The sequence below is a fragment of the Gastrolobium bilobum genome, unplaced genomic scaffold (genome assembly GCF_033153095.1).
Source record: "Gastrolobium bilobum isolate Gb01-03AN ecotype WA unplaced genomic scaffold, APGP_CSIRO_Gbil_v1 utg19175, whole genome shotgun sequence".
NCBI classification, from domain to species: Eukaryota; Viridiplantae; Streptophyta; class Magnoliopsida; order Fabales; family Fabaceae; genus Gastrolobium; species Gastrolobium bilobum.
In genome coordinates this window covers 170,562-242,176 of record NW_026896959.1, presented here as the reverse complement: position 1 = coordinate 242,176, position 71,615 = coordinate 170,562, and the positions used below count along the sequence as shown (strand labels likewise).

The window sequence follows — 71,615 nt, the reverse complement described above, 5'->3', positions numbered from 1 at the left end:
CTAGGTATATTTTCAAGCGCGGCACTTGCAAATCGCTCACACATTCTTTCAAGTGTCAAAACCCATCTTTCAGCTCCGTATGAATTATTGTCACAAATAATTTCTCTGAAAAGCTGGTGAGTTTGGATCTTATCATCCACTTCCACATGCTCCACCCAAGTAACCTATGAGTATAAATTAAACATCAACTAAAGTTACATAAAAGGGTATCTTCTTTTGGAATGCAAGTTATTACTTACGTCCACATAGATATAATAAAGTGTGTTACATGTATCTATGTATACGTAGCTGTTCTATTTCAGAAATATAAAATTTACTAATTTACTAACCATGCAGGACCCATCGATCATTTCGTTAATCATGCATCCAGAGGGGTGTCTCCAAGCACGAGAAAGAGCGACGCCATATTTGGAGGAATCAAATGACACATCGGCTATAGCCCACACACCGACTTCAACTTGTTTACAATAACGAATGAAGGAGAATTGCCGAGTTGGAACCAATGGTGAAAGTATGTGCATTTCTGCATTCACCTGTACAAAGAGTCTTCACTTAATTCTCATCTAATTAACGCAAATTAAACAGACTAAAGAATAATAACATATACAAGGTTTTTAGCAAAACATACCAACTGCAAAGCTCCGTCTCGGCTTCCCAACAAACCGCTTTCAAGTACTTCAATTGTATGTGCTTTTTGAACAATTGTTGGGAAAAGATCAACCCATTTGTCCTAGAAATTAATTAATTAATATTAGAGTACCATACAATTTATATATGAGTATATATTTTTTCAATATGTGGATAATCAATACAATATTAAAGATAGAGTGAGAGAGAGAAATATATGATAAAATAAGAAGAGTTAGAATTGCTAACCGAATTCAAAAACATATCAACCAACTGTGTCCCCCTCATGCTCACTATCCGTGCATCTTTTGAGGACTCTATCCGAGCATAAGGTTCATTTAATTCATCATCTTTGTTAAAGATATTTTTGTAACTTTCTCGTTGAAGAACGAATCTTCCATCATTCACAGATCTGAACCAAAATGGTTCATTCATACGCAAAAGTCTTATTAATTCTTCCATAGCACTTTTTGCAGTCTCCAGCATAAATGCCCTCTCACTGTCCATAGTTGTGTTCGTTGGATGATGCAACATATCATCGTTAGAAACTCCACTAACTGCACCAAAATCTAGATCAAGAAAGGGAAAAGGAATCTCCTGCTCAAGTGTTGAAATATCTTCATCAAGAGGAGAAGTAAGAGGTGAAAATATTTCATCATTCGTTTCAGTAGGAGCTGGAATGTTTTGATCAAGTGACTCAATAAAAGCACGAATGTGGGGATCATGAACAGGAATATTTTGATTCAGATCACTTCCTCCGGAGGGATCATATGAAGATGAAGGTGGAAGAGGTAGCCATCTATTGTTTTCCAAAAGTTTGGATAATCTCTCATGCTGAAAATTAATTCATAAATAAATATGAATTTAAAACAAATCATTATATGCATATATACAATCGAATATATATATATATATATATACAGGATCCAAATCGAAAGAGAGTCAATGAAACTACTAACATCTTGATTTAATCGTGAATTTTCTAGCCTTAACTTTTGCAAATGATGGTTGCGCACTTCATCCCCTAAGGATGGACCCCCACAAGATGAGCAAAGTAAATTCTTCAAAGCCTCTTTCATTCTTAAGTTTTCTAATTGTAAACTTTCATACTCAAGCCGAAGAGCATTGTTCTTATATCGCTCACTTAGGTTCTGGAAATCACAATTTATATATAAAATGATCAGCAGTACATCATAGCTAAGCAAGTAATAAAATTGTCCTTAAAAAAAAAAACATACTAAAGAAAATAGACAAGGTTACCTTCACTTGTATCCTCTTATTTTGAAACCAAAATTTGATTTGTATTGGCTTAAGACCAAGCTCCTCCCCCATCTGACGTCGCTGGTTTTCGTCTGGGTTTTGGCATTCCTTGAACATTCTTTATTTCAAAAGTGAAAAGCTCAATAAGTTGAGAGTATATATTGACTGATGAGTTAAATATCAAATAATAAAAAATGAAAAATGAAAAGGAAAGGAAAGAAGACATTTAATTTATTAATATTGATGGAGCAAACAAATACATGAAAAATGGATGCAAGGCTAGATATGAAAATCTTACATAGTATTTAAGGAAATAGAGTGGCATCATAAATGGTTAACAGGATTTTCGGATGCGCTTCGGATCATTCATGATCTTTTATGAAGCCACCAAAAAATAAATAATATAATCAAATACTCTGATTAACTGTTAAAGAGAACATCCATTACAATTTACACATTAATTTTCGGGAGACCAACAAATGTGCTGATCAAATTGCATCATCATCATCATTCTATTGAAAAAGAAAAAATAAATTGCATCATCATTCATTATTTGTGGATATATACTTTTTTCGTCCATAAGTTTGAGCATTTAACCTGCTACAAACTCTCAATATACAATTGCCAACACCACCTCAAATTCAAAGTTAAAAAGAATGAAAAATCAAAATCAAAATTCGTCGTGAATAAATAAACAGGAAACGCCATTAATTCAAACAGTTAATTGGAAATAGACTTTCAACCCAAAAAAAATATTCACAATCAAAGATCAACCGAAGACAAATTTGTAATATTCCAGGCGCTGACGAGAGGGGAGTGACCGCCGGTGTGAAAGGGCACAGACAAGGAGTGGTTCCGAGCAGACTTCTAGCGGAGCTTTTTTAGGGAAAAACATTTTTTCGAAATTTTTGTATTTTAAATTTAAAAAAGGGGCATTCTTTTATTTTGAAATTCAACTTCGTACATATGTACTAGACATATGTATAGATATATATATCTATGTTTATCCTTGATTCTTTCTGAAATTTTGATGGAAGGATTCCTCTTTCCTAGTAGGAATTCCTACTACAAATGGAAATGTTGTCAACTCCATTTGTTTTGTTAGAACAGCTTCCATTTAGTCTCTGCACCTATCATTGCTTTCTGAGCTTTTCTTTGTTTTCGGAAAACGGGATTTGGCTCAGGATTGCCCATTGTGAATTCCGGGGTTTCTCTGAATTTGAAAAGTTTTCACTTGGTAAGTTTCCATACCAAGGCTCAATCCAATTAAGTCACATGAATGAATCAAATCGACACTTAAAAAAGAGAGATTCCAAAGACTGTGCAGGTATGAGACTGAGACTGCACAGTGAGAGATAGCTTATAAGAATTAATTGGTAATATCTATACTAACAAGATGCATCTACTTTTCGGTAGCCCTTAACATAAAAACTCCATAGTTAAGTTTGACTTGCAGCAACTCTGGGATGGGTGACCTCCTGGAAAGTTCTCCCAGCAAGTGTGTAAGTGAGGATAAAGCATGCTGAAAAATCTCGTTTTAGTGTGTGAGGATAGTCATTGATTTTTGAAGCAGCCGGGCAGGCCTCTCTCTCTCTCAATACGGTGTGGTTCGAGGACAAATCAGGCGGAAGCTGGTGGGCATGTAACTACTGTGCAGTATGAGACTGCACAGTGAGGATAGCTTATAAGAATTAATTGGTACTACCTATACTAACAAGATGCATTTATTTTGAGTATAAATTAAATTTAAGTCCCTTAAAAATTTAAGACGCTAGCTAAAGATTCCATTTTGGCTTTAAATCTCTGACATATACACCCCGCAAGAATTATTTCGATTTAAAGCGCGGGTACAATACACATGTTTATTTTACTTTGAGTATAAATTCAATTTTATTTAGGGGAACACGACCTATCATGAAAAAAGAGGCGATGTTTGTATAATCATTAAAAAACAAAATTAAAATTCTACGCTGGTAAATCAAAGATCAAGCCCAACAAGAAAATTAATCATTCCAATGAAGGGAAAACAAAACACTGGAAAATTATCAAAACCAAAATGGGATTTATGAAATAGCTTCTATAATGATTCTCTAGAAATTATAAATTATCATTTCCCAGTGTCAATATCTGCTCCCTGGGGTATTGATAAAAGGTAACACCTTCCTTATCCTTCGACCCTAAAACAGGTCAATGCAACATTGAAACCAAGAAATTAATTAAAAAACACAAAATAGAATAAAATAAAATGAATAGATTGTAAACAAGAGAGGATGATCTTACGCTTCAAGTTTAGCTATCTGATTAGGAGAATGACGAAAAAGGTTCTTTTTCGCTGATTTGTGAGATTCTTGCTTATCACCAGACCGACCACCACCTCCCTTTTGAGAAGCCATTTTTTTAAACCTTAGTCAGAAAATTTACTTGCAAAGACTAAAGCTTTTTTTTTTTCCTCTTGTTCTGTGTCTGAGAATTGTGAACTCTTAGAATGTTTTTATATGCCAATTCTACAAAAGTTAAAACCTAAAAAAGAGGAAGCAGAAATCTTATTACTCGGTATAAAAGAATTTTTAATTTGCATTCATGTATGTGATGACTGACGAGGACATTATGACAATTAAAGTGTAATATTTTATATGTATAAAGCACCTTATCACCAACCAGGTAAACTCTAAATCACTGAAAAGGTATGAGAATATACCACATTTGAGAGAAGATAATTTGGAAAGTTGAATGAATTAGTAAAGGGAGGTTTTTAATGCTTTCCATTTGGACAAAGATTACAAAATATAAAAAAGTGTACCGTTTGTCATTTTAAATGATATAAGTTAAGTTATTAGGAAAGAGAAAAACACAGAAAAATAGAAATCATAAGAGAGAGAAAGTGTGTGATTTTTTTTTTAATTTATAATTTAAATAAAAAAAATTTCTGTGTCTGTCTCTCTCTTAAAATGACAGAGTGTTGTGTCATTTAAAGTGACAAACACATTTTCCAATAAAAAAATTAATAAAACATTGCTGAGAAGTGTTTTACCCACAAAATAATAATAAAAAAAAAAAAGATAAAAATTGCAGAGGAGTGAATGCATTCACACAAGAGGCGGAGCGTTAAGTTTGAAGTTTCTGCTTGCATTTAGGAATGCAATAACAAAGATTAAAGAAGAGAAAGAAAACGACAAAAGCGAGTGCTGACTTTCAGTAAGAAACCATATATGACTTTGCAGTCCGCGGTTTCAATTTTAGTTTTATAACGCGAAACAAAGTCAAATAAAAAAAGTAAAAAAGAAACAACAATCAACGAATAACATGTGTTTGACATATGGGTTTGATGTTTATTATTTTCTACAACATAAAATTATCTCCTACATACATAAAAATATGTGGGACTATGTTGGATCATGTAAAGAAAAAAAAATATAAGCCAAACACAGTGGCAGAGCCAAGATTTCATTTTAGCCGGGACAAAAAAATTTGATATATCAAATATTTATCGTAATTACACAAATTTATTAGAAAAAAATTTACCGTGAACTCTATCATACTTATCTAAATTATTTACTAAATAATGTCACATAACATTGAACATTCAAATAAACAATAGCCAACGATTATATATCAAAGCAAACATATAAAAAAGCACTAATGTGGCAAGCATTCCAAACAAAAGAATCTCTATTTCCTCCCACAGCATAATAAATAATGAACTAAGCATTGTCCTAAGAATATGAATACACACAAATATAATAATTATATGTATATTAACATTTAATAAACAATTTAAAATGTAATAAAAAAATTACATACCTAAAATTGTAAACGATGCTCTTTTAAACTGACAAAATCTTCAAGTATAGAATTTGTAGTAAAAGTTTCAGCAATATCTCTTTCAATATACAGAACCAAATTATTTGCAAGAAAGTCATCCTCCATTTTGTTTTGAAGCCTTGTTTTCACAATTTTTATTGCTGAGAATACATGTACACTACTTGCTGTTGAAACTGGTAGTATTAAAATAAGACGAATTAGCCTATCAACCAAATGATATAGGAATTTGACTTTCTTGTCTTAGCTAATCCTCGACACAACTCAGAAATTGAAGGTAAGTTTTGAAGTTCTGGATGTTTTATGATGTCTTTGTGGAAATGTTTCAATTGACAATTGAAAATAATTCTCTCTTGCTCAGAAAAATCAAGAGGGTAGTATTTCTATCCAAGCCTATAAATATCATCAACGTTAAATGCTTTGTAACTATTCTTCGGATCTAATGAAGAGCTAAGTGATAAAAGTTCCATTGTTTGCTCATTAAATCTTCTATCTAACTCTTGTAATCGAAAGTCAATGATTGAATTAAATATATCAAAATGATAGTAATGCTCAATAGTTATTTGATCATGTTGTCGACGGCCACGACCTTCAATATATTGAGCATCAAGATCTGGAACATCTATTTCATGAAGCTTGGAGAAATTAACAACTTTCAAGTATTTTTTTCCAACCATCATCTCGTAATTCTTGAATAAGTTCCTTTGTACTTGAAACTAATTGTATAGCATTCAAAATATCTTGAGGTTTTTGTTGTAATGCTTGAGAAAGAATTTCAGTTATGCCCATGATCTCCTTCATCAAAAGTAAATTAAAGATAAACTAAAAAAAAGTGATTATCTTATGAGATGCAGTAGCATCTCCTCTTTGAGAGTAATTTGAGCCTTCACTACGAATTTTTTCAAATACTGAACACGATTCATTATAACCTCATTAAAGACTGCATATAGAATAAAGATGAGAACCTCATCTAGTATCACTACTTCGTTAGAACCTGTACCAGTTTCAAGCTCAGCAATAGCCTTCAAACGCTCAAATTTAGAAATTTGGGCAACTTGGAATTGATCATGATGCTTAGAAGAAGCATTGATGAAATTAATGATGAAATTCAAATTCTGGAAGAATTGATAAACAAAAAAAACTTTCTTAGAGGCAGCAGTCAAGGCTAATTGAAATTGATGAGCAAAACAATACACATAATAAGCACAAGGACATTCTTTAAGAAATAATGTTTGCAATCTATTCCGTTGAAATTTTCAACGAAAATTTGTTCTATTGCAAATTTTGACGAAAAAAAATTCATCGGTCTTCATCGAAGGATTTTTAGATGGAAAAATTCCGTTGAAAATTTCTTCGAAAAATACATTTTCGACAGAATTTTCATCATTTGCAACAGAAAAATTCTGTCAAAAATATGGATTGTTCAAGTAGTAAAGTACTTCTTAGGTATCGAAATTGCAAGCAACAAGGAAGAGATTTTTATGTGCCCGCGTAGATATGCATTGGACATTCTCAGTGAATCCAGGCTTAGTGGTAGCAAGCCTGCACAGTCACCAATCGAACAAAATCACTAGCTAGCCGTCGTTGAAGGTCCAGTGTGTGAACATCAGAATGCTATAGGCATCTCAATGATAATACCTTACCATCACAAGACCAGATTTGAGCTATGATATCCCAAGTTGGCCATCTTATCCTTAATGCTCCAACTAATTGGGGGAGTGATGAAGATCTTATCTAATTTGTATTTGTATCCGTAGATGATATTAGTTAGTTTGTTATTCTATTACCTTTAGCTGCACACATAAGATTGTTTTAGTTCAATATTAGTGGATAAAGTTAGACAGTTCAGTAGTTTGTTTTTATCTCATTCCATGTACTCATTTATTTAAAGACCTCACTCAGATGCAATATCAATCAGTATTGATACGGGATTTTTATATTTTATATTACAAAATCTGTAATATATTAATTAAGATTATCTTATCTCTTAAATAAAGTAAAATAAATTAAATGACAACATTAAAAAATTTTATTCCATAACTGTTTAGTAATGGAATAAATAAACAATAATTATAATATAATATGTTAAGAAAAAGTTTAAATTTATTATAATCTACACTATCTATTCCCAAATTAATGCCTTGGTACAAAGAAATAGATGTTAATAAGTTGAGAGTGCTGAGACAAATCACATAATCTCAAATAAAAACTTGAGACTTGAAACTGCTATTTTTTTTTTTTTTTTTTTGAAGTTAACTCGACTCTAATTATCTTTTTGAGGAGAGTTGACTCCCCAAGATATCTCCACAAGTTTCGACTGTTTTAGCTAGTTATTGGACTAAATCGGAATGCGGAGCGAGTCAGGGATGAAGATACCCAAAAAGGTGGCATGTGGGGATCGAACCAAGCCGGCGAGACCCTTTCCTTTCCACTTACTCAACTCTCTTACTATGAATTGAACTACCACTATATGATGAAACTGCTATTAGACAACGTTTCAAATTAGATGCAGGTTCATATAACCCCAGTTAGATTAGAATTTTTTACAAAATTTTATTTATTTTATTTATTTATTTGAAATGCCTACAATGCCAATGTTAGCAAACATTCTGTCAATACCCCTAATGAATTTCAATATTCTAACACTAACACAGTAAAGGAAATTGTTGAGATCCCCAAAGATAACATCACCCAAAATGGTAAAGGGATTTTTATGCGAGTTAAAATCATGATATACTTTAAATTTGTTGGATATATGCTCTTTTGGTCACTAAAGTCCTATTGGGCTTCAGTGAAACTTGAGCCCATGAGGCTTAGGGTTAAGTTATGTCTAAGACCTAAGCGTATATATTCATAGCTTTCTCCTCTTGTGCCTCCAAGGTGAACAAATCATCAGAAACAAACCCCAAGAGGCAGACGTTCATCATCTGAACGATTGCCCACACAACCATCTCATCCTCCTCGAGAGATAGTCTGGAAGATCTGCCACAGTCCAGCTTCAAGGAGGTTGTTCGTGCTGCGACGCTGAGGTGAGCTGTTCGTGAAGAGGAATTCTACAAGGGAAGATTCTACACGAGACCTGCGCCCCAAGAGGTAATTGTGAAACAAGGATGATTCGGTAAGCATACCAATGTACTAGGTCCTAAACAGCTTCCGCATAAATCTAAGATTTCCTACAATTGGTATCAGAGCCTTGGCTGTACATTGGTATGTGAATCTAGTTTTACTATTCATGTAATTAGTTTTGCTTCTTGAAATGTGGCACCTAGGGTTCTAGGATTATGGTATGAATCTAGCATGTGTATTTTATAACTCATTTTCATAAAAGTTTAAATTTTAATCGGTAAAAATGCTTCAATCCATGGTTAGGGTCTCTCGTGTATTTCTCGATTTGTAACAAGGAGGCTAATCCCATATGATTAGGTTTCTTCCTTGCTATTTTTGTTTATTTTTGGAATTTCTGTGTATTTTTCAATATTTTGTAAAAGTTCAAGATCGAGAAATCGCGAGGAAGATGCGCATTCAGTACTGTCGAAGACTTTTCGAGGACTTATCGATCTCGGAATGAGGCGATCTATATATGGTTGGAAAGAGGACGGAAAGAAGAACGCAACGGTGGGTGGATCACCGCCATAGGAGACTCCACGCACTACCACGCGCCTCCACAAGAGGCTGAGAGTGGTTGCCACTCTCCGGCCAAGAATGGGAGAGTGAGAGAGCGTCCGGCCACCTTTTTGGGTGGTTTCGGCAGCGGTGCACTCGTCTCTACGTGGCGGTCCTTCCCCTGGAGTTTCAGCCTGATTTGATTTTGGGTGACGGCTCGGCAGACCTGACGGCTAGGGTTCCTCTTTCACGTCCTAGGGTTTCTCGCCAAAGGATTGGGTCGTTGGGCTTTTGGGCCCATGAAACCCTAAAGGGGCTTGAGACAGATACTATGGGCTAGGCGAAAGTCGAATTCCAAAGTTGTATTATTTAATTTTATTTTATTTTATTTTCTTTAAAATAGGAAGGTCATGGATTAAAGTAATTATGATTTATTATTTAATGATTTTATTGATTGGTATAAATTATATGATTGATAACATGCTTTATTGCGATAACATGCCATATAGAATAGGTGGTGCCATATTGTTGCATAACTTGTATGATTGCATGAGTATAATAGCTATTATGTCTTCAGCGACTAGTATGATAGTTATTATGGGATTATTTTGATTTAAATCATCCTAAGAAATTAATTAATAATTATTATGATTTTTATTAAAAATCTAGATTAATAATTGAATTAATTAATTTTGGATAATTAACATCAAGACAAATAATCGTTATTGAAATTATTTTGATTTCAAATTATCCTTATAAATGATAATTATTATGATTGTTGCAATCTAGATTAATAATTAAGTCAGCTATTTGGATGATTTAAATCTAGAAAAAGAATTAGAGAAAATTTCCTAAGAGAATTCTTTTATTTTGCGAGTAATTTGTGGGTTTTCTGAAATGGTCATGGAATAACACACGCTGCATACAACCTTCATGTATCATGATTGTTTGGAGCACACGCTGACGTAAAGTGACCGGATTTCAGGACCTTAATGCTTTCAAAATTATGTTAAGCTTAGTGCACGTTTATTGGCGCTCTTACTTATATAGTTTTTGAAATCGAACAAAGGATACTCTCAATTAAATAATTATTGGAAATTAGAAAATGTTGCTTATGTTGAATGGAAGGAGATTTAAATTAAGAGATTAATTTAACCTTCAAGCGCATTATAGGACCATTAATAAAATAATCATGTGAAGTCCCATCGAATAAGCATGATTGAATTTTATTAGATTGGACTTAAATATCTATGGGAGGAGATTTAAATTAAGAAATTAATTTAACCTCCAGGCGCATTGTGGGCCTATCAATAAAATAATCATGCGAGGCCCCAACAGGTTTGCATGATAGGATTTTATTGGGCCTTAATAATTTCAAAATTTTAATAAAGTATTGTACGGCCCATCGTCGATAATACTAAGTTATTAAAGATAATTTTGAAATTAAACAATGAATTCGACTGGGCTTATGAAAATTCTCAAACAAAAATGTTGAATGGGTGAAGGTTTTAAAAATTAAAAAACCTGGGGGCTCCATTTGTGGGTTTATTAGTGAAATGGTTATCGCTGAAGCCCCATCGGATAAGGATAATCAGATTTCACTAGATTAAATCTTAATAATTTCAAAATTTTAGTAAAGTATTGTACGGCCCATCGTCGGCAATGCTTAGACACTAAGGATAATTTTGAAATTAAACAATGGTTAATTACATTCAACTTTGGTAAAATTGTTAACCCTCCCATCGAGGCTCTGGCAATGGCACTGAAGACCCAAATAACAATTTTGGTTTTTACAAGTGACTTGCCCATCGTAAGCCTTGTAAAGATAAACTGAAGGATTGTTAACAATAAACAAGAGTAGTTATGAGAATCTACTCGCACTTCGTTTGTTTATTGCATTATTTGTTTGTAATTGTGTGCTTTATATGTTTTTCAGAAAATATCTTAGAAATGATTTTGAGTCGAAAACCTCTAGATGGTACCAACTATGAATAAGTGAAAAGCAATTTTTTTGATATTGTTCTAAAACATGGAAGCTAAAATTTGTTCTGAAAATGCGAGGGCCATAGCAACTGCAGAGGATGCGTCTTAGGAAACTAAGATGCATTTCTCAGATTAGGAAAGGGCATATATGGTAGTTCGCTGCTATATTATTGTCAGTCTTTCCAAATACTTGCAGAAACAAGTGTACATGATTAAGAGTGGAGTAGAAATGCTTCAGACTCTTAATGACATGTTTGCTGCGTCTAGCAGCTCTGCTAGACAGAATGCAGTCGGTGCAGGTTTTGCTAAGAGTCTTGTTAAATCCAAAGGGAAACCCAAGGGTGGTAACAAGAACAAAATGACTTGGCTATCAGTTGTCAAACCAGTTGCTATGAAGAAGTCGCAAGACAAGTTCTTCAAGTGCAGACTAAAGGGACACTGAAAGAAAAATTACCCAAAGGTGATGAAAAGAACCAGACATGGGCATATCAAGGCCTGATCAGTGAATGAATTATTGATTCAGGAATCACTGATTATGTTTGTTACTCTTTTTTTTTTTTATAACAATGTTTGTTACTCTTTGTAGTAGTTCAAACATGGCATACCTGTCAGCAATGGACATAGATATTTTAAGCTTGAAAATGGAAACTTGTGTCTGCATTTGCAGTAGGACAAGTTATTTATACGACTATGGTTTTGAGTGACTGTTTATTTGTTCCGGATTTCAAGAGGAATTCAATTTTTGTTAGTTGTTTTGGTTAAAACATGGTTTGACAATGCAATTGATTCCTCAGTTACATTTCGAAGTTCATCTCCGTCTTGTTTTGTTCTGGTACATTGTTTAAATAGTCTTTATTACCTATGTCCTATACCCTTTTTAAATTTGTTATGTTGAATGGAAAGGATGATGAACAAGAACTTTCACCAAAGAAATAAAATTTTCAAATGAAACATAACTTTGGCCTTTGTGATTGAGTCATATTATCTCAAGTAGGAAACATATTTTAGTTAAAAGAGGGACTGAAAGTTCAATAATCTTTTAACTAACAGCTACATGTTAGTCCTATTTGGAAGGTAAAGTGGCCAAGCAATCCTACAAGGGCCAAGAAAGTTTGCGCAACTATTCAACTGTAACTGGTACATACTAAAGTATGTGGACCACTTAGCGTTCAGACCAGAAGAGGTGGTGAGTACTTCATTATATGAATGTTTACTCTGGATTTGGACAGATGAACCAAGTGCGCTATAAGTCTAAAGCTTTTGGAAATTTCCAAGAGGTTTAGTCTGAGGCAGAAAAGCATGTAGGTGTTCAAATCAAAAACATTTTGGTCTGACTAAAGTGTTGGCTACCTGTCTGGTAAGTTCAGGTCTTACCTGATTTAAGAGGGGATAGTTTTTGTAACTGTCAACTCTAAGAACGCATTAGTTGAATGAAGTTGCAGTATGCAAAATTCAAACATTTCTAGACTTGGTGAAGATCATGTTCAGTTATTCATCTTTGTCAATGTTGTTCAAGGGAGATGCCTAAGAGAAGGAAATGTACCTTCTTAACTTGATTCCGTCAAAGTTTGTTGTAAAGACACCTAAAGAATTATGGCAAGGGTGCAAGCCCAGATCAAACCATATTCGGATTTAGGGTGCTACGGCACACGTCCTACAACAGCAGTCAAATGAGATGGAATCTTGTATGAAAGAGTGCATATCTTTTGGCTACCCTAAGAGAACTAGGGATGATTTCTTATTTAGTCTTAAGGACAAGATAATCTAAGTGAGCACTCACATGATTTTCTTAAAGGAAGACTAGATAAGAAATTATAAGCTCTTAAGTTAGGTTATTCTTGATGAGATTTATCTCAGATCAAGAATTTTCAGAATCTGTAGAAGCTTCATCCGCTGTTCCCTTGATTGTTCAAGAGGGGATAGATATATCTCTAAGTGAACAAACAAGAGAACCATGATTGGAAATTCAACATGATAATATATAAGTGAAACTAGTAGAAATATTAGTATCACATGTAAAGGAACAATATCAAGGATAAGCGGATCTTCAAGAAATTGAAGATCCATTATTTGACCCACTCTTTGTTTTACCTATAAATACACAAGGTCTAGTGCAATACATTCGTAGTGGGAGAGAACCTTGTTAACTCTCAAGTTGTCTCTTGTTGAGTGATATTGATCCTACTAGTTACGATAATGCACTAGAAGATGTTGTTGATCAAGTGTTGCTCAGGCTATGAACAATGAGATGAAATACTTGTATTTCAACTCCGTTCGATCCTAGTAAAGACACCAAGAGGGGTAAAACCCACAAGGTGCATGTGGACATAAAAGGCAAAGAGAGGATGGACAGAAAGGTGAAAACCTTCAAAGCTATCTTAGAGGCATTTTTTGCCAGACGCCATGCTTGAGTCTATCCAGATTCTCTTAGCTGCTATAAGTCTCAATTATGAGATTTCATTTTGGGAGTTGGATGTCAGGATATCTACATACAACAACGAAAAGGGTTTATAGCAAAAGAGTAGGAACACACGATATGCAAGTTGTGAAAGTCTATTTCATAGACTTAAGCAAGCATCCAGGTCTTGAGACATCAGTTTTGATCAGGTTATCAAAATTTTGATTTTGAGAGAACCTTGATGAATGATGTGTATTTGTATGTAAAGGATACAACGGAAGACAATAGTTTTTCTGGTACTTTATGTAGATGATATGCTCCTTATTAGAAACAATGTGGAGGTAATATCAAGCATAAAGAGTTGGCTAAGTTAGTGTTTTGGTATGGAAGTACTGGGGAAGCCAATTATATTCTTGGTATAAAACTCTTATGAGACCAGAAGAATAAGTTGTTGGCATCACCTCAGGCTACTTACATTGACAAAACCCAAAATTCAACATGAGAATTCTAAGAGAAGAATTATAATTCTCAGATGTGGAATTCATCTTCCTAAGGAGTGACCAAAGACTTCTAAGAAGGAAGAATGCATGAGCAAGATATCTTATGCTTTGGCAAAGGTAGACTCACGCATATCATGTTAGGCGTTAAACCAGACATCTGTCACGTAGTGGGAGTAGTGAGATAGTACCATTTTGAACCTAGAGGAATACTAGATTATTGTTAAGCATGTACTCAAGTATCTTTGGAGAACGAGAGATTATATGCTGGTATATTCTAGTGGGAGTCTTGAAAAGCCGAGTTTTCAAAAATTCAGTTATTTCAAGTGGATATTAACTCAAGAAAATCAACCTCGAGCTATGAGTTTTTCACTAAACTCAGATAGCATTAGAGGTGGATCTTGCAGACCCAGTTACTAAGAGTTTGCCTAAATTTGTGTTCGAGAGACATGTTACTTCTTTGGGTCTTAGGAGGATCCCAGACTTGCATTAAGCAAGTGGGAGTTATTGGTTTCATTGCGCTCTTAGAATAAGACGATGAAACAATAAAATCATTTTCTGAATTTCATAAATAAGGTTTTATTTATTTATTTTGCGCACTATTTACAAACATAAAGGTCCGGATCAAATTGTGGAGTATATGATCATATGGATACGTTCATGGAGGACATGATCATAGGATCTCACAATTGATGAATGGAGTCACAGCCGTTAAATAAAGTTGGGCACTTTATTCAGGCTGCAATATTTTATGAAATGATTTTGTCCGAATCATTGTAAAATATTGGTGTGAATTAACATTCACATTGAAAGGATCAAGGAGAGATTTGATTAAGGTTGTTTTTCTGTCATAAGGTATCAAATCTCCAGTTAACTATAGTTATGTGATTGCTCTTAATCCTGAGTTTATTATAAATAGGTAATCAAATAGTTTTCATTCTTTGATTTACCAACGGGTGAGGTTCGATCTATTGACGGCCAATAACTCGGTATTTTGGGAGTGAGATTATTTGATTATCGGTATTTATGAGATAAACAACATGGAATTTGTAGGATATGTCCCCTTGATATGTTTCGGTACTTGGATATTAAAGACACTGGCCAGTGCATGTAATCCATTAGAGAAACTATCATAGTCAAGGGAATAAATAATTGATTGAGTTACAAAAAAACTTGTCAATCAATTATAGACATTCTACAAAAAGGCGATGCATATTCATGTTATAAGTGTTGTTAATCTTGGAGTTCAAGTTCGGGCTTTTAGTGGAGTAGCACCGAATTAGATAATCATTCGTTGATTATCAGGAGCCTTGATCAATGACAAATGGTAGGTCCCCAGGCTAGCTCGAGACAAGGGATGGGGTATATTATCAGATGATGATAGCTTATGGGCTACATGATCTTGGGTTTACGAACTCAAGTTTGTATCTTAAAGAGCAAGTGGGAGATTGTTGGATATATGCTCTTTTGGTCACTAAAGTCCTATTGGGCTTCAGTGAAACTTGAGCCCACGAGGCTTAGGGTTGAGTTATGTCTAAGACCTAAGCGTATATATTCATAGTTTTCTCCTCTTGTGCCTCCAAGGTGAACAGGTCATCAGAAACAAACCCCAAGAGGCAGACGTTCATCATCTAAACGGTTGCCCACACAACCATCTCATCCTCCTCGAGAGATAGTCTGGAAGATCTGCCACAGTCCAGCTTCAAGGAGGTTGTTTGTGCTGCGACGCTGAGGTGAGCTGTTCGTGAAGAGGAATCCTACAAGGGAAGATTCTACACGAGACCTGCGCACCGAGAGGTAATTGTAAAACAAGGATGATTCGGTAAGCATACAAATGTACTAGGTCCTAAACAGCTTCCGCATAAATCTAAGATTTCCTACAAAATTAACATATTAGAAGAATATATAGCCATGTCCAATTATTTCAATTAGTTTATTTTCATGCACCCATAATTTTGACTTATTGTATGTATACAAATAGTAGTTTCTATTTTTCAGCCAAGAAACATAAAAGGAGGAGAAATAAGAAACTTATATTGCATTGGGTTCGTGGAAATGCTTTTCTATTTTTATTAATAATAAAAAAATATCATTTTTATTTTCACTTGGAAAACTAAAAAACAAGATGGTATGTTTATAATTAATGATAAAACTTAAAATTAAAAACAAAAATAAAATACTTCCAGGAACATCCCAAGGAAAAAGAAGCAGAAAACAGGAAAAATCAAATTGTTATTAGGAAAGGGATAAGGTATTGCAAGAAGTTAGTTTAACCTACCAATCTGCATGGAGATGAATTTCTTGCTGCTGTGAGGGGACCACAAGTGCCGTTAATTATATATTTTAGAATCCAAACTAACGCGCTTTCTTCTACAATCACCTTTTGTGTGAACCATAAATTTCTTTTTTTTTCTTTCTTTTTTTCCTTTTCTTGTATTTCTTCTACTGATATTTTAACTTTTTTCAAAGTATACATTGAGGAAAGTTATACTTACAATCTATTTTCTTTTACAATCTCTTACAGTCATATCCTAATTGTTGATTTCCGTCAATTAATTATTTTTACAAATCAAACTCATTAATTAATTATTAATTTGCAATAAATGATAACCGTTGATTGGCATAAATCAACGGATAAGATATGATTGTAAGATCTTGTAAAAGAAAATAGATTATAAGTATAATCTTCCTTCTATCTATGCTAAGATTGTTTTACAAAAGTAATATCAACGAGGTTAGTTACATTAATAGAACAACTGTTCTCAAAAGGACAACAACAACAACAAAAAAAGGCAATCGACAATCAATTTGATATATACGTACGCTGTATCATTGTTCCTTGCAAAATTACATTTCGAATGAATAGACTAATTTTAGAATCCAAATGGTTTTTATGAATTGCCATAAACGAAAAATTTCGAAAGAAAAGCACATTTCAAGCTTCAAAAGTGAAGTATATATTGAACTCTATTTTAGAAATATTTGCATCAAGGCTGGCTAAGGATTCCATCAAAACTTCATATTTTGATCACCAATTTTTATGTAACTGATCAATCCGCTGATTTTTTATTTTTTATTTTTTGAAATGATCCGCTAATATTTGATCGTGTGCTGACATTGAAGACCATAATTCTATTGAGAAGAAAACAAAGATGGAAAAATAGTGGAAAATAAAAGGTAATTGGGAAAATTATATGTGCCCGTAAATAATAGAAGAAAAATATTTTCAATTTGCAATATGGTTGCCCTTAATTGCAGATACTATACGAACGTGAACGCAAATTTCGTACTGTATCAGCGGATGTGTAATGAATTATCTCGGGTGTCAATATAGGTTTTGACACGTGGGTCGATCCGCGACACGACATGAAAATTCGTGTTTGGGTTGATCCGCAAAAAAATTCGTGTTTAGGTTGACCCGCAAAAAAATTCGTATCGTGTTCATGTTGAAAAAATGACACGTAAAAAATTCGTGTCGTGTTCGTGTTGATGTATTCGTGTTCGTGTCGACCCGTATTTTTTTAAAATTATTATATTTTTAATTTATTATTATTATTATTTTAAATTTTTTTAATTTCGATCCATTTTTTTAAATTTTTTTGTCAATTACTATTTTGACCTTTATTTTGCGTGTTATTCGTGTCGTGTCGTGTCAACCCGCAAAAAATTCGTGTCGTGTCAGTGTTGAAGATTTTGACACGAATAAAAATTCGTGTCGTGTCGAATTCGTGTCGTGTCAACCCATTTTGACACCCCTAGAATTACCACCCTTAATTCTCATTTTTGTATATTCATTATTTTATTTTAATAAAAAGAGTATTAGGTCTCCATAATTAAACTTTGATCCTTTTCCAATTGAGACTGCCAACATTAAAGTAATAATGAGTCTTTAAACTTTTATTATCGTTTGGATAATAAATCCTAGCATTAAAAGTTTGTTAATTCATTAGTGCCACGTGACAACATCTTATCCATCCACCTACATTAAATATTCTGAACAATTGAATAATTTGTTATGTAAAATCTTGATTTATGACATTTTCAAAACATTCTAAACTAAAAATAACAAACAACAATGGCCACCATACAACACAAAGCCACCAGGCAGCCCCACAAGATTCTCATAAATGGTTTTTGAATGAGGTCCTTGCAAAGAACAATTAATGGAAATATAGAAGACACCAAGGGTAAAACAATCTATAACTAAAATTCATTAAAAATGAGAAGTTCCATGATACAACTTTCTTCATTATGCAAAGGATAAAAAAAGAAACTTTTGCCTTATTTAATACAGTTTTTAAATTTTTTACCTTACTAAATATAAATTCAAAATATTTTATTAAAATCATACGATGAGACATCTCATACGCGTTTAAATTGTGTAAAGGTGGATGTATTTGTGCAGGGGACGAATCTGCATTCACGACGTGACGAATCTGTATTATTTTGATCCTCTTGACTTATATTTGTCTGATAAAATATTTCAAATTTTGCATTAAATATGTTAAATGCGTTAAAAGAGAAACTCAAGAGAGAGAAAAATCAAAGAATATCAGAATAAGCAACATAGATCATGTTTGAATTTTCTTTTCAAAATGGTTTTTTAATTTTTAGAAAAAAAAATTGATTGATAATGCCTGTTTTATAAAAAATAATTCTAAAAATCATATCTGTTTTTAGTTTTTAAAATCAAATTAAAAGAACATATTTCAATTTTTTCTATTTTGCGTTTTATTTTTTTAACTTTCAAAAAAAATTTGCTGAAAATACTTATTTCATTGACTATTTTATAAAATAATTTCAAGAATAAACAAATAACACTATTAAACAGACACCTAGACTTGTCTGAGATTCTAATTGGGGAATGTTTTTTTTATACGACAATGGTATTGAAAATTATAAGCAACAGTATATTTTACATTATGTCTTATCGATAAGACATAATATAAAGTACAAAAATATCTTTTTTTTTCTCTTTTCGATATAACACAAACTAACGTGACGCGCTCTTATTGGCCGAATGTACATCGACGGTGGTATTTAAAAAATTTCCCTAATTGGGGTTCTTGTTGAGTCTATGGCGCTAGGCGGTTCCATGGCCTGTAGGTGTTGCAGTGGTTTTTGGGTTCGTGAATAGGTAGTGTGCCACCGTTAATGAGATGAATGTATAAGATGTTACCATTTTAATGGACCTCTAACAGAAGGATCTATTGAAATAATAATTAAAATTGAATTATAAATTAGGATAACTTTACAATTCGTGGTGTCAATTTGATAAAAGAAAAAAAATCAAAATTTAAGAGTTAATGCTCTTCTCCCTAAAATTAATGAATATAACATCATCGGAATATAGAGGCATTTTTTATGTTTATTTTTGGTAGACAATATAGAGGCATTTCAATTTTCAACTATATAGCACAATGGCAACTTTTCTCTAAACGGTATGAACGACTATGCCTCGTGTCTAGCAAGCTTGTGCATATATATCTCAACTACATATTGCTTCACTATTACTACTACTAATTTTTTATTAAACCCTTTTTCTTTTCTCCAGGATATGCCATTTAAAATAGTAAACATAGTTATTTAAAATGATTTGAACCACTATGATTTTAGTTTCGAAACATAATTTAAAATGATTTAAACATAATTCTAAGTATTCAGTTCCGTGAGAAAAATGTTTTTCTATTACTGTCATATTCAGTTTCTTACTTAATTTTTTAAGATATTATATATATATACATATATATAATACGATCATCTGTATAAGAATAACAAATTTTATACTCAATCTCAAATGTTGATATACTCAAACTTTGATATACTTGTATGCTGACTCATGTCATTAAAAAATTAAAATTGTTAAATATAAATGAAATCAATAGCCGAAATTAAAAGTATAACTTACATTAATATTAATATAAAATGATTTTCTTTCCATGCCCCAAACGCATTAAACATTTAGGAGACATGAAAATGTACGAGTTTAGGGCATTGTTTAGGAAAGAGACGTACATGTCCATCTCAAAGAAGAAAACCGGAGGCAGTTGCAAAACTAGAGAGAGCCCGGGTGGCAGAAGGAACTTTTGTACAAAAAAGAGTAACAGCATTGAATATGGAAAAATTCCTAGGTACATGGACTATATTACTATAAAAAAAATGTATCTAAATTTTATCATCAATTCAAGGAAATGTACGATTTGGCTATTATTAGATTTAATTCAGATTTTCAATTTAAACACTCGGATACTCCCACAATATCAAGTAGACCACATAATAGGAAGACGATGGAACAGATTGTTATAGTTTTTTTCTTTTATTAATAAATTCTTATTTCAAATTAATATCAAGATTCTATAAAGTTATATATTAGATTGCAAAATTATGAAAGATAATTTGCCTTTAATAAGAAACAATTGTAAAAGAAGTAATTGCAATTCTCGTAAAGTTATAGGTAGATTGAAACATTTAAAAGAGATTAGATGTGTTAAAAAAGGTAAAAGGTCGTGAAACATAAGAAAATAAATATATGGGAAAAATATTTGTCATTTTAAATGACACAACTTATATTTTTTCATTCTCACAAAGAGATGAGACCCACACCTTTATATTTTTTGTCCACTCTCTCTCCTCTTTTATCTATCTCTTTCTCTCACTTAAAATGACACAATTTTTTTTTTTTTGATAACAAAATGACACAATTTTACATCCTTTAAAATGATACACATTTTTGTTATCAAAAAAAAAAAATGATACACATTTTTCCCTAAATATATACATAGAAATGTTTACCAAAAATATATATATACATAGAAATTATCTTGTAAGGTTATTTTGGTAATACTATTCTTAATTACTCGTATGAATTGTACAAAAAAAATTCTCATGAACCTGAGCATGTGGGGCCCTGGAAAGAAGAGTCTGACTGAAATGCTTGTAACTGAACCACCCCAGTTTCTTCAAATTCCTATGCCTAAAAGATTAAACTACACTTTATGAGATATTTGCCTTTTTTAGTACCACCATCGTTCCTACCTCTCTCTCTACCTTGTCTCATCATTTCTTACCACAAACTCTCTCTTTGGAATCACACTCAAAGAAAGGGAAAATTTTCCAAATCCCTCTCTCCCACATTGTCCATATTAAAGTGTTAGTCTGCATATTATCTAGTATTTTCTTTCCTTCTTTCTTTCTTTCTTTCTTCCCCTTAAAGTGTAGGTAACTTACAACTACAATAACAAGCAATTACTTTCTCCTTGATTTAAGGGCATTAAATTTCTAAATTGTTCATTAGAACCACCTTCAGCAAAACAAGATTCAAATGATCAAATTTCAAATATATTATTGAGTGAATGTTCAAAATGAAGGGCTGCTTCTGGTGGTTGATTTGTGGCGTTTAACCATTTTTTTTCCTGTCTTTTCCTTTCCCTTCTTTCTTTTTCTTTTGTTTGCTTTTCCTTTCTTAGGGTATTTTCCTATGTGATATTTTTGTATTCACTCACATGGTATGTTCTATTTCTTTATTTCAAAATTTTGATTCTGTTAATTTGTGTCAACTACTGCAGACAAAGACTAATGAGTGCTGGAGACAGGCCAAATATGCATGAGCAAACTGGTTGCTTTGATCCCAACACAATGGCAGAAGGTGTCAGCTCTCTAAAAGATAGCTTTCCTCAAACTCTGCCAGAACCATCACCACCACCACTTATGGTTGCAGGCAACAACACCACAAACAGCAATAATAATAGCCTTGAAGAGAATCTCAGGCTTTCTGTGGAGGAGCTGTCCTATCACCACCAGCACCCAGAAGATGTCTCCACATATGAAAATGGAGTCACTGCCACTTCTATAGACATCCCACATCCACAGCATCTGGGTTTGAACATGGGAAACTCCTACTACAACAACAACAACAACATGGATGCCCATTTGGTTCAAGATGTCATTGATGGCTTTCCTTATCAGCAGTCCAATTGGGACCCTAGTGTTCAGGAATTACAAGATATGGACTATGCTAATCACCAAGAAAACCAACCACATGAACAACAATTTCAGCAAATTGAGGCACACAATTGCAGCCAAAGTTACAATCCCTCTTCCCTACTGGATCCTCCTTACCCTTCACCAGATCTCCTAAACCTTCTCCACTTGCCAAGATGCTCAGCTTCATCTTTGCTCACCAATCCCACCATTTGCATCACAAACCCAACTCAGAAAACACCCAATTTTCAGAACTCCATGGGTTTTCTTGGAGACCTTCCAATAGGATCAGACAACACAAGTGCATCCTCAGTTTTGTATGATCCTCTATTTCACTTGAACCTGCCTCCACAGCCTCCAGCCCTCAGAGAGCTTTTTCAGTCTCTCCCCCGTGGCTACAGCTTGCCAACCAGCTCAAGAAATGGTTCTCTTTTTGGTGGAGGGGATGAGATGGAGGGAGATGGGAGCCAGCTTGACATGGGAGTGCTTGAATTCAACAGGGGCACAGCTTCTGTTGGCAAAGGAAGGGAAGGAAAAGCTACCAAACATTTTGCAACTGAGAAACAAAGAAGAGAGCAATTGAATGGAAAATACAAAATCTTAAGGAGTCTTATCCCAAACCCCACCAAGGTACACTGCATCTATGAACTTTCTAACTAATATGTTATATATTTTTTTTATGAATCAAGCTAATGGGTTGGTTGAGTTTGGTTTAACACAGATTGATAGAGCTTCTGTGGTGGGTGATGCCATTGAGTATATAAGAGAGCTGATTAGAACAGTCAATGAGCTCAAATTATTGGTGGAGAAGAAAAGATATGGGAAGGAGAGGTGCAAGAGGCACAAAACTGAAGATGAAGCTGCAGAGAGCTGTAACATAAAGCCTTTTGGTGATCCAGATGGGTGCATAAGGACCTCATGGCTCCAGAGAAAATCCAAAGACAGTGAGGTTGATGTCCGGATCATTGATGATGATGTTACAATCAAACTCTTTCAGAGGAAGAAGATTAACTGCCTGCTGTTTGTCTCCAAGGTTCTGTATGAACTTCAGTTGGAACTTCACCATGTTGCAGGTGGACATGTTGGGGAATATTGCAGTTTCTTGTTCAACAGCAAGGTTGGTATTTCTTTAGACATAAAACTAACTGGGTAATTATCACATTTTATGTTTGTATATTCAACTGTAACCTGTTTCACTGAGGCAGATAATTGAAGGTTCTTCAGTCTATGCAAGTGCTATTGCCAACAGGGTGATTGATGTTCTGGACAGTCAGTATGCAGCAGCAGTTCCACATACAAGTAGCTATTAGGGCTGAGGAGGATAGTGTCAAGATCAGGCATCAAAGGTCTCTATCAATTGATACTGACATACATGTATTGAACAATAACATATAATAGTGATAATAATAGTAGTAGTAATAAGTTCGTGGGGACACCCAAGAGATACTGAAATTTACAAGTTCAACAGTTTATGACTTTCTGGTTCATATTATAGTTCCTTCAATTCTGAATGCAAAATTATTGTTAGGGATTTTTTAAGGGGCTTATTATTATTAACACTACAAGTTCTTTTGGGTTAGTGCTATCTACCTTTTTGTCCACTTTTTGGCTTGTCTTTTTTTTCTTTTCTTTTTTAATGCCTACATTTTTTATTGCTATTTTAGTTTAGCAGGCATTGTGCCGTGAATGCATTAGATTGTCTCCACAGGTTAGTTGAGTCATACTTTTCTTTTTCGTGTTGTGACAAGTAATTACTTTGCTTCACTGAATTCAATTCCTTATTTATATTCTTTCTATTTCTAGTATTCAGACTTTTTATATATTTTTATATATCCATTTTTATATGATATTTTCAACTGCCTTGTAGTTAAAACTTTAGCCGTTTCCCCTTTCCATGAGATTTGCTATTGATATGATTTTTTTTTTTTTTTTTGGAAATACTGATATGGAATTTCAACTGCAGCAAAAATACACCGTGAAAAATATTTTTATAAGAATTAGTATTAAGAAACAAAACAGCTTTAACTAGTTTTCTCTTCTATTTTAAATTCAAATTTGGGCAACAGTTACAATACAAAAAGCTGCTTCTCTTACACATGCAAAACCTTGGAATTAAACTATTTGAAGCATCAACTTTGAATTAAACTCTATTGTCATACCATTTGTGCTATGTGACACAAACCAATACAAAACAATTCCTTTGCACTACTGGTGGCAATAAAAGTACAGGGACTACTAGCCTGTCATACTCTAACCAAAAATGAAACAAAACTAAAAATAAAAATTAAAGGAATGTGTCCCTTACGTAGGGATCCATTTGTGTCTCATATTAGTTTAACATTCTGTTTGAGAAATGAATGGATTAAGTTCATACAGTATTAAAATCATGTTATTAAGTTTTTAGTGGACTAAAATTCACAAAAATGGCCTCTTCCAAAAAGAATTCACTTCTTAAGATAAAAATAAGAACTGTAAATTACAAAATAAAATAAAATAAAATAAAATAAAATAAAATAAAAATGGAACATAAGAAGAAACAAATGGGTCTATAAATGTGAATTCAAACTAGCTATTCCACAAGCTATTCCCTTTGCCAAAAATCTAGTTCTACCAAGGAATACACTATCATCCCCAAAGTACTGGTAAATTTAACTACAAAATGTATTGGCAAATCAAAATCCATGTCGACACTTGTAGGCAAGTATCTCCCATCACAAGAGTAGAATGATGAGGTGCCAGCCAATCCAGTTACAAAATCTCTTGTTGTCGTTGCTGAGACCAAATCCCTTTGACCATGAAGGGGGGAGGGTTTTAAGGGAAAAAGTTACCTCCAAGATCATGATCAGTATCTTTATCCCAACCTAGTTAAGGTCGGTATTTTACCTCCAAGATAACGGGATAAAAAGAGGAGGAAAGGGGATGGGTGGGAGAAGAAAAATGAAAATTGTCACAAAATTTAGTCTACGTCAATAGGGAAAATATCATATCCACGACTTCCAGGCTTTGCTAACTTTCCTAGAGAGATACCTAGTAGCATTTACCCCACCAACAGCAAGCAGGCCAGATATGGCCTGCCTTGCACTGGAAACCATAACTCTTCTTCTCAGAATTCTCTGCAAGCAATTTGCTGCTGCTTCTCTTGAGTTGATGTTAATGTCATGTACAATTCTACCTGAAATCGCGGTACTTTTTTCTCAATATGAAATACATCCCTATTCAGAGGTACAATCTCACTGCCATCAAGTACCATTTAGAGATTTAAAAGAACTAAGAAACTTAATCAATTTCAGTTAACTGATAATGCCACTCCCTTTATACTTGTCAGCAAAAAAATAAAAAGAGAGAGTTTCTTTTACTATCCCCCCCATCCATTTGGACTTCAAGAATTTTAGGAACTGAAGCAACAATTCAGAAACATTCTTTACCATATTATAAGCATACCAGTTTCTCTTAAATTCATTTTCTCTCCTTGCTTCATGCTTATCTGGCTTCTGATTGATGGAGGAAGAGCAGAAACTAGAGAGCAAGCAACTGATAAGTCACAATCCTGTTTTAAAAAGTAAAAGAAGTTTCTTTACTAGGTCTGTCAAGTCCTAAAATGCAACATTATATCAAATACCAACTTGCCAGCTTCAGCTAGGTATTTGCCTCTACCAAATTTCCTACGTATTAAACATTAAAAGGAAACTTTTCCATTAAGCAGTACAAAATAAATGACCCAGAGTACCATTCATTATCAATAAATGAGATGGACACACACACACACACAGACAATATATACATATATATATGGAAAATGTTTGTCCTTTTAAAGGATGGTTATTTTAGTTAAAACTAGTTTTTTTTAATTTAAATAAATTAAAAAAAAAAAAAAAAAAACTCACTTTCTCCCCCCATGATTTCCATTGTGTATCTCTTTCTCTCACTTAAAATGACACAATTTTATATCTTTTAGAAGGAAAAACACCGATCCCATATATATATAAAAAGAAATAATCTTTTTCAAGAACAGCAAAAAATCTATGATGCATCCACAAAATATAAAACCTTAAGAATGCCATCAACAATAGAATAGCAACCAAAGGTGAAAATTAAAATATCTAGAAGGAGATGAAAAGCACAAAATAGCAGAAAAATATTGCTTATATTTTCTCCTTAACGAACACTAAAGAAAGAAAGAAAAAATTAACAAATTGCATCCTCATGACAACAGCGAGTGGCATTAAATAATAAGATGGACATAAATAGAAGGAATCACAAGTTCATATGTCACATCTCATAGGTTACACTTCATGGTGTTCATTAAGTTAAAGAGCATGTATTTATTAATATAAAAAAAATATAAATACATTTATCTCTCTTTAAAACACAACTTAATTACTGATATCTAAAGATCTGAAACGTGTATTTTGTAATTGGCAGTTCAATATGATCATTTAGCTTTTAATGTAATAATCAAATTGGTTTTTGAAGACATAGTTGCACCAATGGTATTTGAGCCTCAAAAAATACTCAAACCAGTGAAAAATTCAAGATATAATAAATAAAGGAATTACAAGTTTGTTTGGAATATTTCATGGGTTAATACTTCCTCATAGAGTTTGAGGCACAACAAAGCTAAATTCCTTCAAATATTAAAAAATGGGAGAATTACTATTTAGGATATATGGGAATATATTTCCAATCTAGAATGACTTAATCAAAAGGATAGCGATTCAAATCAATATATTCACTATATTTTAATGTTGATAACCACTTTTTTAGTTAATCATCCAAAATTGGAAATATGATGGTAAAGATATCCTAAATTCTGATTCTCCCAAAAAAATCAAAACTGAATAATAAAGACCTGAGAAACTTGTATTTGGTGACTGGCGGTTGATGAAAGTCTCAACAACTTCTTAGCCTCATATTCTTCAAGAAATGGCTTATACATCGAGTGGAATAGATCAAATTGTCCAGTTACAATCTTCTTCACCTGGAAAGATTGTGAACAAAGGAACCACAGTGAAACCATTAGACAAATAGGATCCATATATGATCAATCTGGCTTCCTTCAGAAAGAAGATGCCACAAACAGAAACAGTTTTCCAACAGGTGTGCTACCTTTCCTAAGACGTTAAAAGCAATACAAGGAAGAAAGGAGTATATGCAGCAAATATTTCACCAATTTCAGCAGATAATTCTCATCAAATGAAGTGAAAATCCAGTCAGTTAACCAGAAATTCAAGCATGGGCAGGTTCATATCACTGACATGACAACTATCCAATGTTTCACATCTTCACTATAAGAAAAATGGAAAAAATAACTATAAAAGAGATAACTCAAACTCAGAAAGGCTGGAATGTCTATAGAGTAAATCAAAATTTGTGACCAAACTGACATATTTCCATGGGATGGTATTGAAATTTAATAATATTTCCATACCATAACCTACGTTAGTTGCAATCAAGGTCTACCTTGTTTTTATCCTCGGCAAATAGCATTCGTACATCACCCATATATGAGAGACTACATACTTTGGCATACAGATCTTCCTGCAAGGGTATGGTTGAATCACTTCAGTTGTTCCAATTTCCAAAATCATTAATTTAATAAGAAAGAAAAATACCTCTGTGAATTCTGATGGAAGCAGGAGAAGAGCAGCTGACATTGCAGCTCTCAAGTTAACAGAATTGGTGGTGTTAATGTTCAAATTATCAACAACAATATGAACCTACATGAAATGAACCCAAAAACAGAACAGAAAAAAAAAAAAAAAAAAAACCCTCAGTTATGGATCCAAATTCCAAATTATCAGGAAAATTAGAGACAGGCAAACAACGGTATACATATGGGACATAAAATTTAAAACGAATTCATATAAGAATTTACTAAGAACTAGAGCATACATGGAACACCGTAGGGTTTGGTACGTATACGAGTATGCAGCACGTGACTTTTCTCAATACTAGTGTTACTTTTCTCAATACTAATGTTTTAAAATCCGGCTTGGACCGACCCGGGTTTCGATGACCCAGTGCCCTCACCAGTTTGAGCTGGGCATTGAATTGGTCATGTAGTCGAACCGGTATCAACCCGGTGAACCGGTCATGACCCGCGAACCGGTACCAAAACCGGGTTCAACTGGTGTTGAACCGGTTTTATATTAAATTGTATAAAATATATATATTATTTTGCAAGCAACGGGATTCGAACTTAAGTCCCCTTGTTTGAGGATCGGAAGGCTTACCACTAGACCACTTATATTTGTTGGACATAATGTTCATAATTTAATATTTATTATATATTATTTTGAAATCCAGTTGAACCATTGACCCAGTATCTTGACTGAGTCGATGTCCGAGCCGAGTTTTAAAACACTGCTCAATATGCAATACTAGGGGCAGACTTAAATACTTCGCTATTTAGGATCAAAATTAACATAGAATTGGATCACCATGCATAAACTTCCAATAATTGTTTAGGCCCATTAGCACATTTTAGAAAACTAACCACGGCCTATAATTTATTTTATTTTATTATTTTTGCTATGTTAAGGATGCTGAGAACCAGGGTTTTGTTTTTTTTCTAACCCTCTATCCCCCTTTACTCCCGAGCAGCTGCCTCCCTCTCCTTCCTCTTCTCTGTACTTCATTTCTTTTTTTTCCCTCTCTCTTTGCAAGGTTGGGAAACCTTTTGCATTGGGGTTCACCCTTTTTTTTCCTCTCTTTATCACTGGATATCCTCAGCATATGGAATTTCCTTAACTGTTAGTACAATGTCAAAGGATGTTGACACTAGTCTGCGAATAAAAGGTGGATACTTGACTAAACTTTGGGATGCTGCTTCAACGATCTTCGGGCACAAATGTTCCCAAACATAGGGAATTTGAGGGTACCATATAACACTGCACTAGAGCTACATGAAATTGGACCCACCACACAATGCTTAAGAGTAGTTATTATAATCTTAAATCTTCTTAGTTAAACATGGGAAAATATAAATTAGCACAGATGCCAAAAATAAAATATTTACAGTTTTTTTATTCAGGGATTATTTGATATGATAAAATTAAGAATCTTCAAGACACAATGCTTAGAGCTAAGGAAACAGGACAAGTATACTACAGATATGTCAGGTTCACCTCACAACAGGCTACCTAAGCTGTATGCACAGAGGAGACACAAGAATGGTGAGGTTACCCTAGTATCATTATGGTATACATATGTACAGTTGGGAAACAAACATATTTCGGTTAAAAAAAATCTTTTGGCACTCCAGACAGTAAAAAGAATCATTACAGGCAGCTAGCATCATTCATTACTTATTTGTTCATTCCGTCTTCATCTTCTTCTTTTTTTATTTTTTATTTTTGGTGAGATTCGTGTTTATCCTTCTATTGGTTAAACAATTTAGAGGTTATACACTAGTGGTCCAAAAACCACGAATCAAGAATAAAATGATTTCACGGAACAGAAAAAAAAGGCTAACATACTGGTTTCTGTAAACGACCACACAAGTAGAATTTCTCCCAATGTTTTACATCTTGAAGTAAGTCATGCATTCGAACAACCCCATACTTGAACATCTGCATAAATTTACTTATACATTAGGGACTCGTCATAAAAAATAAAAAAGTAATCTTCATTTAACAAATCGGCCAAAAAAAAAAACTGTTACAGACAACTAAAAATAAGCCAGCATTCTCAATTAAATGCTATTAGAAGGTGAGTTTGCCGAAATTGAACAAAGGGCCTGATTCACACACCACACCACACCACACTACTACTAAGTCATAAAGCTGTTAATACCTTTCCATTCCAAGAAGCAAAAGGGTTGAAATGTACTCCCACGCCAATTTTATCTGCAACACCAGTAATCTTACATGTTGCATCAAGACACAGCATCAGAAATCATCATCATCTAATAAAACCCAAGTCAGATATGACTATGAGAGACAATAAAAATAAAAAAAATAACAAAATTCAGAGGAAGTACCAGCCTCTCTCCACCAAGATGCGCCATCCATGACGCATAGTGATGCTTGTTCAATTTCAGATTCTTGATTGTTAACATTGCAAGAAAAAGAAAAAGAAAAAAAATAAAAATAAAAACAAAAATATCAGTGAGGCATTCAAATGTTATGCAACTAATAACACAACACAAGTGCATAATATATCATAACATTGATCAGTACCTCAGAATGCCACTGCTTGGGGTCAGACACACCAATAATATAATCTGTCATGGTTGTCTAGAAAGCCAAAAACACAGAACTGAGAACAAAATATCAAAATAACAATTAAAAAAGAAGAAGCCCACAATGGAGTAGAGAAGAAATATGCAATCAAAATTTATGGGAATGAAACAAAAGGGGACCTTGTCGTGGTTGTTTGGATGAAGAGATGAACCATAGACGCAGGCAAATTCAACAGGGGGAAGAATCTGAAGAAAACTTTGAAATGGTGTATTATGCTCCATGATGCCCACTGCTACAAGGACCAGTTACTGAAGCTTGAAAAAAGATGAAACAAAAATGTTTGGACGTTGTAAAGATAGATGGGGAAAAAGATGGACCGTTGGGGAGTTTCTTCGAACAGTTTATGTGCATTCTATTCAAGCTGTGGCGAAGCACCTCACAATACAAAACTTATAGACGGAGCTTGTAAGTAAGCTAGTCTAAAAACGGGTAACTCCTGGGCCTAGCCCAAATGTTTATTTGGCCCAAGGAAAATCCTCTCATGCTTCCTCTGTAACTTAAGATTAAAAAAAAAAAATCCTTCTTTTAGTTTCCCAATCGGTTCCTCCTTAAAAAAAAATTCTCTTTTAACTCTCTAAAAATTCAAATTTTAACATATTTATAATTTGGAACCAACCTTCGTTACTATTATTATTAACTAAATGTTTGTTTAGCAAATAATGATATAATGAAATTAAAAGAGACAAAATGTGAGTATTGATAATCTTCGCCGGATGATCTTGCCTAGCCGGCCTGGGAAGGCCACCATCACTTAGACTCCTATGTAAATGTGTCCCCTTATGACACCCATGCATACATGACTTTTTATATGTCATGGGTCACAAAGCCTTACACCTAGTGGGGCTCATATGGCTGAAAATGGTTATGACATCATATTTTTTGCACTTAGAATCTCCAACACCTTGTATAAAGGACACTTCGTCTCCTTATTTCTTTATCTTCTCCATCGCTTACCTTTATTATTACTCTACTAAAATCATTCTTCAAACCATAATCGAGATCAAAATCACCTCTCTCATTCACTCTCAACTAACCTGAGACTAGTACAGTAACTCTAAAGATTTTGGTCTGTATCATTGTCTCTCTTGTCTTTGTTAAATCAAAATACTTCACCCTTACGGGACACATATCTTCACTTACATACTCTAATTAGTTCAGATAAGATTAAAATTTAATCATATAATGGCGATAGTAAATGAGAGGCATTTAATAATATTTTTAAATACTTGCTTATTTTAAAAGAAAATAACAGTATTCATTTTTAAGAGGAAAAATAGAATCTTAATCAAGGTAACCACAATACGGTGTAAGTGTCCATAAGAAAAAAATTAATCAAGAAATACTGGTTGTTGATAAATATATATTAAACGGTAAATAATATCATCTTAATATTAAAATAAAATAACAAGATTGAAAAGGAGAATGATATTAAGGTAAGTGTCGATAAGAAGTAAAAAAGACAGCACATAATTAATTATTTATCGCAAAATTATTTTTAATAAATAATAAAGGGGAAAAAAATTGTTTCTCCTACTGTGATTTTTGTTTCTCTTACTATAAAATACAATAACTTTGACTAAAATGATACAATTATATATCTTTTAAAAGGATAAATACTAATTCCAATAATAAATATTAAATATGAAATACCTTGTTTAATGCATGAATGAAATTACTAATATATAAGTAAACTTTTGACTCTAAGCTTGTAATGCCAACTCAAATTATCAATATGAAAGGCTTTAGGACCTTTCGTTTTTTTTTTTTCTGCATTAAAATTAGTTTCTTTATTTAAACAATCTGTACTCAGAAAAATTAAACATGACATAGTATATTAAAAAATCACAACCATACAAAAATAAATCAATTGTACTAATTTTGTAACTATCTACTTTAATATAAATTTTTTCTCTTTCTTTATCATCGTTGATTTACTTTTATATAGTTATAATTCTCCACATGATCATATTATATAAATTTTTTAACATAAGAGAATTCATTCCGTGTTCGTCCTAGTTTAGTTCTTCAGCATAATTTAGCTTTAACCAAGTTTTCCTTAAACTCCCAAACTGAACTCAAAGCACTGGAATCAGTCATTCAAGTTGGTAGTGTAATATATAGAGGGGATTACTTCTCTCATGTAGTATGAAAAAAGTTTTCTCATGTTAAGAGACAAATAAAATGGACCTTACTAACTTTTAGAAAAAAGAAAAAAAAGAGGCACATTTTTTCGAAAGGAAAGTAACATAAGAGATCCATCTTATGCAACATAAGAATTGATTTTCCTATATAGAATTACAAAAACTCATAAACCAACTTTGTAATCATCCTCCTGGACCAGGAAGGATTTGTTATCGGTGGTTATTATTAAGCACAAAAGGTCCATACATATATATGTTCCGAGCAAGGAATTGTAGATTAGTCCCTAGAAAACGTGCCATGGCAAGCTCTGTAATCAGCCTCAAAATCTGATCACAATAAATTTCCAACTTTTGCTGCCGGATTCTATTTGTTAATGAAGATCGAACTTCACATGAAAAACTAAAAACATAAATTATAGAAATATAACATTCAATTGTGTTTTTAGTATTTTAAAAACATAAATTATATAAGAAATCGTCCAGAGCAACCCAAAAAGAGAAAAGTAGAAAATCTATGTTGAATTCTGTAGGAAAGAATACAAGCACGCATATTTACATAACCTTACAAGGAGCATAATATATAACGAGATGGTTCCTCACGTTGATAACATAAAAATCTCAACTAGGTAGACAATCACAAATCAGCAGCACATTTCTAAAATATCATACAATATGTACAGCACGCCAAAGTCAATAATCATTTTATCTACTTTTTGTCAGGTAAGAAGTAATGAGTAATACTAGAACCTCGTTTAACCACATTAGTCCGCTTATAAGGCCTAAGCCAGGCTCGAAACTCATCCTGGATTTCTGGGGGTAATTCATCAATGATTGAGGGGTCAATCTCATCAATGTTATAACTCCAAGCTTGCCTTCCTTGTGGCATATTAGCTCTGCTATATCCACTGTTGTTTGTATCAATCTCTTCATGAGAATTCTCAGCTGGCAGCTCAACTTGATTACAAGTGAAATTACTATCACTGGCAGACGGGGATCCTGCAGTATTGATGACATTAGAAATGAGAAACAGAGATGGGATATCATAAAAATAATCAAAGGAAAGGGAATAGAAAATTACCGAGTGATGATGATATTTTAACACCGTGGACGTTTATAACATTCTTCTGCTCCAATGAAGACTGGGAATTACGGTAATTATTGAAGAAATTTACAATTGAACAATTCCCCTGCCAAAAGAAATTTCTTATACTGTAAAATGAATTAGATTCAAGGCTGAAGCTCCATATCAAAAAAGTCACCGGAATTTAATATTCCTTTTATTAAGGGAGAACCTAGAAGTTGAATGGCTGATACGACACTACCATTATTTTCATTTCTGAGGCTTCTAAAGTAATATTATGAATTAGAACATCCAAATAGGGTCATTATTGGACCCAAGGTTCTGAACACTGGACAACTTACTGAACACTGGACAACTTAGTGTACTCTAGAAAGCTTTACAGGGGATTATAAAGGAAGGGTGACTAAGCACTAAAGGCGAATATAAGAGTTGTTGGAAGGGAATTCTATGAGAAGGGCCAAGGCTAGCATGGATGACGGAGTCGATTGAGAGAAGTTAAAAGGAGGGTGAGCATGAAGAAAGGGGTGGACTGGATTTGGGAGAGAGGAGCACCTCTCGAAAGTACTATCATCACTGATATCTTTCTTTTTCTGCCATTGCAGACATCATTGGAGTTAGCCATTTTCTGTACTTGTTTTTCTTTAATTTTCCATTGTACTGTTTCCCTGTTTCATCAATATTTAATCAGAAAATCCAGAGTTTCTCTGGGCCAAAAAGTTCCTTGTGTGTCTTTTTCCTTGGTATTTTATGATCCAGTTTTATCAGACTGAATCAAGGTTTAATGATTCAACCGTAGTAGAACTGCATCTAACTAAGGTTCCTTGTGCCGTGTGCATAAATGTGGATGTTGGCTTATTTGGACCAGCACAATAGTTGGCTAGTGGGTCACAGTCTATTTCTTTTTTGAAAAATATGTCTTCATAACTAGGTCAGTTGTGGCATTAGCTGAAAAAAAAATTTTCAAAAAAAGTTTGAACCATCTGACCTTGCAAACAAGTACTGGGCGGACAACTGGTCTAAGACCAGTTTTCTGGTTTTTGATCGAAATAAATGGTTTAAATTCTGTTACGGTTTGGTTTCCAGAGGTATGATTGGAGCAAAGACAAATAGTCTTGGGCTCTTGGTCAAGAAGCAGTATTCAGATTAGCACACTACCCATCCTAGATCCTTGCTTTGCAGGATTATAACCAGTTTGAAGGTTTTTATGCTCATGATTGCACTTAGACACAGACATGGTAAACTAGAAAAAGGAACAGTTAAAATAGTGTGGCAAAGCATACTTGAAGCTTCTTTCCCGCTGTTTTTTTCTTCTCAACTGCTTTCAAACGGGATGTATTGGAAACAAGCATTGGTTCTTTAGCAAGAAAATCTCTACATGGCTCACTCTCTGTCATTATGTCTTCACTTCCTGAATTAAAAAACCACCTTGATCATAATCCCAGAAGGAAACGAAGAGAGAGAGGAGAATGATGAGCTAAAACCAGTATGACACAGTACCTGGGGGTGATATGATGGAGGACTCTTCAGTCAAGCCATCTACTTTCCGGGATAAATTGCAAAATGGATCCTGCACAAAGAGAAATCCAATTATTGGGCCTGTTTTCTGCTAAGAACCATTCGCATATAGAGAAGCAAAACCGTGGGTTTGCACTCTGGTGTACGCACATGTAGAATATTACCTTCACACTTGATGGGCCTGAAAGTGAGTGAATTAGCTAGTGAGTTAGTTAGGAATTCTTCTAGAATATTCTTAGGAGATAGGATAAGAGGGGAAATGTGGGAAGTGAGGTAGGCATGAATTCAGTATTGGTTAAGTGGGGAATTTGGGGATCTCTTGAAGCCTGGGGATGTTGGCTTTGAGGGTGAGTTGAGGTCTTTTGGTGTATTTTTCTGGTATTAGTGTTTGTAAAAAGAGGCTATGGCTTCATTGTTAATAAAATCAGTGCTGTAATTTTCTGGTTCCATCAACACTCAGATAGAATACCTAGCAAACTCTAATGGTTGAATTTATTTACAAAGTTAACAATTTTTCCCACAAGCAAGTTTATTTTGGAGCTCTAAGCCCTCAACTTGATAGCTGTGGGACCCTATTATAAATTCATATCATTCTTAAAGGAAGTAAGAGCTATATTCTCTGCAAATATACAAGTTTCCTTGCAAAATCCATTAAAATTTGCATTAACACTACAGAATACTACACTTAGTGCATAACCATGAAAGAAACACATTAAAATGAGAAATCAATATTCAAATCTGATAGAATACCAATCAGCAAAATATCTTTCTTAAGAAATTTAAGTTTTCATATCAGAAGATATTGTAAATAAATTACATTTATAATCATAAAAGGATGTATGTATATCTGCTGTCAAGTGAAATACTTCTACCAGATCCCAAATTAGCCACTAAAACCTTCCAAAATCTATTCACCTTGTAGTCATCTAAAATTTGCCATCATAAAAATATTCTGATGAATAACTTTTGTGAATAATTGTAAAAATATTTTTCTATATGTGCAATCAAATTAGATCTTTACATGAAACCTGACCAGGACATATACTTGCTTTGATATACCTGTTGATCTAAACAAGCCCTTGCATGTTCAATTCCTGTGTCTTCTTCAAGATATTCGAGCTGCATATCATAGGGAATCAATCCCGAACAATTTTCACTACCTGCTTAAGCATATAGCCTCCATCAAATTAAAGCGAAATATATGAGAACGAATAGTTTAATTAATTCAACCAATGAGATGATGGAAAACCTGAAGGTGATGATGGTGCAGCTTCGACAATGACATTATCTAATGATTGATTTGATGAAGAACCAAATTGAAATCGCCCACCAAAGTATTTAGCAATTGAATGTGTCCCCTAGACACAAATGCAGTTTAAGATATAATTTTTAAATATCATTATGTGACCCTAAATGACATCACTTGCTTAGGACCACCCAATAAGAAAAAAAAGAAAAAAATTTAATTTTAAGGCTCGTGTTGACAAGCATAAACCAAAGTACCAAACATGAACACAGAGTTTAGAAATATAAAACACTGATAGTAACAATATACCACATGCTATAATAATTGCAGGTTATTTCATTTCAAATGCTAGTGATATCCCTCACTGTTTTAAGGTGATCCTATATCAGGAGCCACAAGATGAACCCAGATCATAACCAAAAGTTAGTAATCCAAGCAGTTCAAACTTACAGATGGTATGGGGACAATCTTACTCGCAGTTACAGAAAGTGATGTTATTCCCCAGTTGCTATGTTCGATGCCATTATTAATCTTACAGTTGTAAAACCCCAAGAAATCACGTAATCCAGCTTGAAATAGAATTAAGGCATCCTCTTGAATCTTTCTAGTCCCATATCTTAAAGGACAAGATTTAGAAGGGAACTTTCTATGTGAATCTGAAACCCCTGTCTGCAAGAAAAAAACTGAAATAAAATAGATGTAGAATAAAACCACTGATGAAGAGGATGAAAGAAAAATTAACAATCAGAGATAGTGAAAATGTATAAATTTGTCTGAGCAAAGAGAATTATGCACAGATCAGTCACAGAACCTTATATGCTCTAGCATGCAGGGTCAGTGTGTGTGCAATCCGTTTGTTTTGATCCAAGTCAGTGTGAAGTCGTTCATTTAGCTCTTCACACAGTTGATTAAGCCAGTGCTGAACCTGAAGAAAAATAAATAATCACAAAAAGAGATGTCATGATATGGACTTGCTTGTGCAACTGAAAAAAAATAATAAAAGGAATATTAAATCACGTTCCTATAAATGCCAGCAACAGAAACTCTAAAATAAAACATAAAACATATTTCTGGGAGCAATAAAAATATCTGACCCACGAAGCACTAGGAAATAAAATGACAGTATTTTTGCTCGGTAATACAGTGCTGCTGTCAGCAGCATCACCCAAAATGAAGTGCTAGGAGTTATCATCAGCTCAGATGAGAATTCGTACAGAAGCAAGTGTCTTCAAAGCCTGAGGCCCAGGAAATGTCTTGCCAGAACCATGGCTCTTGGGAAGTAATCGCCCCTCAACTTCTTCCCCACTGATTCCTCTTGCAATATTCCACAACCATGAACTGCAATGCTGTAAAGGCTAGAATCAGGGGTAGATAGAATACCAACAGATTGCTATGAAGACAGAAAAATGGATAGCCATTAGTAACAAAATCACAAGGGGAGCTATAAAAATTTTAATCATTTGAAACCAAGAATTCACATGCATGCGTATTTAAGAGATTTGATTCAAAATAATCCAGTCATCCAAGTTAAGGTATAAAGGTAATGGCATGCATGTGATTAGTGAGTGACTCAAAAATTGCTATTTAACATATGACATCACCAAATAGAAATCAGTAACGACATAGCCAAATTATATTTTGGTAGTATATATATAACACCGTTTTACAAGACAGATACCCAGTGTTGATCCCATAACGTTGTTGTAGCCTCTCCTCTGAAAACTGAAGCAGATCACCAACGGTGTTGACACCAAGATCACTTTGTAAGGAACTCCCCAGCTTTCCTCCCAGCTGTTTCCTGAAATCCAAGTTTTCTAAAACATCATACTTTATAATCTAAATAACCATGATATTCGAAACAGTTAGAAGAGTTGCACAAAAAACAGCCATATGATATCTTCACAAACTTCAAAAGAATGTAAACTCAACATAGTATAGCATAAAATTTAAATTTGAGTGAAATAGATGACAACAAATTTTAATTAATAACATTACATTTTCTTTATTGGCAAAGACTCAAGCAATCCTTCAACAGATGAGTGTGGCACAACCGTTTGTTGTGCAGGTTTGTTCATAGCACTAGCAAGTTTAGCCAGCATCTGTGTAAAGCAACAGACGTGACTTAATAGCCATTTCAAACATCAAGGACATTCCCTTAAATAGAAAGTTGTCATAAATTTGGAAAAATTAGTAGATATATAAACACCACCAAGGCTACCTTTTACCTTATTATGAGCAATACCAGCAGAGCATGTGAATTCTGTCTCATTCAACACCTGCATCCTGAGGTCAGCAACGATCAAGGCTCCACAAGCTAATAGCTTATCTTGGTAACCAGCATCACTTCTACAAAGCCACTTCCTAATTTCTTCTTTGGCATCGCTTCCATCCTGAATACAAAACCAATTGCAGTACTATCACATCCTCTCATGCTTGTAGGCTAACATAATTATATTTGAAAAGAGAAATTAAAGGTGTGGCAAGCTAATGAAGTGTATTACAACATTACAGCAAAAAGCCTAGTCCTGAGAACTAGACTGGACTGACCAGTTTGAATGGTAAACCAATAAACCAGCGAGTCATCATTCTCTACCATTATGCCTTACCAGTGGATCAAAAAGACTCACAATGGACTCTAAGTCTCTAATCATGAAGTTTAAAGTCATACTTAATTAAATTTTATTATTTCTCATAAACATATAATACTTATATGAAAAGTAATGATAATGAATTTTCTAATATAGCTATTATAACATAACTTGCATGTTTATCAAATTGTTATTTCGTATGCTATATTGTAACATTGTATTAGCTATATGCACATTAAAATTCAGACTCAACCAGTTACCAAAATATACAAGAAAATAACGGTATTTTCTATCTTGAGATTAATAGAGTGATCCCAAAAAAATGCAAGATCTCAAAGCATAGCCTCTGACCTTACTTTCAAGCCCCAAAACATGTGACTTGAGAACTTCCTCCTCAAAATCTTGCATGTTTTCCGTAGGAGTTTCCATTAACATAGTTTCAGCGGCATCAGTGAGGTCAAGATATACCTCATCGATCGACGCCCTCTCACAACGACCCTTCTGAGCAAGAACCGAAACAACCTGGAAAACCAGGAACTCACCGTAAATGAATCAACAGAAGTGAATAACTCTAAACGAAATAACACATTTAGGAAGTGATTAAATTGCAGTGTATGTCTCAATCCCATAATATACCTCTGAACCTGCATTCCTGTATGAGTTGAGATCGGCTTTACCACGTGCAACAGGAACTTGTACCAGTTGAATTTGCGGGCATGTCTCCTTTGCTTCATCACCCCGCATTGAACTGAAAAACATTAACATTTTTTTTTTCTTTTAAAAATTAATAGTTAATGTGAAAGTGAGACCAAATAACCACAAGAGAATGATTACCGTTTGACTCCAAAGTTGCGAGCCTCATAGCTAACAGCAATCAATGCGCCACCTTTATATGAGTTGTACTGTATGACTGCGCTAGGCAACCCCCTTAAATTTGGCTGCTTTCTCTGTTCCACTACACAGCAAGAAAACATCATATAATTGGCGATTTGAAATTGAAATTGAAATAGATGTTCCCTTGAATTGAATTGAATTGGCGCTTAAAGACTTAAGAGTGATTGTGGAACCCTAAGAGAAAGAGACAAAAAAAGGAAGAGAGAATGGAACCTTGAACGTAGAAGCAATCCAAATCAACGTGAGCAATCACCCTTCCATCACACCTTTCTGGTTTCGCCACCGGCATCTCCACTCCTCTTTTCCCTCCAAATCTTCCTTCCTTCCCTTCTCCCTTGTCTTTTCTCTCTGGCCCGTGTTTTATACTCTTTTTTAAAAAGAATTTATTATTTTAAAATTATAATTTATAATTTCCAATAAAAAAATTGAGGCATATTTTTTCAAATATAATATTAATTTAGTACAGTGGATCGTTGCACTATAATATTAATCAGACGTGATTATCTCGTGCCGCTTCTTAAATGTTCAAAAAAACAAAATGTAAATCTGGATATTCCGACATAGTTGATTACTTATTGGAGACAAAATCCTTTCATTTCATGGAAGAAAAAGTCTTCCACTCGTGTTGTTTTATTGAACTCAAGTTTCATTCATTATGAGAATATTGTCATAGGCATTGTGCTTACAACACTCTATGTAGGAAGTATACTATTGACCATCTTCCCTAATTATAATGTTAGCTTAAAGGATAGAACTCTGTCCAAAATACTCAAGGTGCTGATATAGTTAACAAGTGTTGATTAAGTTTCTGAGGCGTATGCAGCTACTCTTCATCATCAGATGATATATAGACTTCAAGATCATGTTGTTGATCTTCCACAACTGTCAAATAGTCACGATGATGTTTTGTTTGTGGTTGCAAAGAATCCAGAAGATACTCCTTCAATTATCCATATTCCGATAAAGATATCTTGTGAAGAATTGACGAAATTGATTCTGGTAGAATGGGTGACTAATTATGAAAAGATTCATAAGACCGGCAAACCTATTCAGTCTCATGAAGAAAGTTTTAGAAGATCTGTAGATGGAACGATCAAAACAATTTTTAAAAGACTTGATGCAGTTGCTAGCAGTTCAACTCTTCCTATTTTCCAATCACTAATGATTTCTCCATATTATACTGAAGAATAGATTCCTATTTATCATATCTTGCTAGATAGATCTCCCATTTTCATTGATTGTATTAATGGTCATTTTATATAGGATACTGATCCTAATATGTGTGATCCTGAGTGTGATTGCTGGATGCACTCTAGGGATACCAGTGATGAAGATGAGGATGAGGATGAAGTATAAGATATAAGAAGATGTAGGCAATGTAGGCCTCCTCCACCTCCTCAAAGGAGATCTAACCCAAACAATGGACCATGGATTGGTTTTAAAGCTCAAAAGAAACTTAAGCCTCTTTGGATTTATAAGAGAGGTTTAGAAATTCTTAGATAAGAATGATTGCTTCCTCCTGAACCACTTAAACCACCAAATGACCCAAACCTTGTTACCTGGTCACCAAAAGATACTTTTCCCAAATGTCAACCTGAACCATTACCTATTTCTCAGCCAATACCTTGTAAGATGTTTTGAAGTGTTGATTTTTCACCCTTAGAATGGCAAACCAACCCAGTCACCAAGGTTATCACCAAACCTACTCTCAACCAAGGAGAGGTTCTCCCAGATGGGAAACTCAAACCTTTAAGCCAAGCTGAAGAAGTACTGAACTGGAAGACTAAGAATACTCAAGCTCATAATTCTATTCTGAAAAGGCTTGATGCCAGAATAGATAGAATTTTTACTCAAACGGATGCTACTGAAGATCGTCTGTAGCATCTCTCAGAAAAAATGAGAAAGTACTACAAACAGACTGTAAAGATGATAGCTCAACTTGAAGAAGAAGTCAGAAAATTAGGCTTTACTCCAAAAGCTAGCTTAAGAGACAGAAACGAAGTAAGAAGATTAAAGGCAGAAATTCAAGATCTAGAAAGAATCATTGAGCAAAAGATCAAAGCTCAACAAAAGTCAGAAACAGTAGAAAGTTACAATCCTTTTTTGCCACCACCATTACCGACTTATTATTCTCCTTTCCAGAAACCATATGAATTCTAGACAAATCCACATCCTCCTAGACCTTGGACTTTCCCAACTTCACAATCTTATGACCATAAAACCCGTAGAGAAAGCAGAGAAAGAGGTAAACAACCATATTCTTCTAGAAAATATTCTTCTAGAACTAGAATGGAAACCCCTCATTCACAATCACCAATTTCCACTGAACCCATAGAGAACCCAAATCCATCAAAAAGAACCTTTTCTTTTGAAACAGAAAATATTAAAGACCAACTAGCCTTAACCCAAGCTGAACCACAAGACACAAATGAATCAAACTCATCTGAAGATGATACTCAAAGTTTTGAGAGTTCATCTAAATTATCTGAATCTTCCTTAGAACCTAAAACCCTTGAACCTAAACTAATAGACAATCAGTCATATGAAACCAACTCCTCCAATACAGCTGAACCAGAATCAACCACTAAAGAAAACCAATTTGATGCTACATCAGACTGCTTTGAAGTTGCATTTGCTGATGTTACTGGCATACTGATTGCCAGAATGACAGAATCAAGAGTTGAGTCATGGTATGATCCCCCTGAGTCAGAAACAAAAGGTATTACCAGTCGAAATCAAAGCAAAAAATCCACTAGCTATGGTGGACCCTAGTTTACACTTAATGATATTCCTCCAACTCAGTGGAAAACAAGACTTTTAGAATTTGGGGCATGGATTGATACAAAGTTATTGCCTACTGATGTTGATCCCTACAAAGTCATTGAAGAATTTTGTTCCAGAATGATTGGCTCACTCAAAGAATGGTATCATAATCTTGGCAAGACCAACTCCTCAATGTTGGTTCCATCTCTAGAATGCTAGGTGTGCTTCACTAAGAGTTTATTGGAGATGGAGATTTCATACACAAGAAGTACAGACAAGAATTATTTCAGATGAAATGTTGTTCTCTTAGAATTAAAGGTCTAGAAAGACATTTCAAGAGGATGATGCAGAGATTCTACTTGCTGAATGGATATAATTATGTTGCTTCATTGCCAAAGGAGATTCAACCAGAGCTTAACCGCATGGTTATAGCTCAAGGAAAAAACTTCACAACTCTTACAATGGGACAGATTCACCAATTGACCCTAGAAGCAATAGACAAGCTGTAATATCCCAGAAAAATAGTAACAATAAAATTAATAATAATAATAATAATAATAATAATAATAAAATAATAATAGTAGTGTGTACCCTTATGTATGGTGTTATAGGCATTGATTGTTAATAGTGTGTTATAATTTGACTTTAAAATTGTTGTGATTGCAAGACAAAGAAGAAGAACCATTTCAAAAAGTTCGGGAGAAGAAGGCGAACAAGTCAAAGAAGAAATTCAGATTTTTCAAGAAGAAGAGATTTCGAGGAAAAACCAAAGGGCAAAAATGCTTCATTTGCAAGAAGAAAAGTCACTATGCAAAAAATTGTCTTAACAAAGCTGTGAAGATGATCAATGCTTTAGACCTTGATGACAATAATGCAAAATCATTGTATTTTGAACAAAGTTTTGAAGATCAAGAAACAATCTTTGCTCTTCAAGACTCTTCCAGTGAGTCAAGTATTTCAGAAGATGATGTTCCAGTCTTAGCAAATCATGAAGTTTATCATCTTAGTCCAGCTATACCGAAGCCCAATGTAGAAGTCCACATTCTCTCACCCAGATTTAGACATCCGAAGAGGGTAATTGCTTACATGGATACTGGTGCTCAAAGGTCCACGATGGATCCAAAGATCTTACCACCATATGCTTGGAAGAAAGAAGCAACTTATTTGGTTGCAGCTAATGGAAAGATGTTCAAAACTGAATTGGTCACCAAACATCCCATTGGAATAAGATTCTCCCCGGAATGTGTTATTTGAACCAATGTAATTGGGACTCTATTGCCTAATAAAGATATTCTCATAGGAATGGATGTCTACATCCAGACTCGGAGACTTCAAATTCTTCCATAGGGCATAAAATTCAAAAGAGAGTTCAAATCCTATTCAAAGACAATGAGGTTATATGCACTCTCTGAAGCACCCCTGAACTTGATTTCATCAAAGAAAAACTTAATCCCTTATGTGCAGATAATCATGAAGGATTCTCAAATCCTAATCGTTTATGGAAAAAGCAAGAATTTCTCATTCAACTTCCTTTCAAGCTAAATGAAGGTATCAATCCTACAAAGGCGACTCATCCTGGCATGACTCCTTCAGATCTTCAACTAGCTAGACAATAGTGTCAATAACTCTTGAAGCAAGGATTGATTGAATCAACCAAGTCTCAATGGGCGTGTCAAGCTTTCTATGTTGAGAAGAGATCAGACAAAATTCGAGGCAAGAAAAGATTGGTGATTGATTATAAGTCTCTCAATCATTTTCTGCACGATGATAAGTTTCCTATTCCAAAGGCCTCTACTCTTCCAATCTTGATGAAAGATGCTCATATATTCTCCAAGTTTGATCTTAAGTCTTGATTTTGGCAACTTGGTGTTGATCCTGCTGATAGACATAAGACTGCATTCTGCATTCCAAATGCTCAGTGTCAATGGAAGGTGATGCCTTTTGGTCTCAAGGTCGCTCCTTCATTGTTTCAAAAAGCAAAGACCAAATTTTTTGATCCTATCCTAGACACTATACTCAACTACATTGATGATATTCTGTTATTTTCCAAAAATATGGATTCTCATAAAAGGTTGCTTAATCAATTTGCTTAGATAGCCCACAAATATGGAATCATGTTACCTGAGAAGAAGATTCATTTAGCCCAATCTGAAATTGATTTTCTGGGCATGCATTTCTGCAAAGGAATGTATCAACCTCAGCCACACATTGCAGAAGTGCTTCTAGATTTCCCAGATGAAAATCTCACTGTTAAACATATTCAACAATTTCTTGGAATTGTTAATTACATCAGAGATTTCATTCCTCATGCAGCAAAGTACACAAGTCTTCTTTCTAAATTGTTAAAGAAAAATCCTCCACCTTGGAGCCCTGAATAGACAAAAACAGTTCAAGAACTCAAGAAGATAGCACAAAGTCCTCCTGCATTAAAGATTTCTAGTACAAGTGAAAGAATATTGCAAACAAATGCTAGTGATCATTTCTGAGGAGCTGTTCTCATAGAAGAAGTTGATAGCAAAAGGCACTACTGAGGACATGCAAGTGGACAATTCACAGATGCTGAGAAACATTATCACACCACTTCCAAATAAGCACTGGCAGTTAAGAATTGAATCAAGAAGTTTGACTTCCATCTTCGTGGTTACAATTGTGAAGTCCAAATGGATAATTCCTCCTTTCCAAAGATCTTGGAATTCAAAAACAAAATGCCACTTGATCCTCAGATTCTCAGACTAAAAGATTGGTTATCAAGGTATGATTTTACTGTTAGACATGTCAAAGGAAGCCATAACACCATCCCTGATTTTCTATCCAGACCACCCATATCCAGACCTCTTATTATTATCCAAGTCATTTCCAACACAACTAGTTTTCCTTTGATATTCATGAAGGAACCTCTTCCTCCAAGAGCCAAATACAAAAGAAACTATCCTCCTGGATTAGGAAACCCAATTTCTATCATTCAAATCCAAAATTTTGCTATATAACATTACTTCTACTACCTTCACAGAACAATGAAAGCAAAAAATGTTATGATTGCAAATTTTAATCCTGAAGTTCCTTATCTAGGAATTTTAGAGATATTTTGTGATGTTGGTTTTGATATTATCTTAGATACTTTTTGGAGTATATGGTGCCTAACAGTCCATTCCTAGTTCCTTTAGCCTTGGCAGTCCGAAGAACTTATAAGATTCTCACTGATCCTGAGAAATCAGATTATAATCTACGGACACTACTGAAATGGTATTCTCCATTATCTTGGTGGAGAAAAGAGCTACATAAGATCATCCAGTCTAAAGTATGAGAGGGAAAGACACAGAAAGAAATTTCAAAGGTTGTTGTTGTCTTCATCATCCACAGACCTTATTGGCAAAGACCAGGTGGATTTATATGGTCTCAAAACATAGCCTATCTATGGGATATTTTGATGGTTATCCGTTAGATCCAATCTCTAAGACCAAACTGTTGCAACATATAAAAGAGATAAATGGATATGATGATCATCAAAGATCCACAAGACAAGTAGACCCATTTTAAGCAAATTCTTCTTAAGGCCCAAGTTTTCAAGATCCAAGCTCTTCACTAGGCCCAAGTCCAATAGAAATTGAACTTGTTTTTGACCTAGTCCAAGAACCAGAAAAGCTTAATAAGTCATATTTTGATCTTTCTCTTGATTATATCTAGAAAGATCCGAATGCTGACATCATGGATAAAATAATGCAAGAAAAGATGCAGACTGACAAAGGATGGTATCACAATTTCTACGAGGATGACAACTCAGAAGAAAGGAAACAACTCAATCTGTCACTTAGTAGCGATGACTAAGGAGACAAGATCACTTTCAAAGATTCCATTTAGTCAAAAGTCACTTTATGTTGTGTGGTTGTAATTTAAAGTTGCTTTAATAATTTTGGCTTTAGTGTGTCGAAGTCAAAAAGTTTGTCATGTTAGTTTGGTTTGTATTGTATTTAGTCAAAAAGCCTAGTTTGCTTAGTCAAAAGACTATATCTAGGTTTTGGTTTATCGTAACTTCGTCAATATTTTACCTTCAATCAAACATAGACTCAGAAAATTTAACCCAATTTTTTCAGTAATATTTTGACCTATCAAACATCTTTTTTTTTAACTTTCCTACCAAACTCACTTTCCTACCATATTCCTAGTAATTATATTTCCCTCGTAAATTTTTTTTCCTCTACCAAACGCCCCTTAAAAGGAAGTTTAGAAATTTTTGTAAGATATCGAAGAATCATATCCAGTTTGAGAAATAAAAACTTGTGAATATGTTCTAAGTTTCTCTCTTCTTTTTAAAAGCCAATTATAATGTTGTTACTATAATTACTATCTCTCAAAGAGAAAGCAAACATGCTCCACACTTGCCCTGCCAAAGGATCCAGTGTATTAGAAAGTAACTCTGATATGATCCAGTATTACAGTCCTCTTATCTTTAAGGATTCATGGGTGATAATCGTGTGGAAAAGAGCTAAGAAGTTATGGTGTGCTGTGGAATGCTCCGTGTTAATGACTAATTCATGGATTCTTAGAGATTGTGAGGCTCCCGACCATTTTGCAAAATTAAAAAAATTACATTAAAAGGGTCATTGATCCAGAAAATTCATTCTGAAAAATAAGATTATTCAATCTCGAGACAAATTGTCAAAGAAACCGAATAAAAATAAAAATAAAAATTAGACGGAGTGGATCGAGCTAAAGCTCTATAGTTGAGAGCAGTGTTATTAAACCCGGACCAACCCGGCCGGGTCGACCCGGGAACCGGTAAACAGGTCATATAACCGGTCCGGTTGAAACAACATACCGACCATGCATCAGAACCGGTGCGACTCGGTTCGACCCGACCGGTTTTCATAAAAAACCGGTGACCCGGCCGGTTAACCGGTAACCCGACCCGGTCCTAAAAAAAAATTTCCAAATTTTTTTTTTCAAAAAAAGTCATAATGGAAATATTTGAATATTTTTTTGCTTTTTGACTTACATAAGTGATGTACCTACAACACTAATATTATCTCAATTATGTACTATGCAGAAATTTTTTAATTAATTTATAGTTAGAGATATCATTTTCTGAACCTAAAGCCCCGTATCACGATCAACATATTTTTGTTTGATCTTTTATTAAATAATAATATGTGATTTAATACTTTTTACATTAAAATGTTTAAAATTTTTATCATTTTTTTTAGATATTTGAGTATGTTTGTAATTTTTAATATAAATTATAAAATTACATATAATTATCGGGTCATGCGATTGAACCAGTGACCCACTGGTTAAACCAGTGACCCAATAACTCAATACCTCGACCGAGTCAATGACCGAGCCAGTTTTAATAGCATAGTTGAGAACAATAAATAAGAAACCCAATTCGTGGACCTCACTTGAATGTCTAAACCCTAAAATTTCCAAATAGCCCAGGCCCACTCCTTTTTCTTTCTGCATCTTTTTTTTTTCTTTCTGTTTTTCTATTGCTTTCTTGTCTCTTCTCGCTCTCATAGATCGCCGGCGTCTTCTCCGTTCAAGTTGCAGTCTCAACCTCCCCGGCGTCGCCACCCATCTCTCTGGGGTAACCTCTTCTATTCTCGTTCTGTCTCTACCATGCTTCGCTTATCTTTAAAATTCAGTTCCAGCTATGCTTCCTAACTGGTATTCAAACGTCAGCATATAAACCATCAATGGGTCCTTTAATTTTTCAATGAGATGAATTTCTTAGTGTCTTTTTTTCTTATATATTTTGGGAGATTTGTTTATTTTATTTATGTATTGTGTTTTCTATGATGGGTGTGAGTTGCATAAGTGAAAAAAGGCGAGTGAGTACCTAGAACAGTTATTCAAGTCTTGGAGCATCCTATGAATAGAAATGGAACAAAAATTCATAAAATAAAGGTTACTATTTTATGAAGAACAAAAGCATTCTGCTTAGAATCATAAATCATATAACTTGCAGCAAGTTGTGCTACCCTCTGCATGTACACATCATTAGCTGTTTATACTTATTAATTGAAGTAAAAAAAAAAAAGGAGCAGTCCTTTACCTTAAACAGTTATGCGTTTAGGACTAAACGATAGTAGCTAATTTGGTGCAAGGAAACTGAGCAGGTGGGGGTGAGAGCATTGTTCGATCCTTCTCAGTACCGTCATTGGGAGGGGTCTAAAGTCTTAATTTCGGAACTCGCCCCGAATCGGATTAGTCGCGAAGCGATGAACCAATTGGAATATCTCCAAAAAAAAAATAACAACTATGTGTTCAGGGGCTGTAGTGTTTTTACTGGTGTGCCCAAGAGGAATAACACTTTCTTTGGGGGCTAGGTTAATGGATTCATATTTTTGAATTTTTTTGGATAAGAGGTGCTATCCCTACAATAGTTAGAACAGATATAGAGAGGAATTTGGTTATGATGGATGAAGGGAAAATAAAGTATCTGAAGAGGTTCAATTCATAAATTAACCTTTGCCGAGGGAACCCTTAGTTATATGGTACTTAATACTTCGAGTAGCTACTTCTTCGGTTTGTGATTGAACTACATAAGCATCTATTGGTCTGTTGAAAGGTTTTGCTACAAAAGATTTTTAGATTTGGTCTCGTTATGTGCAAGGTGTGATTTCCAACTTGGTGGATATTGTTATGAACTCTAACACAAAGAAGGAAGCAGAATGAAAGGTGGCCATAGTTTGTTAGCATCCTGAAAATTTACAAGATTACAGTATTTGTTTGTCCCTTAAGCCGGGTGAATGTTTTCTTGGTGATCAGATGAGCAACGGCATTAGACTTTTGTTATTGTAGACTGTTTATTTATAATTTTTTCTTGACATATGAACTTTTTCTCTCTCAAATAAAATGAGTAAAGGACATAAAATCTTTCAATTATGGGTTTTTTATCTGTAAATCAAAAAGTAGTTGACATTTTCCTGGTTGGATGTAGGATAATGGGGCGGAAAGCTGGCGGGCTTTATATCAACCCGAAGAAATTTGGTTCTCTTCATAAACCTTGCATGCAGGAAATGATAATGTTTCTCAACTGTTTGACTTCAAACCATGGCGACAATGATGCATGTGCTAAGCAGAAGGAACTATTAAATACCTGTTTGGATTCTCAGGTATTATAAATATTAGTTTAATGAAAGCTGTCATCTTTTGCTACCCTCTCCTTCTCGGGGTACCCTTTTTTAGTTGTTTTTGTCATATTGCATGAGAACTGAGTAGAACCAAAAAAATCTTCAATTTTGTTTTTTCAGAGTAAAAAGAACAGAAAGTCTTGGGGGAGTATCAATTATCAACTGCAGAGGCTTGGCCGAGGAAGGAAGTAGTTTGAGATTTTCAGATATGAATCAATTTTACAATTCAAGGTGGATTTTTGGAAAGCTTAGCATGTTATGGCAATGCTTTGGTTGTCAAGCTAAAATAAACATATTGTAACTTGTATTTTATCTTTAAATATCTTGATGATGAAATTTCTAGTTTTTCAATATTTTAACCATTCAATTAAGTTAAAACTTAAAAGAGGTTGTGGAATTATGTTGTAGAATGCCAATGTAATTTCTTTTCTATATCAATTAAAGCTCCAATGTGCTGCATATCATTTATGACACCATCACATTGTGTGTGATATTGTTGTCGCTGCCCTTCATATGATACGTTCTGTTAATTGATGAAGATGATAGGTTATGTTGCATTGTTTTTCAATGATGGTGTGTTGGCTGATTGATCATTTTGCCCTTATTTTATTGTTTTTGTACCATTTTGCTCCTCTTCCCAAATTATATATGGATCTGCACATGTTTGATCAAAGTTTGAACAAATCCTTGTCTTTGATAAGTCATTTATTCAAGTAAGTATCGGTCAAACATGGATAAATTGATATATAATTTGGGAAGAGGAGCAAAGTGATAATTTTTTAAAAAGAAACTGGGGCAAAATGCTCAATCAACGACGGAGTGTTGATAAACGTCAGTCATCTGATGCTTTATTTACATCGATTTGGGAAGATTGAAAACACATTCTTTCACAATTGATGAAAATGATGGATTGTGTTGCATTGTTGTTCACTGGTGGAATGCTGATGACTAATGCCCATCTGATGCTATATTCAATCTGATTTCGGAAGATTGGACAAAGTTAGCGATGCTTATTATTTTTATGCTTAAAGGATGATATGTGTAAACCATCTACTTTCAAGAGAATGAACTTACTGTTCAAAGTTTTTAAGTTCTGGTCAAGCTCTATAGGCTGCAGTTGGGTTTACGTAACCTTTTCTCGTTTATTTATCTACAGCTCACGCGAAAAAAGGGGATCTTTGCCACAATGAGTTTGAGTCCGTTAGGTGGAAACACTAATCATAATTCAGGAGCATGTTGCCCTGCAAAGATTGATTTTACGTAACCTTTTGCATCTTTTAGTCTAAACCCACTTTCATCAGATGGTAGATGTTGCATACTCACTTGTAATGCAGGGTGATATGGGACGATAAGTGATAAATGAATTCTTTTACTGAAGGACCAACTTGTAAATAAAATTATTCGGGGGGTGAAATTGTGGAAAAAAATTCTTGCTTTTTTTAATTTGATTAAACTGGCAAAACTCCCATAGACTTGTTATTTCAGGTCATATAGTTGGTGCTACCATGCATCCCCAACTAAAGTACATTAAATATGGAAGAAGTTATTCCAATTTTGACTGGTTTGGCTGTTGATTTTCCGGTTCAACACTTCCCATCCCCATTTGTTCCCACTTGAGTCCTGTATGCGAGTGCTGTTCTGGCACATTAATGACATGGATTCATTTGGTTATTAAGGTAGAGTGTGCCTGTGGAGAAACGCTTGAGAACCACTTTTCACTTTTGTCAGTTGTTCAATGCTTCCTATGTAGCACTTCTTCTGTGTGGTAATCTAGCTTTGGATCTCTCTGTTTGCTATTCTGACTTCAGACTTTAATTGCCCTTTATCTCAGCGAGGGCTTCTTCCATTTTGGTCTTAGTAGAAGGATCTCTGAAGTGAATGCAGCAAAGCATGTCAAATGGACATAAGCTAATTACAATAGGAGACCCGAGATTTGGGTTTTAGAATAATGTTATTTCATGCTTCTTTTCACTTATATATAGTCATTGTTTTCTTTATTTTTTTTCTTCCTAATTCAGATTTTTTTTTTGGAGTTAACTCAACTCTAATTACTTTTTTGAGGCGAGTTAGCTTTCTCTGATATTCTCACAAGCTTCGACACTCTTTGAGCCGGCTATGAGACTAATCCGGAGTGCGGGACGGGTCAGGGATGAAGATATTTAAACCTCTTCCAAAGGTGACATGTGTGATCGAATCAAGGTCTTTTTCTTTCCACTTACTCAGCTCCCTTACTACCAACTGAACTACCACTATTTGGTCCTAGTTCAGAATTTTAATTAATACAATTCGAGCCATGTGGAACTGATACAATAAGTTCCAACACTATTGATATGAATCCAATCCACATGAGATATTAGACTCAACTCATGAGTGGCCCAAGAGGTCCGACAGTCAAGATTTACAAGTTAAGGAAACGCGTATATCCCATGTTGATGTCATTCCGTAGACATATAACTATTGTAGCAACAGCTCAGACCTCTACAATCATCCTAATAGCCAATAACTAAGGGACATACATATGATTTCAGCTATACCTAAAAGGCATAACCCACAATTAGGCTTCCCACACACGGGATAGTCTGCAAAAGTCACTTCAACCCACCAATGGAATTAAATTTCGCCATATTAAGGCAATATAAACATGCCAATCAACTACTATATATTGGAGGCTTAATGTTTAAGTATGATCATATGATCCATCTTTATAAAAGCTCATTGATCAAATACTGACTTGAGTATCGGAATGTCTTGTAGGTACCTTCCACATTTGTCCCAACCAAAGAAGATCATCCAACACTATTCTTCTGTCCTGCAGAAGTATTCCGCTTTGACATCCATCTCGAAGAAGACTGTGCTATTAAACTCAACTGTGTATGGTTTAGCCTAATATTTCCCTGACAAATCAACTATTTTTCCTATTTCCGAACTCAAAATCAAGATATTTAATTAAGAAAAGTAAGCTTAAACCAATGATCTTGATTGTCAACTTATTTTTATTCTTGTATTTCTTACTTATATTTCCTTGATCCTTTAGGGGGTCACTCGCTGTTTTATGTTGTTCCTAAATTTTATGACGTCATTTTTTTTATTTGCTACTCATGAAATTCCTTTATCTTGCTAAAAAGTAAAAAGAAACAAAAAAATCACTACACAAGGAAAAATGTTCCTCCCGTGACATTTGATAGAATAGGGTTATCCAAATATGAGGTATGATTAGTAGAAAAAAAAAATTTAAATAATACTTCGTCTGTAAGTTCTAAACACTGTCAATGCTTACTTAACTACGTGTATATACATACATAACAACTAGAAAAATGCCTCGAATCTCAGGGCATTACAACTGCATAAATACGAAATCCAGTGAGAATGTGGGTGGCAAAAGATAGGAAAATTAATAGCCATCGAAATGCTTGAATTAACAATTTCTATGCACAGGATCATGCTTTTAGAAGTTATCGTTGGATCTTCTATAAAATTTTATTTGTGCTTTCTTGTCTTCAACTACATCAACTAGATATCTGCATCGATTGTGTAAGGGAAAATTGCAAGCAGAAATTGGTCAGTAAGGGGTTGGGGTCAGGGTTCAAAACTGCAACACATCAATAATGACATAATCCCAGCATGAGATTTGACAATTCAAAAAATTACACTAATTAACTTAGCATTTATAATGAGGAAAAATGAACATGACAGAAAAATCATGGACCAGATCGTATTCAAAACAGGTTTCGCTCCCTTCGTAAGCAAGATTAATTGACCTTCATGGACGAAAATAAATGCCTTGCACTGTCCTGATTAATATTCGCCTAATGTTACCTACTTACCACATACGAGATAGGGGATAAATTATTCTATCTATTTTTTTTTCTGTTTATTTTTTCTTACCATTCTTTAATATCATTAGATCAAAATATCAATAGAAAAGAGAAATAATAAAGATAATTGAGATTCTGATCTAATAATATTGAAGAGTAGTAGACAAAGGTAAGCCAAAAAAAAGATAGGTAGAATAAATTATTCTTTCCTTTAAAATACCATTTAAAAACTTTAAAAAAATAAATTAATAATTATTACTTGCTAGGGTTATGATGTCTTTTTTGATATTAAAAGCCATTTCATTATGAATATGTGAATAAATATCTTTTAAGGTTTTTCTTTTTTTAAAACCACTGTTTAGTTAATATATTTAAATATGAAACTGATTTTAACATAATCAAATAAAAAACAAAACTTATCATCCACCTAATTGATTATCGGGATAGGTTATTCTTACACTAGTGTAATAAATAAGAAATATTACATCAAATCTTGGACATTGATATATATACTTGTATCTAACAGCTTAAATATTTAATAAATCAAAATTGTTAGATATATATAAATAAGATCAATGATCAAGATTAAAAGCGTAAATTATATCAGTATAAAATAATCTTAACTCTTGATTATCAAGTAACATTTTTGGTAAGTCCAAATTACATGCTCAAACAAATGTATATTTCTCAAACGTCAAGAGTTTGTATAGTTGGTAAGCATGTTATGCCCAAGATATATATTGTTGGGGTTAAAAAGTCTTTGATTCAATTTTCAGACAAAATAATTTAGAACTATAGTGAAGAAATCTTCACATTTTATGCCACAAATATACTTGAAAATTAATAAAAGGAAAATGACTTTTATGTTTGTGGTGCCTATATAGAATAATTTTATGAAATTTTTATTCTTTAAATATATGAAAAGTTAATTATAATTATTTATAATTATCTTTTTTAAGGAGGTTGTGTTTATTTGTATGACTTGAGAAGAACACCGCATTGTTGACTTTCTCCAAAAAAAAAGAAAAAAGAAAAAGAAAGAAAAAAGGGTAGAGATGAAGATGATATATGTAGGGATTGCTTGGGAACGAAGACAAAATACTAAAAATGTTTAGTTAGCCTTTTTCTAAAAATGGAGGTTTCTTGAAGGAAGACAAACATTTCCAAACGTGAGCATCACCACTTTTTCCATAAATTGAAGGAGTGTTGAATTCTGAGACAAATGATAATGGAAAGAGAGATTGACACAAACAAGACAGCGTGATAGAAGAGGGGGGCGAAGGGGGGGCTATTCTGACTGAGATTTGCTTCCCTTAACAAAACCAAACAAAAGCCAATAGGCTAAGAGAAAGGGAATATTATGACTCATAGAAAGAAGAAAAGGAATAGTCAGAAAGAGCAAAAGACAGCTTCTTTTACATTGACTGAATGAATGAAACTTGTGTATGGTATTGCTATGAGTATGAGTACTGACCAACACTTCTGATCCTCCAAAGCTTTTCCTACTTCACGCCTCTCTCTGCATCATTTCGATGGGATTGGACGTACCTTTTATCTGACAAACTCTTTCTATCATTCTCATCTTGTTCATATAACTTTATATCAACATACAACACAACTAATATCCAAAAAAACATACAACACAACAAATTAAATGCACTAATTGAATAATCTTTATATGACTACCCAACAAAATAATCTTAATTTATAAAATCTATTCATGCAAACATTACTCTCTCTTTTTCATGAATGATTAATATTTATAATTTTTATCACTAAGTAAGAGAATTGATTGGTATAAGATTATTTCAGCTTAATCAATACTCCTGAAATCAAGTTTTGGATAAGCAATTATATTAAAAGAGATATGTTATTTTACCTATCTTTTTTCTACTTACCATTGTTTATCACTCTCTAATACTATCAGATCATAATCTCAATTAACTTTATTATTTTGCTCCCTTATTAAAATTCTGATATAATGATATTGAAGAGTAATAGGAAAAAATAGACAAAAAAAGATAGATAAAATAATCTATCTCATATTAAAAAAGAGAATTGTCATCCTTAAAAAAGATAGGTAAAATAAGTGGTTACTGAATTAGTCGATTTAATCAATAAATAGATCGGCGGAGAAAATTTAGTAAAAGAAAATATTTATAGTGTTTACTTGTATCTTTCATTTTGGTTCATTTACCACCGATCTCAATTAATTTGGGATAAAGATGTTATTGATGTTGATGTTGACTTGTTAAGTTCAAAATAAACCAAAACAGAAAATAGTTAATGTATGAATTAATATAAAAAAATATAAAGACTAAAATTCAGATAAATAAAAAATTATAGGTATCAACATTTTATTTAAACCAAAATTCAATGTTTGGAACTAAAGACATATTTATTACTTTGATTTATTTTTTGAAAAACTATTGTCATTAAATTAGCTATAAATTTTTATTCCGTGATACAAGAAAATCTAAAATTTTACTCTTACAAATAATAAAAAAAATTACTTTTTTCAAAATTTACACTTGAACATAAAAAGTTATAATTTTTTAGTAAACATTTTAAGTAACTTATTTATATAACTTTTTCACTAAACATATATGCCAAATAAAACATTTTTGTCGCTTACCAAAAAAAAAAAAACATTTTTGTCAAATTAATATTTTCCTTTTTCTTGCTAGAGTCGTCATCTACGTACATACATTTGGATTTCACTTCACATTGACGGGGCTATTTTGTCCCTTTGTGTGAATAAGCAGTGGTTTTTTTTTACTAATATATATATATATATATATATATATATATATATATATAGGCATGTTCATTTTACATTAATATAAGACTAACAAGTCTTACACCACATCTTAATCATTGATGAAACGAAAATCATCGGTTGGTATTTGTAGTGTAATTAATGATTAATTAATATTAATTAATTCGTATGACTTCCTAAATTATAATCGTTGGATGCACGAAAATCAACGGTTGAGATGTGGTACCGGTGTAAAATGATCCTGATCCACACACACATATATATATATATGGAAAAACTATTCTCATGCTACATGAAATATGTTTTTTCTCTTACACATTCTTCAACTACTGTGCCATTTTTTTCTTTTTTTTTCTTTTTTATTTTTTCAGGTGGTGGAGCCCACAAATTTGTTTCTATAACATGAGATAACTTATCTCCTTTAACACGAGATTAATAAAATCTTATATATATATATATATATATATATATATATATATATATATATATGGGAAAAATATTTCTGCAGTTACTGCAGACAAGTTATCTGCATTTTTTTCAAAACGACATCGTTTTTGTATTGAAATCTTAAAAAATTATAAATATAAAGACTATTATAACACTGAAATAAATTAAAATTACAAAAACACAATGATTTTCGGCTCAAAACGACGTCGTATCGGGCTTACTGCAGATAACTTATTTGCAGTAACTGCAGAAAAAGCAAACTCTATATATATGGGCTTATCATTTCTCAAGCTGCCGGAGATAATTTTATTTCTGGCTAGTAAATCATAACCGTACAAAGATGGATCAATGATGATAAAGGAAGAGAGAGAAAAACAGAATCATAACCATTCAAAGATGAATTAAGTAATATAAGTAAATAAATAAACAAAACGACGTAGTTTTGGGGTGGCCGGATATAAACTTATCTCACGTTGCCGGAGAAATGTTTCTCCTATATATATATATATATATATATATGTGAGGTAGATCCTTTGACACTAGTGTCAAATTTAAAATTTGACACCTCATCTGAGAACCGTTAGATGAAAAAAGATCAACGACTCTGATTTGTAAGCATGTGACATCATTGATCTTTTTCTATCTAACAGCTATTAGATGAGATATCAAATCTTAAATTTGACACTGATGTCAAAGGATCATATATATATATATATATATATATATATATATATATATATATATAGGCAAAAGTATTTCTACAGCAACTTTAGATAAGCTTATCTACCGCTGCCATTTTTAACTATATTCTCCTATGAGAATATTGTTATAACGTTAAAGTTGCTCTTTTTTTCTCTCTCCTCATTTACTTTTCAGAACTTTTTTGATGACGTGGAGAGAGAGAAAATAACAACTTTAACGTTATAACTATATTCTCCCAGGAGAATATAGTTAAAAATTGCAGCTGTAGATAAGCTTATCTAAAGTTGTTGTAGAAATATTTACCCCATATATATATATATATATATATATATATATATATATATATATATATATAGGAGAAGAATATTTTGAATCCAGAATAAGATTTCTAAGTCTTACTCCTTATCTCATTCGTTGATTTCTGTTCATCCAATAGTTATAGTTTAGGAAGTCATATAAATATATATATATACGAGGAATGTTATACTTACAACCTTGTTTTTTACAACCTCTTACAACCATATATCATAACCGTTGATTTTCGCCAATCAACGGTTGTCATTTATTATGAATTAATAATTAATTAATGAGTTTAATTTGCGAAAATCATAACTGTTGATTGGCGGAAATCAACGGTTATGATATATGGTTGGAAGAGGTTGTAAAAAAAAAAGGTTATAACTATAACCTCTCCCTATATATATATATAAAAGGATTAATGTTTTTTAATATTATAGAAGATGATTTTATCTCCTACAAACACACATAAAATTGTGTGAGACCATGTGAAGAGAAAAGAGAGAAAAAGAAAATATGAACCCCACATACTTTTATGTGTGTAAGAAATAAAATTATTCATATAAGATTAGAAACATTAATTTCAAGGATACCAAAAAAAAAAAAAAGGAGACATTAATTTCATACATATATTAAAAATATTTTTATTAAAAAAGTAAAAACATTTTGAAAAAAATAATAATATCTCGACATAAGTATTTTAAGAATTAAAGTAAAAAATATTATTTTATTTTGAACATGAGCAGGAAGGGACAAAAAAATAAAAAAATAAAAACACCACTCATGAGATATTCTTTTCAGAAATTGGTTTGGGTTTGGATGAGCATTGAATAATAAGCATTAAGCAGTATTTTATATATATATAATGTGGGCAGTGTTCGTACTAGCATGGAGTTTTGCTTTCATCAATAGCATCTGTCTCTCTCTTCTGCAACATCGTCCTTCCAACCTCGGCCTTGACAAAACAACACTGAAATGATAGATGCATTCACCACACTCACTTGCCTTTTCTTTTCCACCAAAAGAAACCAACATAGATAGATAGATAGATATGAATGAATATATATCAATAAAGAATTGAACAAAAAGGTCCACTTGGATCTTATATATATATATACTTGTCCATCCCTACCAATGCCAACAAGACCCCAATAATTTCTTCACATGTGATGTGAGAAGAGTGAGGAACCAAAACCAACTTCAAAATCACGTCCTTTGTTCCATTTCTGGTTGTGTTCTTCTTCCAAATCTCCTTCCCTAATTCTCTCCACTCTCCAATTCCACTGAAAATGAGGAACAGAATCAAACAACCAACCATATCCCAGGTGATTGCTAGCTATATATGAGTCAGCAACAACTACCCTTCCAAAAACCACTCTTGTAAGCTATTTATTGCTTTCCCCTCTTAGGTGCTTCCCTAATAACAACACTTTCACTAACATTTCCACCACTATCTTTCTGCATCAAAAGAAGAAACTATGTCTAACCTTTCCCTTTAACATTAAAGGCAACCCTACCTAGTACTTTTACACTTCTCTATATTTCCCATTTCCTCCATTTTTTATTTTATTTTTTGTTTAGTTTCCACTGAAAGAAAGAAAACCCATATAACATAAATATGGATGGTTTTCACCCTTCTATCAGTTCTATGACATCTCCTTTTTCTTACACATTCCCTATTAGTGGTGTTGCTGGTAGTAGTAGCAATGTTACCATTGCCACCAGCACTTACAGTAGTACTCCATGGATGAACAGCAGAATATGGAGTAAGCTTCCTCAAAGGCTTCTTGATCGTGTCATAGCTTTTCTTCCTCCACCTGCTTTCTTTCGTTCACGTTGTGTTTGCAAGAGATGGTATGGTCTTTTGTTTTCCAATACCTTTCTTGAATTATACCTCCAAGTCTCACCACGCCGCCATTGGTTCTTGTTCTTCAAGCACAAAACCCGAAAGAGCTATATCTACAAGAACAACAATGGTGGCAGCACTGGACATGGTGGTGGTGGTGGTGAAGGGTACCTCTTTGATCCCTATGATATGTCATGGTACCGTATTTCCTTTGCTTTTGTTCCTTCTGGATTCTCTCCAGCATCTTCATCTTCAGGGTTACTCTGTTGGGTTTCAGATGAGGCTGGTCCAAAAACCATGCTTCTATGCAACCCTATAGTTGGTTCTTTAACTCAGTTACCTCCAACATTGAGACCAAGACTCTTCCCTTCTATTGGCTTAACCATTAGCCCAACTTGCATAGATGTTACTGTTGCTGGGGATGACATGATATCTCCTTATGCAGTGAAAAACTTAACATCTGAAAGCTTTCACATTGATGGAGGTGGGTTTTATTCCATGTGGGGAACCACATCTTCTCTGCCTAGGCTCTGTAGCCTTGAATCTGGTAGAATGGTTTATGCAGAGGGGAAATTCTACTGCATGAATTGTAGCCCTTTTAGTGTGTTGGCTTATGACATTACATCAAACACTTGGTTCAAAATCCAAGCCCCAATGAGGAGGTTCCTTAGGTCACCAAACTTGGTTGAATGCAAAGGGAAACTACTCCTTGTTGCTGCAGTTGAGAAGAGCAAGTTGAATGTGCCAAAGAGTTTAAGGGTGTGGAGTTTGCAAGCTTGTGGAACAATGTGGGTGGAATCAGAGAGAATGCCACAGCAACTTTATATTCAGTTTGCAGAATTAGAAGTTGGGAATGGTTTTGAATGTGTAGGGAATGGGGAGTTTATTGTTATAATGATAAGAGGAACAGATAAGGCATTGCTGTTTGACATATCAAGTAAGAGATGGGAGTGGATTCCACCATGTCCATACACTGCAAATGATGGCTTTGAATTGCATGGTTTTGCTTATGAACCTAAACTTGCTACCCCAGTTACTTCCCTCCTTGATCAATTGGCACTGCCCTTTCAGAGTTATAATGCTTAAATGTGGAAATGGTTTATTATATAATTTATGTAATGTAATGGTATGGTAGTATATATGGCAATCTATGACTCCTTCTGTAGTATTATTATTTTTATTCAGTACACTAGTCAATATATTTATCACGTAGCGCAGTTCTAAGCAACTAGCTTATAGCTAGCTTGGATTTTGGAAATGCAATTAGAAGTAGCCTCCTTTTGCAGTTACAAAAATGCTATTTCTTTTTATTTATTCCTCGTTAATAATTAGTATATATCATAAAGGAATAATGAAACAAAGAATAGGAAGCAGGCTATAGAATAGCTTTTAACAAATTCTAAATTTTTATAAAGACGTTAATTAGAATAAAACTAGTTACGTTTTTATTTTATTTTCCTCTGTTGCTTAATGGAATGCAAATAGCTAGGTTCCAAGTTAACTATTTCTAATAGACATGTTGCATTTAATGCATCAAGTCATATCCAACAAATTACAAAGGTATTTCGTTTGACCAACCGCGTGAATACATTGTTGAGTGCAAATTATATATCAAACTTTAAACTTTTCTAAACAACCCATCTTTCATGTGAAAATTTCTTTCAAATCACCATGTTATATGGAATATCTTAGTCATTCATTTATAAATTAATGGTGATAATTTTAATCAGGGTGACAATTTCTGACACGACCCGCTAATCTGATCCGGACCCGACACGAAATTTTCGTGTTTGGGTCAACCCGCTTACTGTTCGGGTTGAAGAAAAATGACCCGAAAAAATTTGTGTCGGGTTCGGGTCAACTCGTTAACCCGCTCTGACGCGCAAATAATTTTTGTATAAGGTTATTATAGTCATTTTTGTGAGTGGTATAAAAGAAATAACATATACTTAGAGTTTCAAACAACCCTTTTCACTCTTATTGGATGTATATGCTTTTATTGGATGTAAAATCAGTGCCTAAATACAAGTTTTGAATGTGAGTATTCCAAAATTCGTGTCAGGTCGGGTCAGGTCGAGTCGTATTAACACGTGTAATAATGGGTCATGGTTACATTATAAGATTATTCGTGTCGTGTCGTGTCTACCTGAAAAAAAAGCGGGTCGTGTTCGGGTTGAGATTTTTCGTGTCGTGTAAAATTCGGGTCGGGTCGAGTCGACACGAATTGCCACCCCTAATTTTAATGAATAAATTTGTGAAATAAAAAAACGAAAAATTATCACTTTAATTGCTCACGGTTGATTTGTGAATAAATGACTCAGATCTTTCTTATAACCAAGTTAAATAAAATTTTCACATGAGAGAATTTATTCTTTGTGGGCCCTATAAAAAAATAGAGAAAACAAAATCCACCCACTTACATATTTTTGATTTCTACTAGATCCACCGTCTATGATATATCAGCGTGAAACTTTTTTTTTTTTTTCCGGTAATTAGTGTGAAACTTCTTTTATTATATATAGCAACTAAGTTTAGCTATATTGAAGTGTCCTCCTGAAAAATCAAATGTCGTTTTTAAAGTAAGAGTAAACATAATTATATGATTTCATTTAAAGAGAAAATTATTAATATTTATAAAGAGAGAAAAGTTATTGAAAATAAAATTTGTATTTTCTTTTCATACACACGTCTAGAGTGCCCATTCTTGATGAGTTGCTGTTTTTGCTGTTACTAGTACTAATCTACTGTAATGATGTGGTAGTCCGATTGTCATATTGTTTTGTGTCTAATTGAACTGCCATCTTAAAAAAATAAAAAAATAAAACGCAAACAAGAAACAGAATTTTCTTCTTCAAAGAAAATTGTGTTTTTTAAACTACTGAAATGTGAAGTATCCAAAAAGATGAAAATGTATGTGACATATAAATACTACATTATTATTGTTCTGTCTGTGTGACAAAGATGTCTAGTCCAGAATTAGTAGATCAATATGAGATTATGTGCTCTCTCTAGGTATCTATGATTTAGATACCTTGGGAGAAACGAATCACCGTACACAATAATAAGGCTATAGGCAATGGGGGTGGTGTGTGTGCACAGTGATTGTGTTATTGTAAAAGTGAGAGATTAGTCCATATATGTAGTCCTCATCTTCTATTTATAGAGTTTACCTTTAGGGTTTGATTGATTTGAACCTCTTATTGAATAGGCCCAGTTGACTCCTTGCCTAGTTGTCAAGTGATTATTGTTGATGGGCCATCTGAACATATGGGCCTTACACAGGTCCATAATAGCTGCTCCCCAGCCTGGGTAGCTTGGTTGACCAAGGTACCGGGTGCATACGTCAAAGTGACCTTCGGTGGGCTAATTGAAAGCATGGCATATGGGCCTTATACAAGTCCATAACAGGTTACCCCCAGCCGGGTAGCTTGGTTGATCAAGGTGTCAGGGTGCATATACTTGTTACCCATATATATTCTGCTTTGAAGAGAAATTCTTTTATCTGGGTTCCTTTTACATCCCCCAGCCGGGTTAGTTTGTAGACCGAGGTATATACATGGATTATCTTAACCCTTATAGTCGAGATACATGGGTACTACCTCAACTTCACTTTTAATCTGCTGTTGGAGACGTTATCTCTTCCAAATAATGATAACTACTCTGCACGTGGCATATTTTTATACGTCTGCCATGCTCCATCATCTCCCACACCACTTACATTAAATGCAAATTGTCAGTTACGTCCCTCAACCGTCTTATCTGCGTCATGATTTTACCAATTTGCCCTTGCCTTTTCGCTTCGCGATTTTGAACTGTTTAAGTTTCTATTTTCTTTGATTTCATATCCATCTTTTTTCTATCTGCTGTAAACCTTTTATGGCAATCGTCTTCATTTTGGTGCGTCTTGGTTTCTAATCATGCGTGGTTTTTGCTTGCTCTTACTTTCTTTCTCTACTTTCACTATCAGGTATGTTGACAATTCTCCTTCTGATATTTTTTACATGCTCTGTTTGTAACTTGGTATATGCTACTGCCATATGGTTCTTTTCAACGATGTTTTTTCCTATGATTTTGTCTTCATCTTGAGTGCCATTGCATGTGCTATTTGTTATATATAGGTCCCATTACTGCATTTTCCTTTTTGGCTTTTCTTGAATCTGTTTATTGTGGGTTTCTTTACATGACCCATTTCTGCTTTCCTTTTTCCATCCAATAATAGTATGAGTGAGGGAAGTTCTGGTGGACGGGGGAAATCCACTTGCCCTCGTGGCCTTGGCCGAAGTGATGAAATTGACGAGGAGGAAGAGAGATTTATTCAAAGTCTTTCTCCGGGTCCGAGGTATTGGATCTTTGGGAGACCTTAGGCCGAAGAGGAAACAACGCAAGCAGCATTATTGGGGGGTATCGATGAGGCAGTAGTAAAAAAGTGTCATCATCTTGGTCTCCCTCCATTCAGGGTCGAGGTCAGAACTTAGGTCGCGGATATGGGAGCAACCCTGCCTCCATTTTATCTAAACCATCCTCCAAATCATCTCCTTCACTGTCTTCTATTTATCGTTCAGGTATTCAAACTGCCAAACCAACATCCCCTTTTACATCTGCTAGGCCGACTTCAGATCCTTGTTATAATTGTCTCTACCTTAGTGCCCAATTCATTGAGAGAGGTAATGACGCCATGGCCGATTACACGTTAGGTAGCTGCACCCATCAGCAGAGTACTCAAGCTTTGAATTTTAACCCACGTGATCTTAAAGTTCCAACTGATTTCTCGTCTGACTCTTCAAGTTCTTCCAGTAGTAATTTTTTTAGTTCAGATATGTACATTTCTTGTTTTAGTCTTCCCTTCTTGTTGCTCTAGGTTCTTATAGAGTCACCTTCTACAGAAATAGAAGCTGAGGAAATTTCTACCGGGCTAGGATAAAATCTCGAATTAACCTCTGTCGAGAAGGGATCTATTTTTCCCGGAATGGACCTTGTCAGCAAATATCCGCAGGTTACCATGGAGGTCCTAAGTTTCAGATCGAACGTGAAAGCTAAGGACATCTTCGAGCTTCCCATTGGAAATCTGCTAGATTTTAATGTATTCCCCCTACCGAGGATGAACCCGTTTGTTCAGGGAGGAACCCAGAAGAACCCCTCTCTTTTTTCTTTTATAGAGATTTGGTGACCAAAGTTCGTATCCGCTTTTCCTTTTCTGACTTTCAAATAGATTTACTCAATCATCTACATCTTGTGCCCAGTCAAATACATCCCAATGGCTGGGCATACATCGTTTCTTTTGAGCAGCTATGCATGTCCTTGAAATTACCCTGCTCCGTTTCTCTCTTTCTTTATTTTTTTAAAGTATACAATCCTCGTACCGGGTCAGAAGCTCCTGAATTAAAGGGGTGGTCTAACATCCAGGGTAGAGCTTGCAAGCCTTCCTGAAAATTGTTTTCCGTCTTTAATGACTCCTTTAAGGATTTCAAAGGTTCATTTTTTAAAGTGGTCGCTGAAGTTGGGCAACGACCTTGGTTTCTTTCTGAAGACGGGACAAAAGGGAGATTTTTGTTATACTGGACCCAAGAACATCATCTTCTTGCCTCAAAGTCCTTTAAATTAAAACTCTTCCAAGAGGATAAAGTTACTGTTGATGCTTTACTATACCATATGGATTCACATGGCCATGTGAGCGTTGTTTATCTTGTTTCCCAAGCATTAACAAGCCCCAACAAACCTTCAAGTATGATATCTGGTGTTGAACACTCATATATTATATTTTTGCCTCATTTTTTATCATAACTTTTTCTTTTGTCGTTTTTCAGGTTCACAGATGTCAGAACTGGATTATATCTTTGTCGTTAGGAAGAAAGCCGAAGCTCGTGCTGATTCATCCAAGGCCAAAAAACAAAAAAGTTTCTGATTCTTCTACCTCAGTCTTATATTTAACTATGGGTGATCCTCAAGGAGTGGAATCTGACATCCCAATCTCTGCTCCATCTAGTGCCCCCAGTGGTACTTCCTCCAAGGCAGTAATTACTGTGGACAAAGGAGTTCGTGTGCCACCCTTGCCAACTGGCCTGATAAGGGGTGCTCTTTGGGACACTGGGTGTCAACTGAGTTACGGGGTGTGACTCATCCTCCACCTTCTTTCTATGGCATCGACATTCCAACCAAAATAGAGATGGAGGAACTCAAAAAAGCTGAAATATATGCATTCAAGGCTGCCTCTTTATTGAAGCCTTATTCCATCCTTCTTGATAAGCATTCAGAATTGCAAGTCGAGTTGGATGTGGCTCGCGTTGAACGAAATAAAGCTTAAGAGGAAAAGTAAAAGCTTGTTGAGACCTCATCCATGCTAGAAGAAAATTTAAAGTAGTCCAAGGCGGAGCTAAGGTTTGTAGCCGAATCCCTTGGTGTTGAAGTGTTGCGGATCTAGCAAGTGTACTAGTCGTACAAGTAATAAAATGATGAGTAAAGATCGTTCCCACAGAGATTTGTATTCAAACACCAATGAACCATAGAAAACTAATTTGAATTAAACAAAGGTTTGTAAAAATCATGAATGTTTTGTCACCAGAAAGTTAATTTGAAAGTAAATTAACTTAATACTAAAAATTTGAATTAAGATTTATAAAAACAAGTAGTCAGAAAACAACTTTCCTCAACAATAAACTCAAGTAAACTGATCATATGATGAAATCTTTTTCCTGTGATGTTAATCAACCTTTTACTTATCCTCAAGATGTAATCCCTTACTACCCTGATAGATACATTAATCAGAGACCCCAATCCCTTGGTGATTCCTTTCTTAATATATGCATGAAATATTAAGGTCTTAAGATTACATCAGAACTATAGCATCAATTCCTTGAGTACTATAATCCTGATGATGAAATTGTCAAATATAGGAGTAGTGTAAACATTCCTGTTCTACACTCCTCCTTTAGTAGAAAAAATTGAATCAGAAAATCTCATATCAACACATGAAAAACACTTCATCATATTAATCAAATATACATAAGAGTATCATTGAGTTCCATTGAATTCAGACTACAATGACTCTACTCAGACATAACTAAAGAAGATAAAAGAGAAGAAAGATCAAACTCCATTTCCATGTAGTGAATCTTCAATCTCCAAGTGCAATTACAATAGAGAAACTAACTAATACAAAGACTAAGTTTAAGAGTTTTAGAGAGAAGTCAGATCAGAGAATCTGATGTAGGAGAGAGAGAGAGAAAGACTCCAGATATCCCAAATTGTGAAGGCCTTTGCCTTATATAGTTTTACAATTTAAAACAGAATTTTAATATGGGCGCTAAAACGTTCAGAATGAGCGTTTTAGCGTCCATTCTTGACGGATGCCCAACTGCTTTAAACTAACTTGAACGCTTAAACGTTCATGATTGGACGTTTTAGCTTCCATGCCTCGTGAATACTCAACTGTCCTCAACTGACTCAAGCGCTAAAACACTTGGTTTAGACGTTTTAACGTTGGAGACCAGAGATTTTTTAACATCAGGGCGCTAAAACGTTCGTTGAAGGAAGTTTTAACGCCCAAGACCAGCAACTTTTCGTCCTCAGAATGTAGCAACGCGCTAAAACGTTCTGTGTGGCCGTTTTAGCGCTCAGCACCAGCAAGTTTTGGCCTCTTTCTGCAACAGGGCGCCAAAACGTTTTGTGTGGACGTTTTAGCGCTCAACACTTAGGCATTTTTCTCCTCTTCAAAATCTCCTTCCTTCTCCAATTTCCTTTTTAGCTAGCTTTTCCTACAAGAACAATACAAATTCTCAATAAAGCTTCTTGAACTTGTAGTTGAGGAAATTCTAGGACATTAACCTCTTTTTCCATCATTTAATCACACAAATTGATACTAATTCATGCTGAAAAACTTGATGAACTAAGGGTTTATCATGAAGCCGAGAAGGACCTTACTATTAATTCCATCAAGAAGACTTCAGATATTATACTTGAAAATGAGTCTGTTTTGAGTATCCTACTTGCTGAAAAGAAGGAATTACAAACTAAGCTGCAACCCTTGCAATCTGATTATGATCTTAGTGAAGCTGTGCTGGAGAAGTGCGTACTGTAATATCCCTCACCAAGAAATCTAATTAATTGCATGTAATTAGGCAATTAATCTTGTATTAGTGGGTTAAATTAGGTAAAATGTCTAATTAAGTGAATTGGGGTCACTCTTGAGGTAAAAAGTGCACTCAGTGAAAATTATGGGGTAAAATTTGATGTAGGCAAAAGTACCCAAAATATAAAAGTAAAAGTGGAAATATTCGTAGAAAAATATTCCAGACCTTTGGGTAAAGTTTGAAAGAGAACGGAGTTGAATAGATAGATGAGTTAATACCCGATTGAGATAACTTAACAAATGCTAAGTGTCAAAACATAAATTTCCAACTTTATTTCTTCTTCTCCATCATGAATAGCTGAGAGAGGGAGGGGGTGAGTCAAGCCATTGATACCAAACCAATAAAACCCAACTTTCTCATTTCTCAACCAAATCAACTCATTCCAAAGCCAAAACCATTTCAAATCTTCTCCTCTTTCTTAACCCCAACCTAGTTATGAGTGGGAACCACTGTGGAATGAGATATTCCTTATTGAAGAGGGCAAAAATTTGATAGTGGAGAGGCTTGAGGTGAACCATTGTCTCTTGGTTGCTTAATGCTCTTTCCTTGGACCCTTGTGGTGGTATTGTGGTAAGCATTTTCACCTTTGTTGGTGTTTTGAGGATATGCATATTTAGGGTTCGATTTATGAAAATGTGGTTTAAGATTGGGTTGTTAATATATGGATGTCCTAGAGATAATCTTTTGATTAGATTAGGACATAAGTGGACCTTTGTATTGTCGCAAATAAATAAAAGCATTCTTTGTCCTGTTTCATATTTTGTCTCGATATTACTCTTAATATTATATATGAGTAACTGGATAAATCCCTTGGAATAAAATAGGTATCTCTTGAGTATCTGTGATGAGATCACGATCATGAGGATTCAAGGATACCAGATGTTTATTCCTAATTTTATGTTCCTAGTCTAGAGACACTGAGAATGGGGATCAGCGATCTCGGGTAAGACTAGCACGAATTATCTACTTGTATTCGGATACAAGGTAAAGACCTCATGAGCTACAGATATGGAGATGTCTTAGCTAAAGTCGTGGGTGGATCTATAAGGATATAGCTCACACTGAACAGACCCACAAAAGAGACTCTATGAGGAAATCTCACAGAGAGTATCATTAGAGTAGTCTCTTTATATTTGGGTATGTCTTTCCTTAGACCAGAAGTTATTGCATAGACTGTGTTCTAGAAGGCATGCTTTGACTGTATACCTTGTCTGCCTGAAACATGGAGACTCATAGGTATACTGTTGAGCTTGTCCTGAAAGAGCACAGGGCTAGGGTGATAAGCTGAAGGAATTCGTCAAATCTCTGTGAGAGATTAGGTTATCTGTAAACCGAAGAAATCGGGATGACATTTACAGGGACTCGGGAATCTATGCATAGTAAAAGAGATCATGAGATGATCTTCCTTTAGAGTAAGTAAATTGAAGATTCCCTATTTCGAATAAACTTACCCTAAACCGCAAGGGTTGATACGTTTCCTTACCCTAGATTTTATGGGAAGATAACCGAGACGAAAGGAAATAAATACGGCAACCAAATATGTGTAATAGGATGATTATGTCATTAACCTAACTAGCTCTGGGGCAACAAAGCATTGCTAGTGCTCTGTGTTGTCATTAGATGGGTTGTGGGCTTATTGGGCCCAAGCCCATTTATGTCAGTGGCTATGTTGGGCCTAATGGGTCACACACTAACACCTTATTGTCATGACAATATAGCATTAAAGGTATTGAGCCTAATAATGGTTGTTAGCCCTAGAAGAAGTTTGGAAGCCCACCAAAAGGGAAAAAGGGCGCATGGTTAGTTAATGGGCTTGGATGGTCCAAGACATTACTAATTAATTTAATTAGTTAAATTAATTATCAAATGTTTAAATTTTGAATTATGAATTTGAAATTTGAAATATGGATTTTGAATTTTGAAATTCGAATTTTGAATTTGAAATTTGAAATTTTGAATTTTGAATTTGAAATTTGAATTTGAATTTGGAATTTGAATTTGAATTTAAAATTTAAATATTTGAACGTTTGGATTCAAATGTTTGAATTCGAATTTGAATTGGCTATGAAAAGTTGTTTCATAACAAAAGGATAAGATAAGATCTTGTTGGAACAAATCCCAAATATCAAGAGGAGATCTTTGAGAATCTTCTAGTGAGAATATGGGGCGCTGATTTTGGCATCTGATGATGGTCATAGGATCAACCAAATGAGCTCCAGTCAGATTTGGTTTGTAGAGAGAATAAGTGAGACAGTTGGTTCAAGTTTGAATGCATCTGCTCAACGTATCTGGACTGTTATGAGGCCAAGTGGGGCGCACCATATGGCTGGCCATATGATGGTTGTTGAGTCAGATTCTTGTTGAGATATTCACTTGATATCATGAGGATGTGAGAGGAGGTTGTTGACAAGATTTGAATTTTGCAACAACTCCACTCATCCCCTCTAGTGTGCGCTACATAGGGCTTTATTTAAGTGAAGAAAATCTGATTTTAATTAACTTATTCTCTCATCTCATTGTGGGTTCCTTTTGTCAGGTTTTTCTTAAGAGAGTTTTGAAATAATCTAGCCCTTTTCAAAGTAAAACCATGCGCCACTTTTGTGTCTATTATTGCTGAATATTCACTCTTCTAAACACCTTGACCTAGCCTCCTCCTTCACACATTGGGCGCATAGCTTGCCTCCATTGGTGTTTTCGTTGGTGGCCTTGAAGAAGAGTTCTTCCGTCTTGACAAAGGGTGGTGTGGATCAACATTAGAGGGCTTGCATCTTCAAGCCTCATCTTGATCATCCTCAAGTTTTGGAAAGCAAACAAGATAACATACATGCCCTAAAGCATGTTTCTTGATATGGTATGTGTTATTCCGCTCGAAAAATTTTGTTTTTCCCTCTCACATGCCTCAACCTTCAAGGTTAGTTTCTTTCATGGGTTGTTTGAGTTTGATTGAAGCTTAGTTCCTTTACAAATATTGTTAGTGATGATAAATAAACGATAGAAATGAGTTTAGATTTCTATTCAAGTTATGTTAAAAATCTTGAAAAAACACATGCTTGAAGTGTTGATTTTCTAGTAGTTGTAAGCCATGGTTTGATTGGATAATAATTGTGTCCATGTGATGGGTAGGATTGATGCAATTGGACCATCCTTGAGTGACCAACCATTGGAGGAAGCTATGGAGCTTGTTTAGCTCATTTGGATAGGTAAGTTCATGCCGTAGTTGTGGTTTGAATTTGATTGTTTGGTTGATGAATATTGAAATATTATTGAATGCAATAGATTGATTGCATTACACCTTGTGTAGGTGTTTGTTTGTGATGTTGTTGGTATTGTTGTAAAGCTTGGTCAATTGCTCATTGGTGGTGAACAAAGGTTGGACTTGAAGCAAATTGAGGTAAGCCTTCGGACCTTGCTAAACCTTCAGGTTCCACCAGAAAGGACATGAAACCAATTACAAAGGAAGTCATGTCAAACTTTAATTCAGCCACATTCAGGGAAAGGGTGAGCAATCCTTCTTCAATCATTAGCATCCTAAGTAATGAATAAGACATTGGAATATATATGGGATGCTTGACATTCCAGCACAGACTGTGTTACTGATGTAATCGTTAATCTTTCGTTATAATTTGTATCAATTGGCAGTAACATAGTAACATACCAACCAACATCTTTCGTTATACCCTATTTCCCCTTTTTTAAACTTTACAAGGTGCTAATGATCCTCTTTAAGTTCTTTCTCCAACTTTTCAATGAACTGACTTGTATGCTAAGGGATTCCTCATAACTATATTTCTCCAAGGCCTAGAAATCTTAGGTTTTCAGGGTAAGTTAGAAACCA

The 71,615-nt window shown here is 34.2% G+C and overlaps 6 protein-coding genes across 10 annotated transcripts in view; 3 read left to right on the top strand and 3 right to left on the bottom strand.

The window, feature by feature from the left end:
• Positions 1–2,004, bottom strand: part of LOC133303004 (homeobox-leucine zipper protein HDG11-like) — a 3,437-nt gene extending 1,433 nt beyond the window's left edge. The window contains exons 1-6 of the mRNA XM_061502828.1: positions 1,888–2,004; positions 1,587–1,778; positions 877–1,461; positions 629–730; positions 330–533; positions 1–164 (exon numbers count right to left, since the gene is read on the bottom strand). The exon at positions 1–164 is cut by the window's left edge and continues 14 nt beyond it. Coding sequence (XP_061358812.1) covers positions 1–164; positions 330–533; positions 629–730; positions 877–1,461; positions 1,587–1,778; positions 1,888–2,004 — 1,364 coding nt within the window. The remainder of the gene's footprint in view (positions 165–329; positions 534–628; positions 731–876; positions 1,462–1,586; positions 1,779–1,887) is intronic.
• A 19,758-nt stretch (positions 2,005–21,762) lies between these two features.
• Positions 21,763–23,499, top strand: LOC133303008 (transcription factor bHLH89-like). Its single transcript, XM_061502834.1, has 3 exons — positions 21,763–22,797; positions 22,889–23,284; positions 23,373–23,499. Exons 1-3 carry the CDS (start codon positions 21,763–21,765, stop codon positions 23,475–23,477), a joined length of 1,536 nt encoding a protein of 511 aa, XP_061358818.1. The 3' UTR covers positions 23,478–23,499.
• A 1,192-nt stretch (positions 23,500–24,691) lies between these two features.
• On the bottom strand, positions 24,692–30,761 carry LOC133303006 (uncharacterized). Of its 3 annotated transcripts, none has more exons than XM_061502830.1 (10): positions 30,530–30,761; positions 30,348–30,404; positions 30,149–30,211; positions 29,962–30,030; positions 29,646–29,738; positions 27,780–27,884; positions 27,628–27,705; positions 27,017–27,145; positions 25,609–25,714; positions 24,692–25,339 (listed from the first exon to the last, which is right to left on the bottom strand). In XM_061502830.1, the coding sequence occupies exons 1-10, from the start codon at positions 30,629–30,631 to the stop codon at positions 25,149–25,151; spliced, it is 993 nt and encodes a 330-aa protein (XP_061358814.1). In that variant the 5' UTR covers positions 30,632–30,761; the 3' UTR covers positions 24,692–25,148. The 3 variants fall into 3 exon arrangements, with proteins under 3 accessions (XP_061358814.1, XP_061358815.1, XP_061358816.1); XM_061502831.1 differs by having other exon boundaries at positions 30,348–30,426; positions 30,530–30,632; XM_061502832.1 differs by lacking the exon at positions 30,530–30,761 and having other exon boundaries at positions 29,962–30,073; positions 30,348–30,406.
• Positions 30,762–33,083: 2,322 nt separating this feature from the next.
• LOC133303005 (DNA polymerase eta) lies at positions 33,084–40,222 on the bottom strand. Its single transcript, XM_061502829.1, has 16 exons — positions 40,089–40,222; positions 39,816–39,936; positions 39,618–39,729; positions 39,333–39,503; positions 38,619–38,783; positions 38,389–38,492; positions 38,072–38,191; positions 37,608–37,731; positions 37,205–37,318; positions 36,844–37,062; positions 36,397–36,505; positions 36,207–36,307; positions 35,130–35,199; positions 34,913–35,040; positions 33,630–33,738; positions 33,084–33,547 (listed from the first exon to the last, which is right to left on the bottom strand). Exons 1-16 carry the CDS (start codon positions 40,162–40,164, stop codon positions 33,258–33,260), a joined length of 2,133 nt encoding a protein of 710 aa, XP_061358813.1. The 5' UTR covers positions 40,165–40,222; the 3' UTR covers positions 33,084–33,257.
• Positions 40,223–48,055: 7,833 nt separating this feature from the next.
• Positions 48,056–51,143, top strand: LOC133303009 (uncharacterized). 3 transcript variants are annotated; one of them, XM_061502836.1, is made up of 4 exons: positions 48,056–48,219; positions 49,576–49,750; positions 49,889–49,999; positions 50,925–51,143. In XM_061502836.1, exons 2-3 carry the CDS (start codon positions 49,580–49,582, stop codon positions 49,958–49,960), a joined length of 243 nt encoding a protein of 80 aa, XP_061358820.1. In that variant the 5' UTR covers positions 48,056–48,219; positions 49,576–49,579; the 3' UTR covers positions 49,961–49,999; positions 50,925–51,143. The 3 variants fall into 3 exon arrangements, with proteins under 3 accessions (XP_061358820.1, XP_061358819.1, XP_061358821.1); XM_061502835.1 differs by lacking the exon at positions 50,925–51,143 and having other exon boundaries at positions 48,059–48,219; positions 49,889–50,236; XM_061502837.1 differs by lacking the exons at positions 48,056–48,219; positions 50,925–51,143 and having other exon boundaries at positions 49,556–49,750; positions 49,889–50,237.
• Positions 51,144–59,426: 8,283 nt separating this feature from the next.
• Positions 59,427–60,740, top strand: LOC133303001 (protein UNUSUAL FLORAL ORGANS). The gene has a single exon (XM_061502825.1). The coding sequence runs from the start codon at positions 59,427–59,429 to the stop codon at positions 60,738–60,740; it is 1,314 nt and encodes a 437-aa protein (XP_061358809.1).
• The last annotated feature ends 10,875 nt before the right edge of the window (positions 60,741–71,615 follow it).

Excerpts from the sequence above, each read along its gene's own strand:
- LOC133303008 (XM_061502834.1), top strand. The coding sequence starts at position 21,763 with ATGAGTGCTGGAGACAGGCCAAATATGCATGAGCAAACTGGTTGCTTT. Across the intron at positions 22,798-22,888 it reads TTATCCCAAACCCCACCAAG|ATTGATAGAGCTTCTGTGGT; the intron begins GTACACTGCATC and ends GGTTTAACACAG. Across the intron at positions 23,285-23,372 it reads GTTTCTTGTTCAACAGCAAG|ATAATTGAAGGTTCTTCAGT; the intron begins GTTGGTATTTCT and ends TCACTGAGGCAG.
- LOC133303006 (XM_061502830.1), bottom strand. The coding sequence starts at position 30,631 with ATGGAGCATAATACACCATTTCAAAGTTTTCTTCAGATTCTTCCCCCT. Across the intron at positions 30,031-30,148 it reads ATCTTGGTGGAGAGAGGCTG|ATTACTGGTGTTGCAGATAA; the intron begins GTACTTCCTCTG and ends GCAACATGTAAG. Across the intron at positions 29,739-29,961 it reads TTGCTTCTTGGAATGGAAAG|ATGTTCAAGTATGGGGTTGT; the intron begins GTATTAACAGCT and ends AAATTTATGCAG.
- LOC133303005 (XM_061502829.1), bottom strand. The coding sequence starts at position 40,164 with ATGCCGGTGGCGAAACCAGAAAGGTGTGATGGAAGGGTGATTGCTCAC. Across the intron at positions 38,192-38,388 it reads TCTTTGCCAATAAAGAAAAT|GAAACAGCTGGGAGGAAAGC; the intron begins GTAATGTTATTA and ends CTTGGATTTCAG. Across the intron at positions 33,548-33,629 it reads TAAAATATCATCATCACTCG|GATCCCCGTCTGCCAGTGAT; the intron begins GTAATTTTCTAT and ends TCAATACTGCAG.
- LOC133303009 (XM_061502836.1), top strand. The coding sequence starts at position 49,580 with ATGGGGCGGAAAGCTGGCGGGCTTTATATCAACCCGAAGAAATTTGGT. Across the intron at positions 49,751-49,888 it reads ATACCTGTTTGGATTCTCAG|AGTAAAAAGAACAGAAAGTC; the intron begins GTATTATAAATA and ends TTGTTTTTTCAG.
- LOC133303001 (XM_061502825.1), top strand. The coding sequence starts at position 59,427 with ATGGATGGTTTTCACCCTTCTATCAGTTCTATGACATCTCCTTTTTCT.